The sequence below is a fragment of the Crassostrea angulata genome, chromosome 4 (assembly GCF_025612915.1).
Source record: "Crassostrea angulata isolate pt1a10 chromosome 4, ASM2561291v2, whole genome shotgun sequence".
Lineage (NCBI taxonomy): Eukaryota > Metazoa > Mollusca > Bivalvia > Ostreida > Ostreidae > Magallana > Magallana angulata.
The window spans coordinates 2132773-2204861 of NC_069114.1; the positions used below are offsets into that span (position 1 = coordinate 2132773).

Below are 72089 nucleotides of genomic sequence, written 5' to 3' on the forward strand. Positions count from 1 at the left end.
TAGTGTAGATCCGGGGGGGGGGGGGGGGGCACAATTGTGGGGAGTGGGTCATTAACTTTTTACATTGGAATACATGTATATAGAGAGAGAAATGTCTTTATAAATCTTCTCAAAAACCTATTGACCATTTCAAAAACTTTGAAGAATTATTTTTAATGTGTTAACTGTTGAGCAAGTTAAACATTATATACTGTGGAATCATTAAAGTTCGTGGTGGATCAATTTTCGTGGTATTCGTAGGTAGCCCTCGCCCACAAATTTACATCCTCAATGAAAAAACTAATCATAAAAGATTTGGTTTACCTATTGAAACTGAAAACTGAATCGTCCACGAAAATTGGCCCCCACGAAATTAAATGATTCTACAATAGTTGTTTGATTTTAAGGTATTTGAAAAATAACAGTGCTGTAAGTATATGAATGCACATAATGGAAATGTGTGATGTAGCCCTCTTGCTTTGTGTTGTCTTTTGTACTCGGATGGTGTGTGTTTATAGCTTTCTTACATTGTGTGATGCATATGCTTTTTTAACTATGCGCATGTATATGTATATACATCTACATTACAATATTCACATTTTCTACTGTCTTTGTCTGTGATAAGCTTACCAATCAATTCTGAAACCTAAAACCCAATGATTTCATAAAAGATTAGCGACACAAAATGGGCGTCACAGTCTAATAGCATAACGGAAAAAAGGTATTGGCTGTGCTGCATAGTAATAGTACATAGCATGTGCTACATGAAAAATATTGACTTAATTTATGTTGTATTTATGTGTAGAAATTGGAAATAATATAAATATAAGTATTAAGGATCACATCATTCTTTGCACGGGTATGTTAAGGCTGCCCGATTGATTTCACAGTGATGTGTAAAAAGTCACTTGTCACTTCATAAGTCACTTCATAAGATATGACGTCATAGTAAACTTGACGTCACGATCTGCATTCCTTTCAATTGTTCTAAGGGAATGTGTTGTTACATAATACATTTCACGTAATACATACGTAATACATACACTTCATAAGATATGACGTCATAGTTAACTTGACGTCACGATCTGCATTCCTTTCAATTGTTCTAAGGGAATTTGTTTTGCCTCGGACTAGAAAGTCGCGACGTCATTGGATGAAACGCGTCACGTGGGTGCCTTACAAATTTCTTTAAAAGGCAAGCGTCAAAATTTATAGCGCAACATGGCGGACGTAACGTTATTTGAACTGATTTTCTACACAAACGTTTGTTTACATATCAAACTTTAGGTCCTCGACAAAACAAAACACTTATTAGGTTTGTTACTGACTGTTTAAAGAAATTTGTGGGGTCGGTAAAGTCCATAGAAGGCGAGGCGGAGCCGAGCCTTCTATGGACTTTACCGACCCCACAAATTTCTTTAAACAGTCAGTAACAAACCTAATAAGTAATAGTGTTGTTACGTAATATGTGAATGTTATTGTGCATTATAAAACCACTTCATTCCTTTACATAGACGTTGTTGTAAATACTAGTGATACTAAATTCAACATCGCCAATATGGAGTATCAAAAACTCAACAGTTTTAAAGCTTTGTATTATGTAAAAAACTATTTATAAACTACTGGTTTTGAGACTCCCACTGATACGTGTAAACTAATGAATGGTGATATGTATATGCATGTAAAAAAACAGCTTGGCGCAAGTGAAAGATCAATACAATCTTAATATATTTTAATTAAACATGGGAGAGAAAATAAGTACCATTGTGCATATTGCTGGGGGAAACCTACCAATTGACCCAATTTTGTGTAAATCAACTTTAAAAGGTAAAAACGTGCCTTATTTTCATGATGAGGCATAATGTTTTGAAAATTTTTCAAATAAACGAAATGGTAATACGAACCCCCAGCAAAACTGCAAAATACATTACTTTAATAATCAAATGATTTTTCATAAAAATACTTTTGATTTAATGTCATTATTCACTTGCCCCGGTGAGATTTATATAGATTATTTACCGGGTTAGGATACGCCCATTACGTGCTTAAGAAAAATGTGTGACGTCACAAAAAATCATCAAATATAGTGCTTGATATCACTGTTAATTTATGTAATTAAAGTTTGAAAAAATTCGCTCTGTTAAAGTTTTCTTTCGATAATAAAATAGTATTGTTTTTCGGTATAAATTTAGCTTCGGACAGCCTAAACATAGCCGCATGAATATTATTAGGTGATAATTTCGGTTGGAGCATGGTCAAATCTATCATAAAGTCATTAGGGCTTTATTGGGTTTGACCACGCCCCAACCGAAATTATCACCTCATAATACTTAAAAGAATGATTCTTTATTCCTAAAATAATGCTTTTGATGTTGACAAACCCTTAAAATATCTACTTAAAACATAATGTTAAATTTTAGAGATAATAATATTATGGCTCATAATTTAAAAATTAAATCCCAAAATCTTCATTAATTTGCTGTTATTTTGTACCAGGTATAGAATTCAGGTACATGAATATATACTAGACTCATGTACGTTTGATAAAGATTGTTGTGCAGGTTAATTCTTGAAATATAGGCTGGGTATATATGCATGTAATTCATGATTAAAAAAATAGTGACTATGTATATTTTTAGTTCTATGCAAGGTAAAGTATGTGAACTTACCATGTTTACCTCACTACACCTAGACTTGTACTCTTTATGACTTTATATTAAAGATGGCGAATTAAATGTGTTAATTGTTAAGTTGTTATCAATCGAATAGATAAATATTGTCAAAGCTACGTGAAAAAATGTAAAGTACCATGAGGCTTCAGAACTGCATATCATGAATTTAAATTCATCGGGGGCTTTAGGTTGTTAATGTTTTATATGTCTCTTAAGATAAAAAAAATGCGTTTTAATTATAAGGTGCTGGACCACCCACAGCCACCATGACAGCTGGACCACCCACAGCCACCATGACAGCTGGACCACCCACAGCCACCATGACTGCTGGACCAGCCACTGCCACCATGACAACCAGAATCCCCACAGCCACCATGACTGCTGGACCACCCACAGCCACCATGACAGCTGGACCACCCACAGCCACCATGACAGCTGGACCACCCACAGCCACCATGACTGCTGGACCACCCTCAGCCACAATGACAGCTGGACCACCCACAGCCACCATGACTGCTGGAGCCCACATAGCCACCATGACAGCTGGACCACCCACAGCCACCATGACAGCTGGACCACCCACAGCCACCATGACAGCTGGACCACCCACAGCCACCATGACAACCAGAATCCCCACAGGCACCATGACGAGCAGAGCCCACATAGCCACCATGACTGCTGGACCACCCACAGCTACTATGACTGCTGGACCACCCACAGCCACCATGACTGCTGGACCACCCACAGCCACCATGACAACCAGAATCCCCACAGGCACCATGACGAGCAGAGCCCCTGCAGCCGCCATGACCGTCGGACCACTCACAGCTGCAGTTACTGCTGGACCACCCACAGCCACCTTAACTCTCGGATTACTGGCTTCTGAATCAGGTACTTCCTTTTTTAAACTACATTAATCTTCAAAAGATGTTTGAGTATTCTCCGTTTCTTTACATCAGTAGTGACATTGAATTTATGGCTTTAGAAAAATAAAAATATTTGTTCATATAAATAGCCAACAAGTAAATATAAGCTATAATTCCACCTTATTTGTATTTAAGTCTTTGCAATGTTCACATATATTTATTCATGTACATACATGTAGAAATTCATCATTACAAAATCTGAGAGCTCATATTTAATTTCCTCTATACACGTTTGTGTACATGTTACTTTTTTATCTCCACATGCAGATAGATATGTGTAGCCTAAAAAATAAATCACATCTGATGATTTCATTACTTGTTTTGCCTATTTTGAGATATTATATAAAAAGTAATAGAATATAAGTCCCTAACACCATATATATAATACGTGTAAATTTCATGAAATGTTCTATATAAAAGGTATTGAATTGAAAAGATATTGTGATTACAGATAATAACCAAATACAGATCTTTATGTTCAAAATGTTCTTTCTTAAATTGTCAAATTCATTGCCCATTGGGGAGGGGGGGGGGGGGGGCAAATATGACCATATACTATTGTATTGAACATTTTTATTTTTATATGACCATATATTGAACCATATTTATTTTGGTTTTGTTTGTCACTCAGGTATTCCTCCAACTCTCGCCCCTCCCTCCTCCACCTTTATTTATCATCAAAGGAGTCTCAGATTAGGGTTTAGACTCCAAAAATAAAGGTTGAACTGTTAAAATGAGACTCCATAATGGTTTCTTTTATAGGCTTTGCTTTTCAGGTGACCATGAAGGCCTGTGGACTCTTCTTTTTAATTGAGCATGTTTTTGAATATTTTTATGTTTATTTGCAGGTGATATCTGTTTACCAGCAGGCTGGAAACAAACCCTCCCTAAAGCAGACCACCTCTGGGTTTCCAAGGCCCTGTTTCGTTTCAGTCCAGGAGGAAGAGTTGAGTTTGACCTAGACAAAATAGATAGAGTATGGTTTTATCCACCACAGCCATCCTTGTCCTGCACCATAAAACCCCGTGTAGACAGATACTTTTCCCGCCCCCTTTTCCTCTGGATGCCACGAAGATTATGGCTAGTCAAACTATATTGCCCTCAACAAGGTTGCAACAGAGTTGAGTTAACTTCTGTGGGGATATACAATAAAGTCAGACAGGTCCTTGATGTTAACGGTTACTATACCATTGCCGGAGAGACTCTGATATGTCCTGCTTGCAAAAAAAGAATGGTTAGCTGGAACCAGAAAATTATCCAACAGTTGGACTTAGGACATCAGCTGCAGTTTCCGTGCATCCTTACTTACCGTTATGCTTGTGACCTTAAAATTATTCGCCTTCTTAGACAGCGTGGGATCGGCAATAGTGCCAGCCAGATAAGAGCCAAAATTCAAGAGCAGCACAGTGAAGTCTGGTTACAGAAATGCATCCAGTACATGACAGACTGCCAAGGGTTTTCACTTGCAGCTGCAACTGGACTTATCTTGCCGCCAAGACATGAAGAGCCACCCACCCTGGCTCCTGTACCTCAGTATCGCTGGCTGATGCAAGTGTATGCCCAGGATGTAATGCAGCGGATTGAAGAAGTGAAATCAAATATCACCTCCCTGCTTGGAAACATCCTGAAAATTGATTCCACCAAAAAGGTCGTTAAGAAACTGGCTGGTGAAAGTTCAAAGACAGCTATGTGGGCCACTAATGTTGGGAATGAGTATGGTCAAGTAATTATGTCCGTCCTTACAACTGGTGAAGGCTTTGGACTAAGTCCAATGATTCGTGGCTTGATCAGGCGTTACAAAGAGGCAGAAGTTCCACCCCCTCATCTCCTCTATGTTGACAGAGATTGCTGTGGGAACAATCAACTGAGAAGAATGTTTTCTGACTGGCCGGAGCTGTCGATACGATTGGACATCTGGCACTTCATGAGACGTCTGTCTGTTGGCTGCACAACAGATGCCCATGCACTGTATGCCACTTTTATGTCTCGGCTCAGCCAGTGCATATACATGTGGGATCCTGAAGATGTAGAAGCTTTGGTAGCTGCAAAGAAGTCTGAGTTGGAAGCCATGCATGTGGAAAACCAGACGGATGATGATGTTTTTCGCCACATAAAGACCAGTGAATTGGCCATGCACTGTAGGAGAACAACTCGAGGTGTTGAGGAGACCACCCGCCTCATCTCCCAGTTGATCCAGTCTCTAGATGGTGACAAAGGGCGAGACACCCAAGGAGTGCCCCTTATCAACAGTGAGCGGATGGCAGAGATCTGGAAACAGCAGCAGAAGCATGTGCAATGTATCCAGGATCCTCCAAATGTCCAGTTATACACTCAAACTGGTGTAAGCAAGAAAGGAGGAGGCCCCCTTCCTGTATATCGTTGTGCGAGGGGATCAACATCTTTGGAATGTTTCCATCTGCACTTGGCTAGGTTCATCCCAGGTAATAACCTTCCAATGTTATCATCACATAGATTTATTTAAAAGTAATATTACAAGTTAATATTGTAATGTATTTTTTCATTGTATTTAATTTTGATTTTGTAGGTACGCTTGCAAATGCCACCCTGTTTCAAGCATATCTGTTAGATGGCCTTAACAGGTGGAATCAAGACAGAGGATCAGCTGCCACCACCACTTCATCTTCTGAACCGCAAACGTACAGTGGTCTTCTCCGCCATACTGCAAACTCACTTGGAGAAACGGTCTTTGGAAAAAAGATGGTTCCATCATATACTGCCCCTCACAAATATACTGGTAAGCAGCACATGGTTTTGTTAATCTTATTTAAATAATAGAAGTATTAAAATTCAGTACTCTGGCTTTATTGCCAAAGTAAATCATTTTTCTTTTCTCATTTGAAATGAGATACAAAATTAAGACATCAACACTTAAGAAATGCTGTAGTTTATTTTTATATTTTTTAATTTTCATTTTAAGTTTTATTTTAATTCTCAAAATTATGATATTTTCATATACCACATTAAGGTAACAATTCTTTATTTTCATGTTAAGGTGAACTCCTTGGAGTAGAATATCTCTACAGCCAGACAGGGAAGGTGCTGCAAGATATTGACCATGATGATGCGGAGGAAGAGGTAGAGAAGAAGCAGGAGGAGGAAGTAGAGGAAGAAGAGGACGACGAAGGATTTGGGGATGCTGAGGATTTCATTGATTTCACGATTCCACCTTTAGAAGTCCCTCCCCCATCTTCTACGGAGCAGCACTCCTCACCCTCAGTGACAGTCCAGAGGCAGCCAAAACCTATCCAGTCATCTTCTATGGAGCAGCACTCCTCACCCTCAGTGACAGTCCAGAGGCAGCCAAAACCTATCCAGCCATCGTCTACGGAGCAGCACTCCTCACCCTCAGTGACAGTCCAGAGGCAGCCAAAACCTATCCTGCACATACCTACGGTAGAGGAATATCGACAAGCTGCTGTGTCAGGTATGTTTCTTTCTCTCCTAGATTGATACCAACTGAATTGTTCGATTATTTATCCCTAAAGTTGCACACAAACACCCACTGTTTGTTTAACTTTCTTCTCTTATTTTCTTTTCAATTCTAATTTGACCAATTCCCTTCCTCTATCTCCCTCTTCCCCCCCCCCTCTCTCTCTCTCTCTCTCTCTCTCTCGCTCTGCTTATGTTTTTAATGAATAATATTATTAAATGTGTTTTAAATCTCTCTCTCTCTCTCTCTCTCTCTCTCTCTCTCTGCTTATGTTTTATATTTTTAAAATTGTTAAACATGTTTTAAAGGTCTACTGGAAAGTTCTGTCCCCAGCTCACCTCATTCTATTCAAAAGGAAGACCAGAGGGAGATCACTGAAACTGACGACGTAGCTCAAGTATTCCGATTAGAAAGAGCAGACGCATCAATAGGTACAGTACATTTTTAGAATGGGAAACATTAGTGACTTGATTTTGTATGTGATATCATTTTAATTAAATTTTTTCTTCATATTTAGGAGTAGGAGATTTAGAGCGCAATGTTGCTCCAAAACCATTTTTACCTATATTATTGTTCATATTTTTTTGAATATCATGTAAAAAAAAATGGTGTTGGAGCAGGCAAACTTTTTGTGAAATTAGCTCATATTAACATATTATATTTCAATTATGACTTTGAAAATAATTTTTCGTTTTAAACCTGAACTAGATATATGTTAACCTATCTTTAAGCCAATTTCTAAAGCTCTGTTCATAGCTTTGAACTTTGGAGCATAAAAATACTTTATCCCGCACATAGTCTTTTTATGGGGTTTGAATATTTCCTATTATGGCTCTTTTAAATTGCATTCACTCATTTTTAGTTAAAACTACATAAATAGTTAAAACTTGTCTTTTGTTTAGGACTTAAAGTATTGTTTGTCTTTACATTTGAAGAAAAAAAACAACTGTTTCAATTATCTTACAGCTGAGGGTATTACAGTATCAGAGACAGAGATACAATCTGAAAGTGCTGAGGTAGGAACTTTGATACATATGTACTTGTAAAATGATTTAAAGGATAAAACTGAATAAAGTAGACGATGTGTCATTTTCTTTATAGTCCTTATCAAGATTCTTGTTTAAGTTCGAAAGTTGCAATGAAAGTAACATTGATATCTTGTAGGATCTCGGGTCTGTTGGTCCAGATAACATTCCTGGCTTTGACAAAGTGCATACACTTGCAGACTTTCTTGTCGGACTAAAGGATAAAAGCCAGGCATTGTCTGATCAACAGGTTGCTGAAATTACAAAACTATGGAATAATCTTGTCGACTATGACAAACAAGGCACTGTATTTTCTGCAAGATACAGAAAAACGCAAAGTAAAGGGAGATTTAGGGCTACAAAAACAACAGTGTCAGCCGGAGTTGAAAGTGTGAGAAGGTATGTATTAGAATGAAGTGCAGCACTTGTGTGATCATGCATTCCATGGTATGAGTGTCATAGGAGGGGGGGGGGGGGGGGGTTGAATAGATGTGAAATAGGTGTGAAAATATTTTTAAACTGTATAAAGGCCCTCTCACAATTGATGTATAAAATATTTAAATTATACATGAATAATTTGAAAGTTTACAATGTACCTGTAGTTTATATTCCTTCCACATTCATAAATGTTGATCACTTTTTTTATAGGTGCTTTCTTGGACCAAACACTGGACCAGCCCAATGGCCAGACTGCAACAGATATGTAGAGGCAGTCATCAGCAAACTGTGCCAACTTTTCCCCGGCTCCAAACGTAATCCCCAGGGCATTAAAGTTGATAGATGGACTCTTATTGGCCGAGCATATGAACATATTCGCCAGTGCATTTTAAGTAATGCTCAAGTAATGGCCAATACATCATTGCAACTGCCATCTATCAACAAAACCACCTTAACACAATGGTAGGTAAACGATACCAGTTCATTTAAAAGTACACCTTATTTGTTAATTGAAGAGAATTGTATCTTTTTTAATATCTCACTGATTATGCTGAATCTCAACTCGCTTTTAATGAGGCCAAACACAGTTCAAGTGCAGTTGACTGCGCAGCATTTCAAGGTCACCTGAGTCACTTAGGTGACCAATTGCAATAGTTCTCCTTCTATCATTGTGCATTGTCCATTGTGTGTAAACAGATTCTTGAAAACTACAAGGCCAATCTATAATATTGTTGGTGTTAAGCATCTCTAAGATAAGAGGTTTCAATTATTTCTTTTTGGCATTATCTTGCTCATAATAAACCCCAAAAAGCCTGTTGGTAAGGAGCAATGAGCTTGACTTGAAGTGTCAAAAACACAATCCAAATCAAAAAGGGAAAATCAAAATTCCTTTTTTTTGACCCCATTTTTCATATCTGCATCCATATAAACCCCTTTATGCCAATAATAAGCCTTTACAAGTCAAAGTTCATGGAATTTTCCTGAATCTTTGACATTTAAATGCATTACACAGACATTTAAAATGAGTAACGTTCCTCTTATTCTTATAAAAACTTATGAAGCATCAGAGGAACGTTCCTCTTTACCTAAACTAAAATCTCTACATTTCATATGAGGAACGTTCCTCTTTTCATTTCAACAAAAATCAAACAATATGTCGACATTTTCTCTACATTTCATATGAGGAACATTCCTCTTTTCACTTCAACAGAAATCTTCACAAAGAATCTGAGGAATGTTCCTCTTTTCACTTTAACAGAAATCTTCACAAGGAATCTGAGGAACGTTCCTCTTTTCACTTCAACAGAAATTCTGACAATTCATCTGAGGAACGTTCCTCTGTTCACTTCAACAGAAATCTTGACAAGTCATCTGAGGAACGTTCCTCTTTTCACTACTTTATATAAACTGAAATCCTGACAAAGCATCTGAGGAACGTTCCTGACTTGAAATCTTTACACTGTATCTTAGGAACGTTTCTCATTTCACTTCATCTGAAAGCTACATAAAGCATCTGAGGAACGTACAATCTTTCACAAGTTGATTGTTTACTTTTTACATGAAATCTGTATAAAGCATCTGAGGAACGTTCCTCTTTTTCCTTAAATTGAAATCTTTACAATGCATTCGAGGAAAGTTCCTCATTTCATTTAACAAAATGTTTACTTCTCACCCGAGGACTTCAAAACATTTCCTTTTTAGTATTTTAATCATTACGCAAAATGTGACTAGCAACAATCCTCTTTGTAAAACTAATAAAAGACAAATTGAAACAACGATTTTGACAAACCAAAAGTAAACTAATTAATCATTCTTAAGGAGACTCAGAGTCTCAACTGACGTCATCGTAAGACGTTGACTTCAAGGTGGATAACATCGATTTTGAAGATCTAGAAGAGGCGAAATGATTAAAATACTTCTGAACATTTTTCTAAGGATTCACTTTTTTTAAAAATAATTTTTATAATAAATAAATTTTAAAAATATAAAAACGTTACATGATAACCTGAATATTTGAACATTTTACTCTGCATTTGTGTTTTACGACATTGAAACTATTTCCTTTAAGTATTGTGCAATACCTTGTGCAGAGGGCGCAAAATTGTAAACCAGCGACTGACCTTAAGTTTATTGTTTCTATACCCCCCGCAAACAAAGTTTAGGGGGTATATAAGAATCACCTTGTCCGTCCGTCCGACTATCCGTCTGTTCGTCTTCTGTGCAATTGGACTTTTTAAAAAAGTTTTGCTTAAATTAATTGTAAATAATTGATGTGCGATTGTCAACATTTTACTGGAAAATCCTGATTTCATTTTTAATATCTATCATAATGCAAATTGATATGATACATTGCGGTGATTATTATTGCAGGGATGATTTTCACTAAAACCCCTATTGCACTTGTAGCTAATAAGCACAATTGAAATTTAGAAGACATGCTAATTATGTCACTTATTAAATAACTTGTTTAACAAGTGTGCAAAATTACTCCTGATAATAGCGGGTTTGCAGCTCATAATTTAACAATTTTAAATATAAAATCAAAAACTTTGTGTCAAGCCGCTGAAACAGCAATATGATAAATAAGATAAGGACTGATGAAAAAGGGTGCACACACACACACACACACACCGTAAACTCGAGGTCACAACTCTAAGCACATTATGAGCACTCAGTTGGAGCACAGTCATTTGTTAGTAAAAGTTTGTAGGAATGCAGTTTCACGCTGCAGGAGCTGAGTAGAAGCCCTTGGTCAACTGTCACATTTTCACCTTGTAAAAATTTAAAATACAACTGTACAATGTTTTTGAATTTCCCCGCGAACCCACAGCAATTCCAGAAATATAACAGTATCGTGAAACTCTGGGGGAATGCAATCTGGTGTGACAGGACCTAAGCTTTGAGAAAACAATCAGGTTACCAGAAATTTGCATTTGTCAAATTCTTTGAGCTGGATGATAGTAACAAACATTATTAGGATGTAAAATTTGAATTACAGTTCTCATATGAAATGCAATCATTATATTAATACACATGTAAATTATATTATCTTACACTAGCTAACAAATACCCCCACCCCCTTCCTAATAAAATCACAACATACATTATATTTCAATAGTGTACTCGTAGTTTTGATAAATCTACAAATCTACCTCAGGTATTAAGTAGGATATTTTAGGTAAAAAAAAACAACTCACTTTTTGGCTTTCTTGGAGTACCTCATGTTTATCAACTAGAAAATATCTAATATCAAAATACTCCAGTATATTCTGTAAATAACTTCTCAGCATGCATGGTCAATAGAAATGTCATGACCTAAAGCCCATATTCCTCTGCTTCATTTGGTTTGCTAATGTCACCGCCGGCCATTTCAAGCTGTTGTTACATGCACATGCTAAGGTCCTCTATCAGATGTCAATCACTAACTGGATGCTGATAAGATGTTTGGGGTGTGCTAATAATAGTAACTGTGTGAAATTTGAGAGCTTTCAACAGCAGATCACTGCTTTAGGAACAGATGCAAAATGTGGTCGCAAATTTAATTTAAAATCAAAGCTGCATGTGTACTTTATGAAGCAGAACAGAAATATTGTTTGGAAATTGCAGTTGCAAACTTTGCAGGATGCATGCATCAAGGTAATAAATACTTTTATTATATCCAAAAGTTTAAAATACATAACTGAGTTTCTTTTGCTCTTCTGCTATTTTACTACACTCAAGATTCTTGATTATCTGATATTTAAAAAAAATTATTGTAATCATCAAATTTTGAAAATGATGTGCAAAATTAAGATAAAATCATAATACAATGTAATGTTATAGGTAATGATGATTGGCAGTGTCAAAATATTTTGCCTGGTGGATTTTGATTTGAAATCACTGCATTTGAATTGTTTGCTGGTCTAGAGGATGGGGAGCATTAATTTGGACAGAGCTTGATCGGGATGGAAGATGCTTGAAGATTAAGGTTTGTTATTCTTAATTTAAAATTAATCTCACACTATAGCTGTCCTTCTGGAACTACTCCCACAAGGCTCTTTTGAAACAGCGTAATCTGCTAGCCACTTCTCATTTTACAGGTTATCAATTTCCCCTACAAGTGCTTATCAACAGACAACGCCATTGCTAGGAAAATGGCCCTCTTGGGACAAATGAATTCAGTAACACTATTAACTCCATTTACATGATGTGAGTTTTAGATCTTGCAAATCAGATTTTGTAAATAGGAAAATCATAAACAGATATTAGGTCATATGGAATAGGAACATGCTCTATTTAAGAAAAAGTTAAATATTAAATATATGATTAATCTGCCAAAATGAATAATCACACAATTGTAACCTGTACAAATGTGAAAGGATTAATCTAATGCGTGCACAGGGGCCCATTTCAAAAAGCAAACTTAAGACTAAGTTATATCTTAGGTAAGAACTTTTTCCTAAGTTCATTACTTATCCGTTTCACTATTCCAGTTGTATATTATGAATTTTAACTTTAAGACAGGTAAATTGATGTTTTAGGAACAAACTTAACATGGTGACTGTTTATATTACACATGTATATTGAAATGAATTATATGCACATTTAAGTTGAACAAAAATACTAGATAACGGGTATCATTAAGACTTTTTCACTTTACTTCTAATTTATTTAAACATGTTTTATTGAATAAATTCAATAGGATTGGACAACAGGCATAGCCTATGTATGTCCTCTCCTTGTAATATATCCACTTTACTTCTAAACTGAAAACATTAGAACTATCAAATTATTCATATATTTCTTCGATTAATTTCTTTGGTGTAGACTTTTAATTTTTACAATTTTTTTAGATTATCTGGTTGCACCCGCAGATGGATAGCGGGTATATAGTTATAGCTAGTGCACTGATGATAATTAAGTTATTCATGCCTGAGAATTACTGATATCTTAAAAAGGAATAAATACTGCATAAATACTCAATTAAAGAATGACTGGATGATTTGTCCTATCCCTCCACGAAATTAGCTTTTCTTTTAGGGGAGAAATGTTAGGTGTTTTCTTCATCTTATTTTTTTTTTGTCGGGGGAGGGGGGAAGGGGGGTAGGGGGTAGGAATTACCGCAAATTAAGTGATTTGGGAATACTCATGCTAAATCATCCATAATAATGTTGTTTCATTCAGAATTTTTGGCCTTTTATCCTCATTTCTTCTATCAGCCAAGATGCATTTATTTGCAGTGTTTTCTTTAAAAAAAAACAACACCACCCTATTTTTAAATCATGCAACCCTTTCAAGCAGGCACGTAGCATCAGCATAACTTTTTCTCACAGCAAACAATTTTCTTAAATTTACATATCAAAAAGTGACTAAACATGGAGTCCCCCCCCCCCATTTTTTAAGGAGCATGTAAAAAATTGAAGAGAATTTTGATAAACAAACATAAAGTCCTTAGTACATGTATAACAAATCAGAATTTATGATGAGCAAATATTCTGAATAATTTATGCTTCTAAATTTCAAACAAAAATAAGTATGACCAAGCTCATCAAGCTTATTTACTGAATTCTAGTATTCCCTTGCTGCAACATTAAATTGATAGGATGAACAGAATCTGAATTATACAGCTTTCTTGTTTGACGTGGTTAATAATTCCTGCTTTATTTAAGTTATGCAAATTCCATCTGCTCAGCTGTCTGGCTTAAAACAAATAATTTAGAGCTGTGAACCATTCTCATACTCACAAGAATGTTCGGCCTCGATAACAATAGCTTTGGGATTTGATGTGAAGTGTTAAGATCTGTCGCCATCCAAAAAAAATAATGCAATAATACCAATGTGTTTTAAGATTAGAGCAGAAATTCAAGAGTACATTGTTTATTGATGTTTGGTGGAATCAAATCAAATTCATGCTTAATTATCCTGCTTGGATTCTGTAAATGTTTAAACGTATTTAGGTATATAGGTATATATATCTGAAGAGAAATATTTGTTGTACAAATCTCTCTCTCTCTCTCTCTCTCTCTCTCTCTTGTGCTACATCTCTCTAATTTCTCTCTCTCTTTCAAGTTAAGCAGGGAAAAACTTATGTGACCTTTAATATACTTGGTATTTCTTCTTAAAGAATGTCAATACCTAAATGTATGTTTGAGAATTTGTGTGTTATTAACAAAAATAAGCATTACAAGCAGATCTTCATTATGAAATGAAATAACTTAGTTATTTAGCGAAGATGAGTTTTAATGCAAATATGTATTATACATAGATTCTATAGAAGATCTGGACATTCCCCCCTGGGAGGAAATCAATGAGGCCACAGAAAAGTTCAAAAACCATCCAGCTAGTCACACAGTATGAACAGAAGATAAACAGAACAGAGGATAAACCTTGATTCATGTCAACCATGTATCAAAGACCGAATTAAGTGAAAGTGGTTTCTGGAATATGCAGCTCTACTTGGGAACTCCATCCTGAATGTGATGGATGCGAGCTTTATGATTTTAGTAATTATAAAATCATATGCATTGAGACAATTATTAATATAGTTAAATTTTTAATTATATAAACATCTAATCCAATTACAAACTAAACTTGATATTTAATATAAAAAGAAATATTAAATTGGTATTCTTAATTACATGCCTATGTATTTTTATTGAAAACAATTAGTTAAAGTTTGATCTACAATACAAGATCAATTTTTGACACCAATTAATATACATGTATTTGCCGCTTAAAAAATACACAAGGGGCACCCAAAAATGCCGCGATATAAAATATTAAAAATTCAAACTCTTTTTTACTTTATTTCGAGTAATCAACTTAGAAAATTTTAGCTGATCATCATCGGGACTGAGCGATAGTCAAGTACTCGAGTACTTGTTAACATCCTTAATATTTACATAAAGTATAACATGTTTAAATGCCTATTTAATTTAAGATTACCGGTATTTTGCTTATTGCTGTTTTTACTTTCAAATGTAGGAAATTGGAACATTCTTCAGGTACCATGTAAAGGTTTCAGTTAAAGAGAAAAGAGGAACGTTCCTCAAGATTCCTCGTGAAGATTTCAGTTGTAGTGAAAAGAGGAACGTTCCTCAGATGACTTGTCAAGATTTCAGTTGTAGTGAAAAGAGGAACGTTCCTCAGATGACTTGTCAAGATTTCTGTTAAAGTGAAAAGAGGAACGTTCCTCAGATTCTTTGTGAAGATTTCTGTTGAAGTGAAAAGAGGAACGTTCCTCATATGAAATGTAGAGATTTTAGTTTAGGTAAAGAGGAACGTTCCTCTGATGCTTCATAAGTTTTTATAAGAATTAGAGGAACGTTACTCATTTTAAATATCTGTGTAATGCATTTAAATGTCAATGATGCAGGAAAAATTCCATAAACTTTAACTTGTAAAGGCTTATTTTTGGCAAAAAGGGGTGTAAATGGATGCAGATATGAAAAACAGGGTAAAAAAAAAGGAATTTTGATTTTCCTTTTTTGATTTGGATTGTGTTAAAAGCAAAATCCTTTGCTAAAAATTCTATCCTATTTTCAATTATTTTAGCGGTGTCTTTTGAGATGGTCAGCATCTCAAAGACGTCTAGATAGAGCTATTTTACTGAAATATTGTTGCTCAGATGATCAATGGATTTGATTTTGCGCCTTCTGATCTTTGTTAATACATCTTTTTATTTTCTTTAGGTTTAATCGTCGTGGGAAAAAACAAGATAGACATGTTCTTGAACAAGGAACAGCTCCACCAAAGCCCCCCGTGACAGCGGCTACAAGTTTGCCACCTCCACTTCAGAAGCCCTCAAATCTCCCCACAAAAAACAAAGGAGACGTCCACGAATTCAGTCTGCCACCAAACACAGCAGGTACAGCCAAACTGAAAAGAAGAGTGAAAACCAAACCACCAGTACCTGCATCAACTCCTTCCAAGCAAGAGACTGTAGGATCATCTGTGGATCAGCCTTCAGTTCAGCTTCCATGTCAACCTTTATTATACTTTCCGCCGACATTTTCTCCAACTCTGCAGCATCAGCTCCCATTTCTCCTACAGCTTCAAAGTCAACCAACTCCATCACTGCAGCCATTCTCTTCACAAATTCTACATGCTTCCATGTTATCAGGGACATCCACCCAACCAATTTCCCCCTTGCCAACATCATATTCTGCCCACAGATACCACAAGAGGAAGCAACAGGAAGAGGAAGCTAGGAGTAAGGGAGGCAGTTCCTGTGGAGTTCTTCATGGGGGATACACATGGTGCTGTTTGGAAAGTGGTAAGTCTATTTAAAAACATTGTATAATTGTGATCTTTATTATACAAGATTTTTTGGTTCATTCTTAATAATAGTTTAATTCAGTCAGACATAGTGAAAGTGTTTGGATTGTTTCTACACTTAGGCTTTGTTGGCTGAGAGATGGCATGGTACTTTACCCTAGTACAGTACATTATGAAGTATACACCTGGTGCTGTAATTTGTGCCACGTGCTGAGCTGTATAACTTCCAGCAAGATTACTATTCATCAATGCTAAAAAGACTGTTTGGGATGCAGGTTGCCGATTTGACACAATTCTCCAATGGAAATGCTACTACTTTTACTGACATTTGGCAGGTACATACCGGTATATTATATTGAGATATCTGTAAAAGTTATTTCGAAATATCATGAATATATACTGCAAGAACTTAATTTTTAAGCAAATATAGTAATTATTTACACAAGACTCATGTTTGCTTTATTATAAGATGTTGTATTGTGTGTGCACTATAGATATATTCCTCCAACCTGAGTGGATGATGGGCTGAGGTATTCTTGGTGGACCATTGAGATGAATTTCTGTCCATCGAAAAAGATATTCATGACTTGTCTGTTGCGATACATGAATGAAGTAGCAGTTTGTTGTGATGTGTGACATGTCTGGGAGCACCACAAATATTTATCCAACTTGAATGGATTCACAGTTGAAAAGTGCAGTTCTCAACAGTAATGAGCGAACACAGCAGAACATCACTGGATGCAGATTTCTCTGTATTCTCGTATCAAATTTCCTCCTGATACTGACACAATGTAGGTAAATTTAAGATTAAGCTTTGAAATTATTCATACCGGGTTTATTAATAATTAAATTCTTTTGTTATTACAAGTAATTTTTAACTTTAATAAACATACTTCATACTTTTATGTAGTTTTGGAAAACATTGAGCAATTCAGTTGCGTGGAGAGATTGGAGAGATTTAGCAATCACATTCATATTGTGAGAGCACTAAAGCTATTCCTTCATCTTAAGTGGACTGTGGGATGAGGGTGGCAGCCCAGCACAGGACTAAGGGAGGCAGTTCCTGTGGAGTTCTTCATGGGGGATACACATGGTGTTGATTGGTTGCAGGTATTATACTCTTGCTTTTAAAGCATAGTGGGTAAAGTAATTCTAAGTTCATTCTTGTTAACAAGAAATTGATGCTTTTTATCGTTTTTAATGAAGCAAATGTCAAATGTTTAATTGTTTTCATTTAATTTGATTTAATTGTGGGCAATTTATTACCGTATGTTCTCTATCAATTTTTTAATTGTCTCAATCTGTTTATTTAGGAAGACATGTTCATGAGTTCCACAGAGATGCATCCAAGACCATCATTGGGACTATTTCTATTCTTACTTGCATAGTTGTGAGATGACATGTTTCCTAACAATTTTGGCAATGTTAGTGGATTTTGGTTGCAGCATATGACATTAATTGAGTGGGTTTCCTTAAATGAGATGTCTAATCAGGTAAAAAATGCATTGTATTATTGAAAAGAAGAAATGAAAATAGTATGGGATATAAAGTTATGGTAATATTCATCTTCCTTATTCTGATTTCTTTTTATAGCTATTTCATATATTACACCCAAGTGGAGTCGCTCTCTATTAGCCTTGCTTTATGAGAGCACTATAGCTATTCCTCCATTGTGAGTGAACCCTTGGCTGAGGGTGGCAGCCCAGCACAGGACTGAAGGGGGCAGTTCCTGTGGAGTTCTTCATGGGGGATACACATGGTGCTGATTGGATAGAGGTAAATGGGATTAAAACATTGTAGTGTTTTTTATTTTTAACGTTATCTTTATTCTTTAATATTTTTTAATTCATTCTTATTAATTGGCCAATTTTAACCAGACATGTACAAGTGTTTACTTTTTATATGTTTTACATGTACATGCAGTTATTCAAAGATGCATCAGTAACCTTGGTTGGAATTGTTTCTTCACAGACTTTGTTGGCTGAGATATGGCAGATAACCATGATGTGTACACGTAATGCTGTTATTGGAACAACACTGTTGTAGGGTGTTTATCTTTCAGCAAGGTTTTCAATTTTGTCAGACGGACCTGTATAGACTGTTTGGCAAAGAGATTGCAATATTCATGATTTTTCTCAATGGCATTACACCAGATCCTGACATTAGCAGGTAAAAACATGTACATTGCAAATTGTATAGATATTTAAGACCTCAAAAATATTAAATACTTGATATTTTAATGCGTCATTTTGAAAGGTCATGATTGATACATCTACTTTTAAGCTTGAGGATCAACTATTAGACTGGATGAAAATTTGCATGAAGGGTAGCAATTTTAACAGACATCACAGCATTATGAGAGCACTGTAACTTGAGTGGACTTTGGGCTGAGGTTGGTAGCCCCCAGGTAAAGAACTAATATGGGACAGTTTCTGCGGAGTTCTTCATGGGGGATACACATAAAGATTACTGGATGCAGGTAAGTCAGATTGAAAATGCTGTTAAAATTTGTTTTTAAGACGATTTTGATATTTTAATAGGATTTCTTTTTATGCATTTCAATGAATTGTCCCATTTCAAGCAGACATGTGTACAAGAGTTTCATTTAGTTTAAATACTATCCTCAAGCAGGATATAGACTGTCAGGCCTGGAGGTTGCAGTATTCTTGATTTTTCTCCTTGGAAATACACCAGATGCAGACATCAGGCAGGTAAAGTCATGTTAAATAATTAATTTATAGAGAGTCTCGAAGAGTCTTCAATACCAAAGATTCCTTATTTATGCGAGTACCGTAATTAATTCCAGGATTCAACGGTTTTCTATCAAATCACAAGAATATAAAATTGCGAATGCCAACATTTTATCATAGTTTCATGTAGTTTACGTGGGTCCAAAAATTAAAAGCGAGATAATAAATTCGCTAGACAGGCTTCTTGCAATTTAATGTAGGTAAAAATTTCTCGCGTTTAATTTGGAATTTACAGTACATGTATTATGTTATTTTTAAGAATAATTTTGAAAGGTAATTATTCATTTTTGTACTTTCCATTTTAAGCCTGCGAATCTATTTGACTGCAATAATGTTTGCATGAAGAGAAGAAACAGCCATCTTTCTATTGTGGGAACAGTATCATTATTCCTCCACCTTGAGTGGACTGTGGGCTGAGGGTGGCAGCCTAACAGAGGACTGAGGGGGACAGTTCCTGTGGGAGTTCTTCATGGGGGATACACATGGTGCTGATTTGATAGAGGTATTTGTGATTACACACATTGAATTGATCTTAATTTTAAATGGTAACATGATAATTGTTAAATGAATTTATAATAATACAGAAAATATCTACCGCTACGGTAATTAGAGAGACATGTTTCTTTTCAGACTTTGTTGGCAGATAGATTTCAGATCACCTCAGAATCCAAGTACAGTATATATGACAAATATTCCTGGTTCTGTTCTTGGGATTTCTATATCTATATCTGACTGAACTGATGATGCAGGCAGTTAATTTTCATTTCTTCAATGAATATCAATGCTTCAGTTGCTGAGATCAGGCAGGTAAAAAATTCATTGACATATTGCCATTAATATTGTACAAAAAGATTTTTAAAAAAAGGAGTCCACAGAATATTTTGAATTTTAATTGAATATTTTTTATTTCTCATATTTCATTGGATACTGTCTTGCCTAATTCAAGTAACTTAATCTTTTTTATAGCCTAAAAAACAGTGAACCAGGCTCAGAATGGTATCAGCAGGGTTTCTCTCCTGCAGCATTGCACTATCTTTATTCCTCCGCATTGAGTGGACTGTGGGTTGAGAGTGGAAGCCCAGCATAGGACTGATGGAAGACAGTTCCTGTGGAGAGTTCTTGGGGGATACTCATGATGCTGATTTGTTAGCGGTAAGTCTGATTGAAACATCATTATGGATATAAATTTCTAATTGAAATGTGATCATTATTCTAAAGGATTTTTTTAGTTCTTTCCTATTGATAGTGCTAGTCCTATTTCAAGCATACATATATACAAGTGCACTGGGCGTGTATTATATATGTATTTCATGTACAGTTGTAATACAGAGATGAATCAATAACTTTGGTTTTGATTATCTTTCTACATAGACTTTGTTGGCTGAGAGATGGCAATTAACCATGCCACTTTAACCTAGAAGCTAGAGAACTTTATGAACTACATGGAGCTGATATTGGTACAACACAGTTGTGGAGCTGTATCTCTTTCAGGAGGAATACTATTCCTCATGCAGGATTAGACTGTTTGGATTAAACCAAGCTCAGACTGGTATCAGCAGGGCTTTCTTTCTGGCAGCCTTGCTCTATCTGCTCTATCAGAGCACTATTACTATTCCTCCGCCTTGAGTGGACTGAGGGCTGAGGGTGGCAGCCTAACACAGGACTGACAGGGGGGCAGTTCCTGTGGAGTTCTTCATGGGGGATACACATGATGCTGATTGGATAGAGGTAAATCTTTATAAAAATGGGTTTTTTTTAGCTGAATTTTTTAATGATAGTGTATGATGATTGTAAGAAGAATTTGCAAATAATGATACCTTGCATGTTTTTGTTCAGATTTCGTTGGCCAAGATATTTTGGATCACCTTAGAATCCAATTTTATTACAGTACCTTATGACAAACATTCTTGGTTCTGTTATTGGTGTGACGGAGTTGTTTATCAGTATAAATATTGGCAGGATTTCTAAATCCGATCCGGTAGCAGTTAATTTGAATTTCTTCAATAGATGTGATCCAGTTCTTCAGATGAGGCAGGTAGAAAAGATATATATTAAAACAATGTAGCAATAAAAAAGTATACAGAATATTTTGAATTTTCATATACATTTCTCCTTTTTTAAAGTCTTCCTTAATTCATTGAACTTTTGTTTTATTTGTATAGGTATTGGAAATATTTGACTATATTCTCCATGGTATCAGTACATGAGTACCTGGGGTTTTTCTACACCAGCTTTGCTTTATGAGAATACTATTACTATTCCTCCGCCTTGAGTGGACTGAGGGCTGAGGGTGACAGCCCAACACAGGACTGAGGGGGGCAGTTCCTGTGGAGTTCTTCATGGGGGATATACACATGCATGGTGCTAATTGGATAGAGATAATTATGATTGAACCCACCGTGATGATTTTGTTCTTCTAAGGTAATTTTAATTCTTAAGGATTTTTAGAAATTTATTCTAATTAATGGTGCCATTTCAAGCAGACATGTGTACAAGAGTAGAATTGTGTTTGTGAATGTTTTTTCTTATACAGAGATGAGTCATTAATTTTGGTTTGTTTTGTCTCTACACAGAGAGATGCCATTTAAGCATGGCACTTCATCCTAGAACAGTACTCTATGAAGTGTACACCTGGTGCTGAGATTGGTACAACACATGCAGTTGTTGAGCAGTATATGTTTTAGAAGGAATACTATCCTAATGCAGGAATAGACTGTTAGGCATGGAGGTTGCAGTATTCTTGATTTCTCTCCTTGGAAATACACCAGATGCTGACATCAGGCAGGTAAAGACATGTTGAATAATTAATCCTTAAAGATGCCTTAAAGAGTCTTAAATACTGTAAATTCCTTATTTCAAGCGAGTACTTAATTCCGCGATTCAACTCGCGAGAACATAAAATTGCGAATGCCAAAAGTTTATCATAGTTATCGTATCTTATTAACATATGTCCTAAAATTAAAAGCGAGATTTTAAAATTCGCAAGGTGGGCTTTTCGCAAATTTACGCAGATATTAATTCCTCACATTTAATTAGGAATTTAAAGTATTCTGTTATTTTTAAGAATAATTTAGAAAGGTAATTATTCAGTTATGTACTTTCCCTTTTAAGCCTGAGGATCTATTTGACCGCATTAATATTTGCATGAAGAATAGAGACAGGCACCTTTCTATTGTGAGAGCAGTATCAGTATTCCTCCACTTGAGTGGACTGAGGACTGCGGATGGCAGCCCAGCACAGGACTGATGGGAGACAGGTCCTGTTGGAGTTCTTCATGGGGGATACACATGATGCTGATTGGATAGAGGTAAGTCTTTATAAAAATGTTTGTTTTTGAGCTGAATTTTGAATTATAGCATAATAATTGTATAAATAATATGCAAATGATGATACAGACATCTTGTATTAAATGGTTTTCTCTCCAGCAGCCTTGCATTGTATTTTGAGAGTACTATTACTATTCCTCCACCTTGAGTGGACTGAGGGCTGAGGGTGGCAGCCTAACACAGGACTGAGGAGGGCATTTCCTGTGGAGTTCTTCATGGGGGATACACATGATGCTGATTGGATGCAGGTAATTTTGATTAAAATTTAAATTATATCTTGATAATTGTAAAAATGATATGCAAATGTTGATACTTCATGTGATTTAATAACCTATCTACTTCTAATCAGAGAGACATGTATCTATTCAGGCTTTGTTGGCCATTAGATTCCAGATCAACTCAGAATCCAAGTACAGTGCCCTATAGGGAATATTTCTGGTTCTGTTATTTGAATGACAGAGTTGTTGCGCAGTATTTCTATTCCTTAAATCTGACTGCAATGATGATGGCAGTTTGGTTTAATTTCTTCAATGGATATGCTCCAGTTGCTGAGATCGGGCAGGTAAAAAAATACATTGAAATATTGAGGGAATGAAAAGAACAAGAATGATAATATGAATTTGAATGAATCATTTGAAACTGTCTTGAATAAATCATTAAACTTAAAAATTATCTTTTTTTTGTATAGCTATTGGAAAGATTGGACCAGATTTTTCATTGACGGCCTTGCATTTTGTGAGCACATTAGCTATTCCGTCGCCCTGAGAGGACTGTGGGCTCAGGGTGGCAGCCTAACAGGACTGAGGAGGACAGTTCCTGTGGAGTTCTTCATGGGGGATACACATGGTGCTGATATGAAAGAGGTAATTATGATTAAAAACATTGAATAGACCTGAATTTTAAATGCTAACATGATATTTGTTACATGAATTTGGATATAATGATACTGAATATCTACCATTAATCACAGATACACGTTTCTATTTAGACTCTGTTGGCAGAGAGATTTCGGATCACTTCAGAATATTAGTACAGTACCTTATGACGAATATTCCTGGTTCTGTTATTGGTATGACATGGTTGTTGGGCAGCATGAATATTGACAGGATTTCTGAACTGATCAATGCCGTATATTTGCATTGATTCAATGGATATTTATGCTTCAGTTGCTGAGATCAGACAGGTAAAAAATTCATTGACGGTTACCATTTATATTGTACAAAGGAAGTAAAAAGAAAAATGGAGTCCATAGAGTATTTCAAATTCTAATAGAATATTTTGAATTTTACTAATTTATTGGCTACGGTCTTGCCTAATTCAAGTAACTTAATCTTATTTATAGCCTAAAAAAACGTGAACCAGGCTCAGAATGGTATCGGCAGGGTTTCTCTCCTGCAGCATTGCATTTGGGAGCACTATCTTTATTCCTCCGCCTTGAGTGGACTGTACGTGGGCTGAGGGGGGCAGCCCAGCACAGGACTGACAGGGGGGCAGTTACTGTGGAGTTCTTCATGGGGGATACACATGGTGCTGATTGGATAGAGGTAAGTCTTTATAAAAAAATTTGTTTTTAAGCTGAATTTTTTAATGATAGTGTATGATGATTGTAAGAAGAATTTGCAAATAATGATACCTTGCATGTTTTTGTTCAGATTTCGTTGGCCAAGACATTTTGGATCACCTTAGAATCCAATTTTATTACAGCACCTTATGATGAACATTCTTGGTTCTGTTATTGGTGTGACAAAGTTGTTTGGCAGAATAAATATCGGCAGGATTTCTAAATCCGACTGAACTGATGGTAGCAGTTAATTTGAATTTCTTCAATAGATGTGATCCAGTTCCTCAGATGAGGCAGGTAGAAGAGATGTATATTAAAACAATGTAGCAATAGAAAAAGTATACAGAATATTTTGAATTTTTTTAACTTCCTTAGCTCGAAATAGATGGGACGGTTTTTAATCTTCGAGGTATCCGAGTATTCAAGATATTGAAAGTAAAATTCTTTTAAAAAAAAGTTGTTCAGACTTACAAATCACTTCAACATATCCTTTGTACTGGATACTCACTATTCGAGATATTGAAGTTCATCAATCATTTATAATCGTCTTTAATAATTCATTTAACTTTATTTTTATTTGTATAGCTATTGGAAATATTTGACTATATTCTCCATGGTATCAGTACATGAGTACCTGGGGTTTTTCTCCAGCAGCCTTGCTTAAAGAGAGCACTATTACTATTCCTCCGCCTTGAGTGGACTGAGGGCTGAGGGTGGCAGCCCAACACAGGACTGAGGGGGGCAGTTCCTGTGGAGTTCTTCATGGGGGATATACACATGCATGGTGCTGATTGGATAGAGATAATTATGATTGAACCCACCGTGATGATTTTGTTCTTCCAAGGTAATTTTAATTCTTAAGGATTTTTAGAAATTTATTGTAATTAATGGTGCCATTTCAAGCAGACATGTGTACAAGAGTAGAATTGTGTTTGTGAATGTTTTCATGTACAGTTCTTATACAGAGATGAGTCATTAATTTTGGTTTGTTTTGTCTCTACACAGAGAGATGCCAGTTAACCATGGCACTTCATCCTAGAACAGTACTCTATGAAGTGTACACCTGGTGCTGAGATTGGTACAACACATGCAGTTGTTGGCTGTATATGTTTTAGAAGGAATACTATCCTAATGCAGGAATAGACTGTTGGGCATTGAGGTTGCACTATTCCTCATGTAGGAATAGACTGTTAGGCATGGAGGTTGCAGTACTCTTGATTTCTCTCCTTGGAAATACACCAGATGCTGACATCAGGCAGGTAAAGACATATTCAATAATTAATCCATAGAGATGCCTTGAAGAGTCTTGAATATTCTGTTATTTTTTAAGAATAATTTCGAAAGGTAATTATTCTATTATTTACTTTCCTTTTTTAAGCGTAAGGATATAGTTGACCACATTAATATTTGCATGAAGAGTAGAGACAGGCATCTTTCTATTGTGGGAACAGTATCATTATTCCTCCACCTTGAGTGGACTGAAGGCTGAGGGTGGCGGCCCAGCACAGGACTGAAGGGGGCAGTTCCTGTGAAGTTCTTCATGGGGGATACACATGATGCTGATTGGATGCAGGTAATTTTGATTGAAATTTATATTAGAGCATGATAATTGTAAAAATGATATGCAGATGATGATATTTCATGTGCTTAAATGATTTATCTACCACTAATCGGAGAGACATGTTTTTATTCAGACTTTGTTGGCCAATAGATTCCAGATCACCTCAGAATCAAAGTACAGTACCTTATGATGAATATTTCTGGTTCTGTTGTTTGCAAGACAGGGTTGTTGCGCAGTATTTCTATTCCTTAAATCGGACTGCATCGATGATGGCAGTTTATATCAATTCTTCAATGGATATGCTCCAGTTGCTGAGATCGGGCAGGTAAAAAAAATACCTTGAAATATTGAGGCAATGAAAAGAGCAAGCAGGATAATTTGAATATTTGAATGAATCTTTTGAAACTGTCTTGAATAATTCAATAAACTTTATCATTTTTGGTATAGCTATTGGAAAGATTGGACAAGATTTTTCATTGACGGCCTTGCATTTGGGAGCACTATCTTTATTCCTCCATCGTGAGTGGACTGGAGGCTGAGGGTGGCAGCCCAGCACAGGACTGAGGAGGGCAGTTCCTGTGGAGTTCTTCATGGGAGATACACATGGTGCTGATTGGATAGAGGTAAGTCTTGATTAAAAACATTGAATTGAGCTGTATTTTGAATGCTAACATGATAATTGTTAAATGATGAATTTGGAAATAATAATGCTGAATATCTACTACTAGTCATGCTAATCCGAGAGAAATGTTTCTATTCAGACTCTGTTGGCCGAGAAATTTTGGATCACTTCAGATTATAAGATCATGCAGTACCTTATGAGGAATATTCCTGGTTCTCTTTTGTGTGACACAGTTGTTGGGCAGTATCAATACTGGCAGGAATCTGACTGAACTGATGATGGCATTTTATTTTCATTTCTTCAATGGATATATATGCTTCAGTTGCTGAGATCAGGCAGGTAAAAAATTCATTGACACATTGCCATTAATATTGTACAAAAAGATTTTTAAAAAAAGGAGTCCACAGATTATTTTGAATCTTAATTGAATATTTTGAATTTTTTTATTTCATTGGATACTCTATTGCCTAATTTAAGTAACTTAATCTTTTTTGTAGCTATTGGGAACAGTTAACCAGTACTCTCAGATTGGTAACTCCTACAGCGTTGCATTTGGGAGCACTATCTTTATTCTTCCGCATTGAGTGGACTATGGGTTGAGAGTGGAAGCCCAGCATAGGACTGATGGAAGACAGTTCCTGTGGAGAGTTCTTCTTGGGGGATATTCATGATACTGATTTGTTAGCGGTAAGTCTGATTGAAATATCATTATGGATATAAATTTCTAATTGAAATGTGATCATTATTCTAAAGGATTTTTTTAGTTCTTTCCTATTGATAGTGCTAGTCCTATTTCAAGCAGACATATATACAAGTGTATGTATTATATAATTATGTATTTCATGTACAGTTGTTTTGCAAAGATGAATCAATAACTTTGGTTTTGATTATCTTTCTACACAGACTTTCTTGGCTGAGAGTTGGCATGCAGTTAACCTTGCTCTTCAACCTAGAAGAGAACTTTATGAACTACATGGTGCTGTTATTGGTACAACACAGTTGCTGAGCTGTATATCTTTCAGGAGGAATACTATTCCTCATGCAGGAATAGACTATTTGGAATCAGCAGGGCTTTCTTTCCGACAGCCTTGCTCTATCAGAGCACTATCACTATTCCTCCGCCTTGAGTGGACTGAGGGCTGAGGGTGGCAGCCTAACACAGGACTGACAGGGGGGCAGTTCCTGTGGAGTTCTTCATGGGGGATACACATGATGCTGATTGGATAGAGGTAAATCTTTATAAAAATGGGTTTTTTTAGCTGAATTTTTTAATGATAGTGTATGATGATTGTAAAAAGAATTTGCAAATAATGATACCTTGCATGTTTTTGTTCAGATTTCGTTGGCCAAGACATTTCGGATCACCTTAGAATCCAATTTTATTACAGCACCTTATGACAAACATTCTTGGTTCTGTTATTGGTGTGACGGAGTTGTTTATCAGTATAAATATTGGCAGGATTTCTAAATCCGATCCGGTAGCAGTTAATTTGAATTTCTTCAATAGATGTGATCCAGTTCCTCAGATGAGGCAGGTAGAAAAGATATATATTAAAACAATGTAGCAATAAAAAAGTATACAGAATATTTTGAATTTTCATGTACATTTCTCCTTTTTTAAAGTCTTCCTTAATTCATTGAACTTTTGTTTTATTTGTATAGGTTTTGGAAATATTTGACTATATTCTCCATGGTATCAGTACATGAGTACCTGGGGTTTTTCTACACCAGCTTTGCTTTATGAGAGTACTATTACTATTCCTCCGCCTTGAGTGGACTGAGGGCTGAGGGTGACAGCCCAACACAGGACTGAGGGGGGCAGTTCCTGTGGAGTTCTTCATGGGGGATATACACATGCATGGTGCTGATTGGATAGAGATAATTATGATTGAACCCACCGTGATGATTTTGTTCTTCTAAGGTAATTTTAATTCTTAAGGATTTTTAGAAATTTATTCTAATTAATGGTGCCATTTCAAGCAGACATGTGTACAAGAGTAGAATTGTGTTTGTGAATGTTTTCATGTACAGTTCTTATACAGAGATGGGTCATTAATTTTGGTTTGTTTTGTCTCTACACAGAGAGATGCCAGTTAACCATGGCACTTCATCCTAGAACAGTACTCTATGAAGTGTACACCTGGTGCTGAGATTGGTACAACACATGCAGTTGTTGGCTGTATATGTTTTAGAAGGAATACTATCCTAATGCAGGAATAGACTGTTGGGCATTGAGGTTGCACTATTCCTCATGTAGGTATAGACTGTTAGGCATAGACTGTTAGGCATGGAGGTTGCAGTATTCTTGATTTCTCTCCTTGGAAATACACCAGATGCTGACATCAGACAGGTAAAGATATGTTGAATTCTTAATCCATAGAGATGACTTAAGAGTTTTGTTATTTTTTAAGAGTGATTTTCAAAGGTAGTTATTAATTTATGGACTTTCTCTTTAATCCTTAGGATCTCGTTGACCATATTACAATTTGCATGAAGAGTAGAGACGGGCATCTTTCTATTGTGGGAACAGTATCATTATTCCTCCGCCTTGAGTGGACTGAGGGCTGAGGGTGGCAGCCCAGCACAGGACTGAGGGGGCAGTTCCTGTGGAGTTCTTCATGGGGGATACACATGGTGCTGATTGGATGCAGGTAATTTTGATTGAAATGATTTGTTTTGAGCTGAACTTTGAGTTGTAGCATAATAATTGTATAAGTAATATGCAGATGATGATACTGAATGTGCTTCAATTATCTCAGAGAGACATGTTTCTATTTAGACTTTGTTGGCCGATAGATTTCGGATCACCTCGGAATCCATGTACAGTGTACCTTGTGACAAATTTTCCTGGTTATTGGTTTGACATAGTTTTTGGGCAGCATCAGTATTGGCAGGATTTCTATTCCTTAAATCTGACTGCATCGATGATGGAAGTTTGGTTTCATTTCTTCAATTGCTGAGATCGGGTAGGTAAAAAAATACATTGAAAGATTGTAGCAATGAAAAAAGCATGCTGGATATTTTTAATTTTCATATATCATTAAAAAAGGTCTTGCATAATTCATTAAACTTTTTCTGGGGTATAGCTATTGGAAATATTGGACCATATTATTCATTGGATCAGTGGGGTTTCTTTCCAGTAGCCTAGCTTTACAAAAGCACTATTATTATTCCTCCACCTTGAGTGGACTATGGGCTGAAGGTGGCGGCCCAGCACAGGACTGAGGGGGGCAGTTCCTGTGGAGTTCTTCATGGGGGATACACATGGTGCTAATTGGATAGAGGTAAGTCTGATTGAAATCATTTTATAGAGCAGAATTTTAAATAATACTTAACATAGGATAATATTAAAAATACTTTGTAATTAAAGAGGCATCCTGTATGTGCATTAATATTTTATCTACCACTAATCAGAGAGATATATCTTTATTCAGATTACGGATCACCTCAAAATCCAAGTAAATGACCTAGTGAAGACTATTCCTGGTTCTGTGGTAACTGATATGACACAGTTGTATGGCAGTATGCATATCAGCAGGATTTTGACTGTACTGATGATGGCAGTTTATTTTCAGTTCTTCAGTGGATATATATGCTTCAGTTGAGATCAGGAAGGTGAAAAATTCAGTGAAACATTGCTTGAAACATTGTACAAAGGATTTAAAAGAAAAGAGTATGTTATATTTTGAATTTTAAAAAATCATTTAAAAATGTCTTGTATAATTCATGAAATATTGAACCAGATTCTTCATTGTGTCAGTGGGGTTTCTCTCCAGTAGCCTTGCTTTATGAGAGCACTATTACTATTCCTCTGCCTTGAGTGGACTGAGGGCTGAGGTTGGCAGCCTAACACAGGACTGAGGGGGGCAGTTCCTATGGAGTTCTTCATGGGGGATACACATGGTGCTGATTGGATAGAGGTAAGTCTTTATAAAAATGTTTGTTTTTGAGCTGAATTTTGAATTATAGCATAATTATTGTATAAATAATAAGCAAATGATGATACAGACATCTTGTATTTAATGGTTTTCTCTCCAGCAGCCCTGCATTGTATTTTGAGAGTACTATTACTGTTCCTCCGCCTTGAGTGGACTGAGGGCTGAGGGTGGCAGCCTTACACAGGACTGAGGGGGCAGTTCCTGCGGAGTTCTTCATGGGGGATACACATGATGCTGATTGGATGGAGGTTATTATGATTGAAATAATTAAAAATGTGATCCTTATTATACAAGATGTTTCGGTTCATTCCTAATAATAGTCCTATTCAGCTAGATATATGTAAAAGTGTATGTCCTATATATGTTTTTCATGTACACTACTGATACAGAGTGGCATCAGTAACTTCGGTTTGGATTGTTTCTATAAACTTAGTCTTTGTTGGCTGAGAGATGGCAGTAAACAATGGTACGTTATCCTAGTATCTTTATGAAGTGTAGTACATCTATTTCTACAACACACTTGCTGAGCTGTATATCTTTCAACAGGATTACTATTCATCAAAACTGAAAAGACTGTTTGGGATGCAGGTTGCAGTTTTGCTGCATTTCTGTAATGGAAATGCTACTGCTGTTACTGACATTTGCCTGGTAAATATACTTTCAATGATCTATTGAGAATTCTGCCTTTATATTCACTATTGTAAATGTTAATTATTATTTCGAAAGTTAATGGATACTGCAGGAACTTAAATATTTAGTAATAGGAATTTTTACGCAAGACTTATGTTTGCTTTAAGGTATTGTATTGTGTGGGCAGTATACATATTCCTCGGCCTTAGTGGACTGAGGGCTGAGGGGGGCAGTTCCTTAACTCTTGGGTTCTCAAGGAGGATACTCATACATGGTGCTGATTTGGTGCAGGTATCTTTTATTTGTAATTGTTGATGTATGTGTGGCAATAAATGAAATATTTTTAAATTCTAACAGGGACGGTTATTAACTTCTATTGACATTTTTATAGATCTTTTTCAATCTAGACTCAGTTCAGTTACAGCAAAATTCAGTGTACTGGTGTAAAACCTGCTCTGAATTATTGACCATTAACTTGGATGTTGAGAAGTATTAGAGAGACTAAGAGTGGATAGTTGATGTGACACATATATCTGTTTATTTAGGAAGACATGTTCATGAGTTCCACAGAGATGCATCCAAGACCATGATTGGGACTATTTCTATTCTTACTTGCATAGTTGTGACACGACATGTTCCTTAACAATGTTGGCAATGTTAGTGGATATTGGTTGCAGCATATGACATTAATTGAGTTGGTTTCCTTAAATGAGATGCCTAATCAGGTAAAAAACGCATTGAATTATTGTAGAGATTAAGTCATGAAATAGTATGGGATATTATATATTTAAATTATTAATTTAAAAAGTTATTTTATTATTCATCTTCCTTATTCTGATTTCCTTTTATAGATGTTTCTGATAATAGACCCAAATGGAGTCTCTCTCCAGCAGCCTTGCATTTTGAGAGCACTACACCTATTCCTCCATTGTGAGTGGACTGGAGGCTGAGGGTGGCAGCCCAACACAGGACTGAAGGGGGCAGTTCCTGTGGCGTTCTTCATGGGGGATACTCTTGATGCTGACTGGATGGAGGTATTAGTCTTCCATTCAAGCATTAGTCATCTGATATTTTATCTGCAAAAGACTCTATTTGTATACCTTATTACAAAGATTTTAAAATCTTTACAGATCCTTATTTTTCCTTAATTGAATGCAATTTAGAGCATTCTTATGTAGAACAAAAGACAGCGATATATTTGAAGAAAGGGATTTACTGCCATGATTAGTGGTTGCTACTTTGATATTGGGAAAGACTCTGTGTGCTACAGGGACTATTCAAGGAGAAGGTGTGTGCTGTTCCTTAATAAAGAAAGACATATCTGTTGTGATGCATTGAATGAGTGGTAGTTTCTTGTTGTATGTCATATTGTCTAGGAGCACCTCTACCATTTATCCAACCTGAATGGATTCACAACCTGAATGCATGATTCACAGTTGAAGAGTGCAGTTCTCAACAGTAATGAGCGAATACAGCAAAACATCAGTGGAAAAAAAATTCCTGCATTTCCTCAATGAATTTACTCTTGGTTTCATGAAGGTAAATACTGGTAAGACATTAAAACATACTGTAGAAGTAAAATGGGTTATTTTTTACATTCTTTCAGGTTATTAATACACATGTATGTGCCATTCCTTTTTCATTTTTTTATAACTTCTATAATTTCAGAGTCTTTAACAGACACCCTTGTATTGTTTGAGCACGATAGCTATTCCTCCGCCTTGAGTGGACTGAGGGCTTAGGGTGGCAGCCCAACACAGGACTGAGGGGGGCAGTTCCTGTGGAGTTCTTCATGAGGGATACACATGGTGCTGATTGGATAGAGGTAAGTCTGGTTAAAACATTGTATAGATTTTAGTTTTTAAAGGATTTTATTAACCAGGTCCAATATTTTAACCAGAGAAATGTACATGCAGGTTTCCCTTTGTACATAGTATGTGTTTTACATGTATTATTACATAGAGGTACATCAGTAACCTGATTTGGATTGTTCTTACACGGATTTGTTGGCTGAAAGATTGCAAGGCAACCAGATGACACATAAACATGCCATTCTGAGTACAGTACTTTATGAAGTGAACACCTGGTGCTGTTATTGGTACAGCGGAGATCTTGAGCTGTATTCGTTTCAGCAGGATTACTATTCATCAAACTAGATAGACTCTTTTGACAGCAGGTTGCAGTATTCAGGATTTTTTTTCTCGATAGGATTAAAGCAGATGCTGACATCAGATAGGTAAATATATGTTGAAAAAACCTATAGAGATGTCTTGAAGGGTATTAAATATTTTGTATTTATTAAAGAGTCAGATGCTGACATCAGATAGGTAAATATATGTTGAAAAAACCTATAGAGATGTCTTGAAGGGTATTAAATATTTTGTATTTATTAAAGAGTCATTTATTAAAAGTCATGATTAATACATGTACATTACCTTTCAAGGTTAAAGAACTATTGAAGAGATGAATGTTTGCTTGAAGAGTATCAATAGGCACTTTTGTGTTGTTTGAGACTGTTTTAAACTATTCCTCCATCATGAGTGGACTGAGGGCTGAGGGTGGCAGCCCAGCACAGGACTGAGGGGGGCAGTTCCTATGGAGTTCTTCATGGGGGATACACATGGTGCTGATTGGATAGGGGTCAGTCTTGATTGAAAACATTGTATAGAGCGGAATGATAACAATTTCTTATGATAATTATAAAAAGAATTTGCAAATGATGATACTGATTGTGCTTTCATTATCTATCTGCTCCTAATCACAGAGACATGTTTCTTTTCAGACTTTGTTGGCAGAGATCGAGATTTCGGATCACCTCAGAATCCAAGTACATGTACCTTATGACAAATATTCCTGGTTCTGTTATTGCTTTCACACGGTTGTTGGGCAGTATGAATATCGGCAGGGTTTCTTTTCCTTAAATCTGAATGAACTGATGATGGCAGTTTAGTTTCATTTCTTCAATAGGTGTGCTTCAGTTGCTCATATGAGGCAGGTAAAAAATACGTTGATATACTGCTTGATACATTTAAGCTAGTAATGAAAAGAGTAGAGTGAATATTTTCAATTTCAAAACATATCATTTGGAGAGGTTTTGCATCATTAATGTACTTTCATCTTTTTATAGCTTTTAGAAATATTGGACTGGGCTCTCTCTTGTATCAGTGGGGTCACTCCCCAGCAGCCTTGCATTATGATAGCGCTATTTCTATTCCTCCGCCTTGAGTGGACTGTAGGATGAGGGTGGCAGCCTAACACAGGACTGAGGGGGCAGTTCCTGTGGAGTTCTTCATGGGGGATACACATGGTGCTGATTTGATGCAGGTATGTTTCTTTCAACGCTGATTGTATACTAAAATTTTTAAGTTTAAGGCACATGGTAAAGGTGATGAAGTACTGATTTATGCATTACTTGGTCTTAAATAGATAAAGTTTGCTGACTTTGGAAGGACTTCAGTATAGATTCACTTTGCATTGAAGCCTTGGAGTAGACTAGCCTTGGAATCACAGTTTTTGCAATTGAGTATTGGCCTTCTACTAAGCTACCTTGCATCTATACAACATTGACTTCTCCTGTCCACTGTCTATTGACAATGACGTGGACGTTGCCATGGGATTCTGTTTATGGGGCAGATTTGAGGCAAGTAGGGTGTATAATGAAATGTGTGAGAAACTTGGAAATCATTAGTGAGTTTTTTTTATTCACAGCAATATCACTTCAGAGCTTTTAAGTAATTCATATATTATACATAAAATTGCTTACAAAAGTACGGTAAATATAAATGTTAATAGGTTAGGGTCCATACTGAGGCAGTCCATACTGTCATAATAGATGTCTTTTTATTAGTCCCCTACCGGTTTTCACCGGAGGGGACTATAGCTTTCCTCTGCATCCGTCTGTCCGTCTGTCTGTCCCACTTCAGTTTTCCACACTTTTTTTCTTTATGCGTTTGAGTAATAATATGAAATTTGCTGAACAGCTTCAAAATGTCAAACTACAGATCAAGTTTACACTTTTGTAGCGTCTGGTTGACATATTTTGGAAAAAAAAATTTTATTGTCCAATTTTTTAATGTTCGGGTTCGATATTCTGCATAACAGTGCATTGTTTTCACAATTTTCACAAACCGGTAGGGGACGTGTATTGCTTATGCAATACTCTCAGAATGCTTGTTTTATATGAAAATATTCATATATTCAATGCAGACATTAACTATCCCTCTACCATGAGTGGACTGTGGACTGAGGATGGCAGTTCCTGTAAAGTTCTTTATTGGGGATACATATATGGTGTTCATCAGAAGCAGGTAAACACAATGCATTTAAACTTACATTAAATTAACTTAACACAAAAACTTTAAATTGTATACCAGTATTTGATACTCTGAAATTTATATTTGTTCCAATCTGCTTAAATTACAGATTACATTCTAGGAATCCCATCAGTTTTCGTGAGGAAAGATATCATTCTCTATATACAGCGTGGTGTAAAGCATTTGTCTGTGTACCTTGTCCATGACAGTTTGTTATTTAGAAAGAGAGAAGTATGTCTCAGTAGACAGAGGCACATGTATACATATAATCTGTTGTTCTTGTCAAACTACAGTCTTTTCATGGTCATTATAAAACTCACTCTTGGAAAACAAATTATATTTACCAGCTCATATATAATTTAAGTTTGTAACATTTGTTATTAATATATTGTGTTATATAAACTTTGTTCAACCAACATAATTGATTATTGGTCTCTTAAATTGTGCTAGATCAAGATTTATTCGTTAAGTTTGCACTAACATACAGTCATGTAATTTAGAATCTTCTTACAATGGATAATGTCTAATTGTAAGTAGTTTTTACTATATATAAAGCAATTAAGAAATCAACAACTCATATGTTTTCTATATCTTCTCTTTTTTTCCAGGTATGTGGAACTTATGACACAGTCAGTCATTGTTTGCCAGCAACACAAAATTTTTTAATGCTGCCTGTTTGAAATAACATTTATGTCATAATGCTTAAGTGTTTTTTCAAACTGAAGGTTCCAAGCCCTTTAAAAGCAGAGGAAAAGATTTTGTCCATTGTATATTACATCATCATTTTCCTTACAGGGGTGTTCGGATATTATTGACATAAGACAAATATTTCCCTTTCCAAGTGACGAATGTTGGTGAAAATTGACATATCACAACTGAAGAAACCCCAACAAAGTAATATAACATATTACGACAGTAAATAAACAAGTTGGTGATCGATATACCAGGCACAGGCATAAACTGGGATCTTTAAAAAAAGTTAACACATCTACTTACTTAGTGTAGGTATAACTACGGTTCATGATTAAAAAAATCAAATTAGGTTTGATTTAAGTGTGTCTTACTTCTGTGCAAGTTTCAATAGTGTTTGAGTTGAAAAATATAGAGATAGTACAAATATTTTTACCAAGCAATAGAAATCTGACGGCCAAGCAATTGCTATAACAAAAAACTGTACGATGGAAAGGTGTCAACAGATTCAGTTAAGTGGGCTCTCTTCACTGATCGTTTAACTAGAATAATAATAAAGGGGCTAAATATCAAATAAATTTTAAACACCAACTGATGTCAACAGATCTAAAATATGAACAGAGTGACTGTAAGAGATGTTTCACAGTAATTTGATTTTCGGGTTGAAATGGATTGATTTATGTTCACAAAAAAAAAGAGAAGGGGAAAAATATCCCAACGCTAGCTTCCAAAAAAACCCAACAACAAACAAAAAACAAATGTGAAAAAATGAACAATTCATGTTTTACGTTCGTTTGTAAGTGTTGAAATTGAGGAGCAATGAGTCGCGTTAAAATGATATTGCTTTAAAGAAAGAAAAATCAGACCTAGTTTATGGAGATTTTTAGGATAGCACAAAAAAGACCTTCCATTTGTTGCATAAAAAATATTGAAACATGCTCATAAATTATTATATACTACCTTTATATAGATTTGATTTTAATTTTAATTTGGCAAGTTTAAGTTCTTCTTTTAGATTGTCTTTAATAACTTCATTAATAATAAAACCCAATAAATTATTAACACATTATTACTATAAATTACCGTGAATAACAGTTTCCGTTTCGGCTTTCCAAATTACGGTGTTTTCGGTTATAATTTGATTCATATAAATATTCTTACATGTTTTACCATTATAGTCTGTTTCTTTTATTTTCAATATTTCCCTCTAATTTAAATGATAATAAAACCCAATAAATTATTTACACATCATTGCTACAAACTACCTTGAATAAAAGTTTCGGTTTCGGCTATCCAAATTACGATGTTTTCGGTTATAGTTCAATTCATATAAATATCCTTGCATGTTTTACCATTATAGTCTGTTTCTTTTAACTATATATTTTCACCTATACTCTGTTTCAGGTTACAATTCTTTACATTGAAATAGACAATGTCCATAAAAAGACTGCTTAAAGACATTCCTTTTAAGAAAATGATCCTTGTATTAAATTAATTCAAATTAAAGCATTTTAAACAAACATTTCCTGGTTTTTTGTTGTTATTTCAACAATATACACTGTTATAGTCTGTTTCAAAAAAATTATATTTTTGGAAACATAGTATTTCATTCATCATATTTTTGGTTTGTCCGGGCTTTCCCATTGGTTATTTCTTGGAAGCGCAGTTAGTGTGATTGAGTGGTAACCTTAGCGCAGTCGTTAGAGTGTTGGACTTGCGCCCAGGCGACCCGGGTTCCATCCCCGAGTGCCGATTATTTGTTCTTCCCTAATTTTCTTTTGTTTAACGATTTTACCTTTAAAATGATGGTTTTTATTGTTTTCCGTTTTATTTTTATCATAAATAAAAATAATAACAGCTTTTTTAGTACAAATATAGAGCTCGTTTTTGTCAGCAGTTCGCATCGCCGCCATCAAAGACATGCCGCCGAAGCGCCCCTGCAGTACGACCGCATTAGAGTTCACTGGGTCGCTTTGCCGGCATCAAAGAAATGCCGCCATCTCAATGACTGTATGCACACAACATTTATCAATGCACCAACGTTATTCTACATGACCTTAAAAGGAGGACTGATTAGTATTTGTTCACATATATAGATACACGCTTGCATGTATGCATGCGTTTATTGACATTCGTTGCTGATATACTGATTCCTTAAACACTATAAAAACCTAGAAAATCTCTCTCTCTCTCTCTCTCTCTCTCTCTCTCTCTCTCTCTCTCTCTCTCTCTCTCTAAAGTACTTGTACAGGTAACATGCAGTAAATTGGACAGAGGCTAAATGTACATTGGCGTCCAAAAAGTATACATGTATTTATTTCAAGTTACGGGATAATGTCTATGGATTCAAATAATTTGAAATTCATTGCTTAATGATTGTCTTCATACTGATTGGAAGTCAACGCTAAAATTAAAGATGGTGGACTTTTTCCTTTTTTTGTGCATGTCTATATACTGATACAAATCTGTTGCCTGTCTGGGATTAAGAAAAACCTCCAAAGTTTATACACGTAACTATACAAACGAACGGGTGACTGCGACAAGGTTTGAAAACTGACCAGCCGTTTATGAGTGTTTGAGCCTAAGATAAACAGATGTTAAAAATCAATAGTTACATCTTTCAAACAACGCTTATACATTGTTCTAACATATGTATATTGTTTAGAAATTGTGTAATTTGTGATATTTAGAATTTAATAGTCTACGTTTAATATAGAAGTCACCGACCGACCCCCCCCCCATTCATAAAATCATTTAGTTTTTCTGGCCCGATTTTCCTTGATCTTTGATCTTGGGCCTTTAACTTCAACTAATTACCATTCTAGATTACTGTACTAATTACCAGACCAATTCGTTCATTATTAACAGAGTTATGAAGTTTTTGGCATTTGAGTTTCAATTGTCGTGATTGACATGTACTGTAAAAAAAATCATAACTCCCAAGCCCTTCACTCAATCCTAATGAAAATTCGTGAAAATGAACCTCGGACACCATTCTTATTGTCTGCCAAATATGCAGCGGATTGAACAATCAAGTCGAAATTCCTGAGATTAAACGGCGCTTATTGCCTATACCGGAAAATTAAATTTACACAGTACACGCACCGACCCCCCCCCCCCCCCTCCTATTCAGAAAATCATTTAGTTTTTCTGGCCTGATTTTACTGGATCTTTCATCTTGAACCTTTATTTTCAACCTAGTTCAATTATAGATTACTGTACTACATGTAATGACCGAATCCGAGATCCACACCTCAAAATTCTATTTTCGATTTATTTACGACGAAAATCAAGCTCAGGTTTTTTCACCCCCCTCCCCTCCAGACACCCCTGCGAATGTTATTGTCATTCAAATTTTAGACCACGTGGTTTTTTATTTTACCCTTTCAGTTTCGCAGTAAAAATCGTACCTCGTGTATAAAGTCTATTTCACAGTACATGTATCTAGGTTCTTAATATAGGTAGTCAAATATAAAATCTAGAGGTTTATTGATTTTAAACTTTATCTTCATTAATTGGTGAATAAAATGTGTTCTAGAAATAAATGTGACTATACAAAAATTAGTTTTTGTTTGCTGTTGCAACAACTAACATGTTTAAAAGAGATCCCTCCTGAGGATTAATTTTTGATCCGCGCCTGACCTAGTAATAACATCAATAGTGAAACAGACTATACCATTTTATGCAGAATGTTCCTTGAAAATGGCTCGATATACTAAGTTTTAATGCAAAACAGACACCCACTATTTTTTTTTAAAACATGGTATTGCACACCACAAGCATCAAACATGGCTATGATTTTATTAAGCAACCCAATGGTTATATTTTCAACCACTCTACACGTGTTTGAACACGAACGATAACTCTGTTCTGAATATTATCGTTTAATATAAATAACTGCTAGATGGTAAAATAAGACATACATCTTGAAAGCTTTTCCTGTTTTAACATAAATCATAGTAGGATGTGATATGAAAAACGACCAGTACTTACGTATTTTGAGAATATTATCCGAGCACTTATACTTCCGCTCGAAATTTCACAGGAAGTGAACAAATATCGGTGAAGTCTCGTGAAGTTTCATTCGAGCACCTCTGGATTTATTACTTACTTAGCAACGATAAAGAAAACATTCCGAACACATTCGCAGGGGTGCAGACACAAACACGCATAAATATTTCAAATGACCTCGCACTGTTACCAAACCTGAATAGTCAGACATCTTACACGTTGTTTTTCATCTCATACAAAAACTCAGCTCTTCTCCCGGGCGGAAACGCCCCAAATTCAAAGACAAATTCGGGAATTATTTCGCGTCAGCCATGTTTTGAGACATCTGCAAAGGCTGTGTGTTCTAATCTCACCGGAGCCAAGATTTGTTCTTTCTCTCTATTTCTTTCTCTCCTTTTTATTTAATTTCTAACTAAAATATTCAACATAAAAGGGTTGTTGGACTAAAGTTCAAGTTGAAAAACACTCTTCAATTAAGATTCAGACAAAAACAGTCTTTTATTATTAGGGTCTTCCGTCTTCAGCGGAAGACCCTTCTATTCTAATTGTTATTAGGGTCTTCCGTTTACAAAGGAAGACCCTCTTTTTTTTCTTCGGTTTCTTTTTATTACAGGTTATTAGACGTGTTATTAGGTCAAAAGACCTCTTATTTAATATGAAATATATGGGGCTGGTCCTTCAAATTAGGGATCCAACGGGGTGTATAATCCTTCATCCATCGCTCTTTAAGATCACATCTGCATTTCCTGATATGTTTCGTTGATGAAGATAAAAGTCAAGGTCATTTCCTCTTCTAAAAATCGGACGGAAGACCTCTTCGTTGCTCGCAACGAGATCATGTCTAGTTATTATTAATTTTTTTTTCTGTCACGTTTTCTCAAAAACGCTTCAGCCGATTTTCATGAAAGTTTCAGATCTTATTTATGACAAAATTTGTAAGAAAATCACACGAGATTTTTTTGGTCGTCACTTCCGGTACCGAGATATTAAAGATTTTATGTTTTTGCTTGTTCACGATTTTTCTCTAAAAGTATTCCAGATAGGACTTTCAAATTTTCAGAGAAGGTAGAGAGTGAACGTCCGCAGTGCCCTTCGCATATCCGAACGTCCGCCGTCACTCCCGGTCGTCACCGGAAGGAAATGAAAAACCTTAATTTTTCAATGTTTTGGATTTGAATTTTTTTTTTTTAAATTTTTTCATTCGATAGAGACGCTCTGGAAACTTCTGAATATGAAATTCCTAGTTTGGGCGCTAGGCGCTCAGTTTAGACTCCCTATTTTACAGTATGATAGGGTCTACTCAGCGCCCTGGAGCCAGAAATCGGTGTTAATATTGCCCGTTTTGGGACCGGGGATCCCGGGGGGACACCCGTGCCCCCAAGAATCCGGTGTCACTTGGGTGTCATAAGTCCTAGTTTGGGCGCTAGGCGCCTGTATATGATTATTTTTTTCAATCGGGATCGGTAAATTCTGTTTATATAGTCGATAAATGTAAACAAATTTCGTTATTGCTGAGTAGCTTATTGCTGAGTAGCTTGACTTTGGTTGTTTGTATGCAGAAATTAAACTTACTTGAGTATGTGCAGGAATGGCACAAGAACGAGAGGTAGGGTGTTGTACGGCATTTCTGATCAAATCAGTTAGTTCTAATACCGTCCGTCTTGGAAAGCGGTACCTGGCAATCAACTCCTTGTCCGTAAACTTGTCCAGCGGGTCAATTCTGTCGCGGAACACTCTCTCTCTTCTCAAAGCCCGATCATTTTCGAAAAGGACGAAAAACGCAGCCATTTTATCTTTCAACAAATCTTACGACAAAAAATTAAACTTGCGTATATTTTTTTTTACACTTAATTAAGTGAGGGTATAAGCTCTCGTAAAGTTACGACAAATTTTACACGCAAGAATCTCGTAAGTTTTTTTGTGAAAAGGAGTAACATCTTAAATTTTCACTTACGATTAAAAATAAACTTAAGTTTTTTTGTGAAAAGGGCTATTGGATCGGATTTGATCGTCACTTAAATCGTTCATCTCTATTCTTTGCCTGTATACTCTCTCTTTTCTTCCAGCAAACAAATTACCAAACAACAACAAGTTCGCCATTTTGATTTTAATGCTTAGTTAAATATTTAATGTACCTATGTAACCTGAGTTAAATCTGTAAGTTAAATTAGATACTTAACTAAGCTTTAACAGCTTGTTAACTTTTGAGCAACCAGTTTAACTCGCCGTTTATTTTAACGTCACGTTAACGTCAAGTTAACGGCTAGTTAAATTTAACTGACGTTCGTGCAACCGAATCCAGTACTCTTCAAAGTTGTCCAAATGTTTTGTATTTGGCAGCATAAAGTAGATTTGATAAGTTATGGCTATTGATGCTCAGGTGAGCGATTTGGCTTATGTAATAAACTCACAAACTGAAAGCTTAAAATAACAATAAGGACATGGATCAGAGTGATAAAGTGAGAATCGTAGTATTCGGATATGACAAACATAAATTTATTGTATTTGATCAAATCTGCTTTAACGAGCATTTATCATGTTACCAACTGCATGTCATATATCAATTAATTTTGTTTTTATCTTCCAATATTAATAATTCACATTAAAAAAAGATACCTGTATGCCATTCAGCAATAGGAAAATTTCATGAACACTGCATTATGTATATTTTCTTGTAGATTGATGAACTAACAAGCCTTTTCGAGAAGTGGAAGAAGAAGAAATTTGAATTATGTTCTTATCTAAATAAAGAAGATTTTCCTAAGAAGATTATTGTCATTGTTTTCTGTTAATGTTAATTCTATATAAAGCAAATTAATTAGGACTTCAGTTTTCTTTTCAAAATATAACAGATTATATTCTCAAATTTAGATAAAAAGAGATCAAGATTTCAAGATTATTGAATTTAAAAGCTGCATAGTATTTTGTATGAAAATTGCATGATATTTGCATGATATTCGCATGAAACACGGTGAAACATAAGATATACATTTTCGCTTGAATATCGTGCGAAATTTTTATCATATGATATTCGCATGAAAATTATGTCAAAATCGCATTAAGTTTTCGCATGAAATTCACGCGTGGTACTTTTCGTCTCTTTCTCATGCGAAGAATTCGCATGAACTTCATGCGAATTTCATATGAGATTCATGCGAGCCACTTTTGCCTGTGTATGCGTTTAAAACATGAACAGGTTTCCGTTTTGCACACAAGTTTAATGCATCGTCTCAAATTGAATCTTGATTCTGCAAAAAAAAAAATTGTAGTTTGTAATATTATTGATGCGTTGACTAGGGCAGGCGCGCATCCGATTTTTTTTAAAGATAAAACTTTAAAATATGTGTTAAATTCTCTCTTTATCTCTTTCTCGTTTGTGTTTGTTATTCCTTTTCCTTTCTATTATTAATACAATTCTAATGTTCGATTCCAAATACCCCGAATCTAAGACATATACTTTAACCATTGGGACCTTTTTCCCGCAATTTTGACATCATATTTTTCAAATAAAAACATATGACCATCTATATTAGATAACAATAACATTCACAGAGAAGTACATAAAAATCGGTTATGTCTGAAAAATCATTATTAAGGAATGAAAAGAGTGAAATGGAGATATAAGCTTGCAGGCAAGAACACTCACTTACATATATGTGTAACATTATGCACGTGATACTGTATGATTTATGAACGACAACAGAGCTTTTCCTCGTTTATTTCAAAAACTTAAACAAAGGCATAACATTTTTCAGCATTGTTCACCTAACAATAAAATGATGACATTTTAAGCTCTGTATTTTTCATGAAACTCAACATCTGATTCACTTTGAAGCAGATTATTTAAACATTACAATAAACATTTTAAACAATTAAAAAAGGAAACACATATGTAGGTGCAATTGTTACTATGCCACTAAAATATGTATACACATACCCGTATGTAATAAGTATGCAAAGTTAAGATACATGTCAATTACACTGCTTTTATATAAAAGTCGCAAATAATTTAAACTTCTTGAACTATTTTTGACATCGTCCCTTTAACGCTTTAGTGACCTAGATTTTCCTGAACATCACTATTTCTATAAATAAAAATTTATTTAAACGGATTTCTTCAGAGATTTGATTTTTAAAACAAAGAAAAACACATAGAGTTGTAGGTAATAGACCTGTTAATCATTAGCTATTCAGGAGTAAAACCTACTCTTGACGCCGCGATGAAAACAAAACGCTTTCGTTGGGTTTCTATACGCAAAAATTATACCTCCTAATGATTATATGTTACCACTTGTAAGCATTCTTAATCAATATTTTTAACTTCAAATGATACCTGTTTGTATCGTTACATGACGCAATGAGGTTTGAAAGCAGCCTTCTTCGAAAAAGTGCAGGCAAAGGAAGCAACCAATAACAATATTCTTATAATAAAAAAAATAACTTAATCTCATATTAATGCTTGCTTAATGTTTCAACATTTAAGTCTGTAGTTAATGAAAATCCTAACTGATTAAATAAGCATTACCGAGCAGAGCAAGAGATTTTAAGTAAAAAGAAGGTTCACCATGGACGTGTGTAATCCTAAATTATAATTTGATAGCCATGTTTAGACCGTGGAGGGGTTGACAATCACATCAAGTTGTTACCGAATGTTTTCTATAGTCGAATATAAGTTGTAATCGATCTTGTATTATTATCACTAAACAACTGGAATATTTTCAAGAGGAACTATAAATAACCAAAGCGGCGCGTTGTTTTATAAGCCCCGATTTTACTATCAATATTGGGCGATTTCATTCATCTTGGTGTAACTTGTGTGTTTTACTGAATTACTGAATGTACATTAACCAATTTGACGTTTATATGATAGTTTTTTTTTTAAACTTTCGATGCAAAGTACATGTATTCAACATTTATTGTTTTTCACAAAACAAATGTAAAAAAAAATGATTTGACTTGAATCCCCATAGATCTATGGATGAGTTTATTCAAAGAATCGAATATATCATCCATTGGGTAAAAGGTAAAGCAGGATTCTGCGACAGAATGTCACATTCATAAATATAGTGGACAAGTCCTAAATTGGATAAATCATGTCAAAAGTTTTAAAATTCCTAGTATGAGAATTCTTTGGAGCATACATAATATATTCAGCTTTTTGGGAGAGAAAAAATCTTTCTTGAAAAACCTTTGCTTAGAAAAGATAAAAAGGCCTGGCGGCGGAGAGGATTCGAGCAGCGAAATCTGCGTTGGAATGTAAACAAATCGGAAACTCCGTCCTACCATCCACTTCCTGGCATCAGGACGCGCCTAAGGTTATGGAAGAAATTGTGATAGAAAAAGTGAAACAAATATCTGAAATGAAAAAGAAAATTACGCAAGTGTTTACAGATGAAAAAGTGTTTGCGCACTCAGTATATGACCAGTTTTGGGGAACTGGTCTAAACTCGACGCAAACCGTGCACACAAATCGGAAAGCGTGGCCAGGGCAAAATGTTATGGGCAAGCTGCTGCAACGTGTTGCAGAATCCTTTCATGCAAGCTCACAGCGTACAAGTTCCCGGAACAGGAAAACCACAGTTAACAACGCCAGCAAAGCCAACCAGAAAGACCTGGATGGGTATGTTAAAAAATCAAGTAAATCCAGCAAATAAACATGTAGACTATGGCTTGTATTAAGTTTTCATCTCTGAACTGTAGAGGGTTAAATACATGTAGTTATGATAAAAGGGTTATTCTATATGATTGGTTAAACAGTCAAAAATGTGATATAATTTTCTTACAAGAAACGCATTTTGTTGATAAAAAACAGAGTATTTATGATTTAAGATGGCATGGTTCTGCTGTTCATAATTTTTCTTAAGCTTCACATAGTAAAGGTGTGTCAATATTTTTTCACAAACATTTTGCCTTTAAAACTCTAAATTTACATAAATCTGCCGATAGTCGAATTTTATTAATGAATATTGAACATGACAACAATATTATTACTTTTGTAAATGTATACGCCCCAAACTTAGAAAATCTAAGAATTTACTTCTTTAAAAAGGTTGCTAAATGGATATCACTATATGCAATGAATGAAGAAAATTTAACATTGTTGGTGACTTTAACTGTAGCGTACAAAATGAAAAAGATAAAAGTGGGAAAATAGTCAGGGAAATAATACAGAGATTTGATTTATATGATATGTGGTCGGAATTAAAATCCGACAAAAAAGGTCTAACGTGGTGTGATGGCAATGGGACACCAAAAAGTCGAATAGATTATGTAATAGCGAGCGAACACTTTTGTTATACTCCAGAGAACATATTTTTACGCAAAGCTCCCGATGTGAATGATTGCAGACTGAGTGATCACCTGTCAATAGTTTTTAAGTTTAGAATATCGGGTAACACAAGAGGAAAAGGCTTTTGGAAATTAAATGTATCTGTTTTACACGATGCAAATTATGTTAAAACAATGAATGACTTTTTAAACAACCTTCCAGATGAAATAGAAAATGAGATCAATCCGCATATCAAATGGGATTTAATTAAGATACAGATAAGAAATTTAAGTATAAATTTTTGTAAACAAAAAGGTAAAACAATAAGAAATAAAATTCAATCGATTGAAAAGGAAATTGAAAAAATTGAAAGTTCTGATTATGCACAAATTAATGTCAAAAAGAAGAGAGAATTAGAAAACGAGTTAGACGAATTATACAAACATAAAGCGAAAGGCGCACAGATCAGATCGAGAGCAAAGTGGATCGATGAAGGGGAAAGAAATACGTCCTACTTTCTTAGGCTTGAAAATAAACACCAATCTCATAATGTAATCAATAAGGTAGATAATAATGGACATATATACACTAAAACGGATTAAATCTTGAAACAACTTTACATATTTTATGATGATCTCTATTCGAGCAGACGCGTCCCAGATGCGCATATTGAAAACTACTTAAGTGAAATAAATCCTGAAAACAAAATATCAGATAAAGAAAAAGAAATAATTGAAATTTTTCCCACTTTAAAAGAATGTGCCGAGGCAGTTTACAATATGAAACAAAATAAATCTCCAGGCAATGACGGTATACCAGTAGAATTTTATAAAATGTTTTGGAAACACTTAAAAACATATTTTTACAATGCTCTGAAGCATTCTTTCGAAGAATGTGAACTTTCCACAACACAAAAATGCTCAATTTTATCACTTATATATAAAAAGGGTTCTCTAGAAAAAATAGAAAACTACAGACCGATCAGTTTAACTAATATAGATTACAAGATCATAGCTTGTGTCTTTGCTAAAAGACTACAAAAAGTAATGGATAATACAATAAATGAAAACCAAACAGGGTATATCAAAGGTAGATTTATAGGTAATAATTCTAGACTTATATTAGATATTCTAGAGTACTGTGAAAATAATAACAAAGATGGCATATTACTTTTCGCTGATTTTCAAAAAGCCTTCGATTCGGTTGAATGGAAATTCCTATTTAAAACACTACAAAAATTCAATTTCGGGCCGAACTTTATAAAATGGATACAAATACTTTATAAAAGCCCATGTTTTTATGTAAAAAATAATAGCTGGCTGTCACGGAAATGTAGAATGGAACGTGGAATAAGACAGGGTTGTCCAGTATCAGCCTTATTATTTTTATTCGTAATGGAAATATTGAATCTAAAAATACAGAATTGTGGAGATATAAAAGGGTTCAAAATTAGTTCGTTAGAAAAAGAAATTAAATGTATACAACATGCTGATGATAGTACATTTACATTGGAAGATCAATTTTCATTGGAAAATGCGCTAAACATTTTTAAAAAATTTGGCAAAATGTCGGGCACAAATTTAAATATGACTAAAACGGAATGCATCATTTTAGGACCTCTTAGAGAAAGATTAGATCGCCAAACACACGTATATCAAGTAAGAATAAATAAAGATACTTTAAAATGCTTAGGTATATATGTTGGACTAAACAAAAATATATGTAACGAAAAAAATTGGATATGTAAATTAAAGGAATTTGAAAAGATACTGGATTCGTGGAGATGTCGAAAGCTTACTATCTTCGGTAAATGTCAAATTGTAAACTCGATTATTCTATCAAAAATCATTTTCACTGCAACGGTTTTAGAAAATCCGGGAAATGATTACTTTAAAAAATTAAATAAACTAATGTTTTCTTTTTTATGGGGCAATCGTGAACGCATCAAAAGGCACACATTAATTCGCGAGATAAAAGAGGGGGGTATAGGAATAATTGACCCAGAAATCAAAATTAAAGCTACTAAAGCAGCTTGGATTTCAAAACTTACACAAAATAAGAGTAATTTAAGTAAATTTTTAAATGCATGTTTAGCAAATCATAAGATGAAAATCGAATATATTCTAGAATCAAATGTAACAAACACTTCTGATTTTAATTGTCTGAAAGGACTTCCACAATTCTACAAAGAGGTATTTACTGCATTTAATGAATGCAAAACTCCAAAAAGCATTGATACTGTAGAAGAAATATTACGGCAGAATATTTGGTTTAACGTAAACTTTAAATACAAGGGAACAGTTTTATATTTTCAGAACTGGTTCGAAAGCGGCTTTCATTATGTGAAAGACCTTGTGAATGATAATGGTTTTGAATCGCTCAATGAAATAGCTACTATATTAAAATCGAAAAGAAATTATCTTTGTGAATATCTAACACTAAAAAACGTTTTTCACTCTAAAATACATAATGATACAAGCAGGAGGAGATATATAAATATCAAAAATGAATTTCATTTTAAATTACAAGGAGAAATAAAAGATATCGGTAAAACGAAATCTGGCTTCTTCTATAAAATACTACTTGATGACAAATCCAAAAAACCTATCATGGAGAGTAAATGGAAAAATGAATTTAGCGACATAAACTCATTGTGTTGGCGAAAAATATATGATGAAAAAATTGTAAAAATTAATGATAAAAGCATTGCTGAATTTAATTTTAAATTATTGCACAATCTGTTGCCAAATAATCTATACCTTAGCAAATGGAATAAAAATATTGATAAGTTTTGTACGTATTGTCGAGAAATTGAAAATACAAAACATATGGTTTTCGACTGTATACTTGTAAAAAACATCTGGAAAAAGGTTTCTGCTATACTTAAAATTAATATTGCTTGGAAACATCTTGTTTTGGGTTTCATTTATAATGGAAACCAAAGCAATGTAGTTTTAAACAATGTAATATCCTTCATTGCATGTAAAATTTTTAAATACAAAATGAAATGTAAATTGATAGAAGACAATGTCACAAATGAAGGCCTAATCTTATTTTTAAGGTCATCGCTTGCAAGCTTTTTCCTTGTAAATCAGCAAGCACAAACTGTCAATTTTGATTACTGTATACTTAGAACTCTTTAGAAATGCTGTAAATTGTAAAATATGAAATAGTAATAACAATAATGTTGTATTATTAGTAATAGAATATAATGAACTAGAGGGCGACCTGGCTCTCGTACTTTTATGCGGTATAGGACAAAAAGAACTGTGACTGTAGAAGCAAGTCCTACCGCATAGTACCGCATTTTATATTCTCTATATTCACAATTGTCAATTCCTATTACATGTTTATTCGTAAATTGTATTTAAATTATGACTTAGAATTGTTTTCATATATATATATATATATATATATATATATATATATATATATATATATATATATATATATATATATATATATATATATATATATAGTGTTTTTTTCGATAAATCTTTACATAAGGAAAAAAAATGATAAATTCGCACTATTAAGTTAGATATGTGTATGATCTACTATGATTGTAATTATATTACTTCACTTTATTAACTTTACTTTGTAAAAATATAAATGTATAAGGTATCCTCATTTTTTTTTGCTACATAGTTACCAATCCAGGGGGCTCCTGGCACCCCAGGTACGGTATACAAAGAGGGCCTCTGTGGAGGTATTACCTCAAGCAATTTGTATGTAATTTCAAATAAAATCATTATTAAAAAAAAAAAAAAAAAAAAAAAAAAAGGCCTGACTTTGTCATTTTGATTTTATACAATTTAAACCTCAACTGTTTTTGTTGCGACTTTTAATACGTTTTTCCGTACTATCATGTGATAAATTATTAATTTAAAAAAAATTAAATGCACTTTAATCAAAGAAAAAAGCATAATTTTAATTTTAAGTCTGCATGTGTCATTTATATGAACAGCATAAAGTGAATTCAATTTTATTTCCAATAAAACTATTAGTAGATGATAGCCCCGCGCAAGCGCGGGAATTAACACTTTTCACATTATTATAAAATAATACTTAATTGCTTAAGGTTGAGCCATTATTTTTTGTTCATTTTGTATATACTTTGTCCGATTTTTTCCTTATCTTAATATTCTTAAAAATTGAAATAAAAACAAACTGCATTGTTGGATATTTAAAGGAGCGGGCGGGGATGAACAATCTAAACTGAAATGGAAAATATGTATATGTACGTTGCCTTTATTCTGTTTGTTGCCACTGGCTGAAAAAAATAAACTTTTTTTAATTATTGTACATGTATTTATTTCAAACCAGGAAATGGGTGTCTCTCTGAATTTGGTTCTTTAGGTCAATGTTTAATGTAATTTCTATTACTGCCCCAAATAAGAGTTTCAGACAAAAGACTATTTTGAAAAGCAATCTAAAGGAGGGGGGGGGGGTGGCATTCCCTTTAAACTCTCCCGTTTTATGCATACATCAATTAACCATATAGACGTAGAATTCGATAATCTGTTCATTAATCATTAATGACTTCCATTAAAGCGTTTTGAGTTGTTAACCACTTTACTCTCATTTTTTGCTAGTTTTGAGTTGTTCATCAAAAATGGAAGTCGATTTTTTGGTTAATATCACAATCATACCTAATCAGTCAAAATCCAGTTATACCTAACGGACATCATCACACATGTGTCATGAGGTTTCGGCATTTAGTAGTTTATTTGCAAAATGCCTTAATTCGTTCAGAGAAAATCGGTTTTGTTCGGACAAATTAAGGGGAATCAGAATTTGTTCGATGAGAGAGAGAGAAAGAGAGAGAGAGTGAGAGAGAGAGAGAGAGTGATGTCAATTTATGATAAGCATATTTGAAAACTTGAGACCAAGGGCGGATCCAGTCAATTTTTACGGACTGGTGGTCTGAAAGAAATGTTGTTTGCCTGCAAGGTCCGAATCCAATCCTTTTTCTTCCTCTTTCCCGCGATTGGAGATGTTACGCTTGACAAAGCAGGATTTTTCTCTTGTAACTATAAAAATATTCGCGCTATGCCGGACAAATAATATCATCCCCAACGTTTACATGTACCGAAATGCATAATTGTGATAGGTTTTGAGCTTTTATTCCGGTAGCAAACTATGTAAGATATTGTTTCAATAATTAGGGTTGTCAGAAGGTATTACATATTTTATCCAAAAGAGAGGAGGGGTTGGGGGGGGGGGGGTTGAAACAGATTTAAGTTGATAGTCTACGGTGGCAAATTATTCTTATTTTTCTCTGGACATCCGTATGCATGCATAAGCAATGTAACGTAAAACCATATTACTTGAATGTTTTCCTGTATTTTTCAATAGAGCTCTTCTTTTAAAAGAAATACGTATAGCCTAAAAATGGCCACATTCAAATTTAAATGATAGAATAAATTTTGATTTTTGTCTTAACTAAATTATAGTTTGTAAATAAACAAATGATTTTTTTTTAAAATGAGGCAAATCTGATGATTAATCTGTTGATCCCTTAGCCTCCTTAGAAATATCATTTTTATAAACAAATATGTTATTGGTCTAAAGAAAAAGCTAATTAGTCCAAAATAGTTATTTCGTCCACACCAATAAGTAATTAGTTTGAACAGATCCTAATTCGTTTAAATATGTAACTTATTCGTCTAAACAAATCGTGATTCGTTCGAACAAACAATTTATACGTCCGACAAATAACATATTTGTACGACGTATAAGCATTTGCCGAACAAATCCTAATTTTGTCCGAACAAATAGCTAATTTGTTCGAACAAATCGTAATTTGTCCGACAACGTTGCATTATCGATTAGGCATAACAAATCAAAATGTGTCCCTTAAGGGGCTTTATATTATAAATCAAATCGTATGAGATCAAACAAAAACATATATGACTGGGAAGTTTTATTTGCTTGTCCAACTCGTTGACATAATTATATTTGCTCGACAAGCTATGCCAATGTCTACCCATTTTAACTCGTTTGATAGAGCAAACTATTAAATATAAAATCACACAATATAGATACTGTAAATTCCTAATTAAACGCGAGGAATTAATATCCGAGTAAAATCGCGATAAGCATCCTTCGCGGAATTCAAAATCTCGCCATTATTTTCTGAGGGTTGAAACTATCAAGAAATAAGGAGAAAAGTTCGGCGTTTGCGATTTTATGTCCTCGATTTGATACAGACCAGCGGAATCGCGGAATTAAGTACTCGTATAAAATAAGGAATTTACAGTATCCTCCATAAAGTATTACATGTACTTTGACAGTCTAACAGTCTGTTTCAATGTAACATGTTCATACGGTTGTTTGCCGGTGGAAACGTACAAATGTATATATTAGTTTATCTACACACAATATTTGATTTTCTTCACTTTACCTGTGAAATATTCAGCTACAAACAGGTTGTCGCTTGTGTCAACACATAAACCAAAGGGATGGTGTAGATCACAGTTGTCAATGTAGCGGAGAAACTGTCCGTCCTGATTCAGGATGTGGCTACGGTTGTTGTTTTGGTCTGCTGTCAAGATCCGACTTTGGCTGTCTGTTGAGATGCAGACTGGATCAAATGACCTCTTTTTAGCAGAGGAAGGACCAGTGTAGGTAAAGCGGAGTTTCCTGGCCTGATTGACCACTACCACTGCACGGGCTCTATTATCTGACACACAGATATCTTGGTTCCTGTTCTCGTTGATGTATTTAATGTCACAACCAGGTGAATAGAGAGGTTGTTCTTTTTCATTGTACTGAATATTTTGTTTCTCTGTAGAGCCAGAGTAACGCACAACTTTTGTTTGTTTTTTATCATCACACTCCATAATAACCAGGAGGTCATCAGAGGAGGTACAACAGACACCAAGAGGTCTCCACCCCTGCAGTCTGATCACTGTCTGTGTTTGTGTATTCTTCACTATGTTCACAGTTCTATCATTGTCATCAGTATAAACTAGATCTCCACTCCTTGCCACTGCTATGTCCCATGGTTCGTTCCCTGACTTCGTTTGGATTGACTCAACTAGTCCCCCTTGCAGGTTGTAAAGACTCATTATACTGGCATCATAACCACACATCCAGATTTCTGCATCATTTGCACAGGAAATACTGCATAATCCAGACGGATATTCATACGCAGTTTCCATTTGTGTAATGATTCGTGGCACACAAATAAGCTGTCGGTCAAAAGGAGAGGGCTCAACATCAGAAGAATCCATTGTGAAGCCATGTTCTTCTGTTTTTAAAGTCAACGTTGATACAAACCCAAACTCTTTACAAAGCTGTTCTTTGTTGATGCTCTGAGAGATAACATTTGGTAAGGAAACACTGAGTTTAGGAGGCAGTCTTCTGAATTCAGCATTCCTTGATTTGTAGGCAGACACAAAGCTGATATCATTTGAATCCAGTAACTGTTTCAGATCAGCAATGCTCTGTGTGATTTCAGATGTGGTGTGTGTGATTTCACTTTCTTGTTTGCTTAGAACATCAAAATATTTTGATTCCATTTCATGAAGATCCGATTTCAGTTTCTGCATTATGATATCTATTTCTCTGTGCAATTCTTCTCCATGTTCGTGGATTGCTCTTGTCAATGTCTTGCAGTTTTCATTTAGACTAGCTTTTTGCATTGAAATGTTGGATACAATCTCTTGATATTTAGGATATATATTTTTTTCAAAATCTTGTAAATCTTTTTGCAAGAAATGTGTTTTGTTTTGTAAACTTTCTAATATATCCACAACGTCATGAGTTTGGTGTTCCTCACAGGAAACACAGAGTTCACAAATAGAAATGTTGCATTGTTCACAGTAATGGTCACATATTTTTGTCGAATGTTTTTGACATTTAGGAAAAGATCCTCGATATTTAAATGACACGACTTTGTGTTCATTGGATTTATCAGATAGATGTTTTCCTTTACAGTCATCACACAGATGTATGTTACAAATGACACTGTGTAGAGGGGGGACAGGGGTCTCACAGAGATGACACCGTACCACATCTTGGAGGCTGTACTCAGGGTTCATGGTCAAACGACCTCTTCACAACTGAGGAAAACTCTAAAATTGCAAGAACTGAATTTCTATTTTAACTCCAACAAACCTTCAATGCAACTTCTACTAAACTTAGTCTAAACTTTAAAAAACGATTTAAAAATAATTGATTACCCTTTACGTGTATAAACATGTACTTATTAAATGGTGATTAATAAAACAAAATAAGATTGAAATAAAAGATAAAAAAAAACCTAATAAGATTAGTCAACAAATATCTTTGCTCATTTATAATAAGGTAGTATGTTTGCCAAGTTTTTAAAGAGAAATTATAACTATTTTAGATTTATACTTCACAAACTTGATTGATAAAATTTCTACGCCCTTCTATAACATAATTTCATTAATCAGTTACTGGCATGCGTTTACAATCTTTTTCAAGGATAGACGTTTTAATATTTTAACTCTATGTAATCTAAATTTAACACTTTTTTCATTCATTTTTTTTTTGTCATGTAAAATAACTGTTTTAATATATATGAGTACAAACCCTAATCCAACATGGCGAGTCAAGGTTATTACACTTTTTTTCTGGTCCTTATGAAGGCTGTCTTGTCGTTCCATCGTATAAGTACGTATAAGAGGATTTTGAGTTTCCTTCAAAGATTTTTGTCATTCCATCTAGTTAATTCGTAGTTATCTTCCAACCATAGTTTTTTATCTAAATCAGAACAAGTTGTGTACACTTAATAATGCATATCACTAAATCATTCTACCCTTTTTTGATCAAACATGCATTAACGTCGTGCTATTTCATATTCAAAATGTTATATTCAATTTTTTAACAGTTCAATACAAACATGAGTGGTTCTTTAGGATTGGAATGAAATTTAAATATCTGATACAAAGAATTGCGCGAAAGGGCTTGTACTAAACGCTCTTTAACTACACTAGTAAAACACGATGTATATCCTTCTCTTTCTCCTGGTGGTTTAAAAATGTTTAAAACATGATTTCATAAATGTCCATACTCTCTTTCAAATATACAATATTTTTAACAGAAATACTGAATACTTTGTTTCTCTGTGGAGCCAGAGTGACGCTCAGCTTTTTTGTTTGTTTTATCAGCATTTTCCGTGATAACAAGGAGGTCTCCCGACTAGATCCCCAGGCATGGGTGTTAAGGAAGCATATGGGCATTTAGCGTCTTATTTTGATTGCTATATTCAAAATCGTGAAATGTAATAAGTATTTTGAATAAGGTCAAAAACTTAGTATTATCCTTTAAAATAGATGTAAGTGCAATAAAATTGGGTAGTTCATTACTGCCACATTGGTGGATTATCACGTGACAATTATAAATAACTTACGTATATTCCTTAACATAAAATGGGGTACAAAAACACTACCCCGTGGTTTCCAAAATAAAATAAACATATTAAGTGAAGGCATAACATCTCAGTTTAATCAAAACCGCTGCTAGAATTCTATGTTCTTCTTAATTGAATAGTTATTCATCTGGCTCTCGTCAAACCTTCCCAACTTTTATAAAGTTTGCACGGAAAACAGTATGTTGCATTCAAACCACTGACAACATGGGATTCTAGCAGCATTTTTCTAAGCATTGATCAAACAATCAATGTGTGTAAAAATTGAAGCTCAATATATACGGTGCAGTGTTGATCTAGTCGGATTTTTATATCGTAACGTGCGAGTACCCATTATTGCCGAACGTTACACATTTTTCATATATCACTCTCTTAATATAAGCTGTCATATTAAAATTTCTATGCAAATTTCTGCACTGTTCATTCATATAACTTGAGTAGATTTTTTGTTATTTCAAAGCCATCTAAAACGACTTACTTTAGACAAAAAATAAACCCTGTCCATGACCTTCGATAAACAGGAAGTCGAGTACCCATTATTGCCGCTTATATCTTTTCGTCATTATTCAGTAATTAGCGGCAAATAAGCCAAAACTTTTAAAGAATCTCACAATGTCAGACAAATAAAAGATTTTAAAATAAAGAATTTATTTCATACAGTTTTAAGGAATTTTACGTAATATTTTTTTTCAATGTCTCTGCGACCGCATGCTCAGAAAATAACAACAAACAGGGAACATGTGCTATACAGGACTTGCGAAATGTGGATCGCTGCAGGCGCCGTCCCGGTATGACAATGAATGTCTAACCATTTGCAAGGTTCTGACAAACACTGGTATACCAACAGTCACAATTTTCACGCGAAATACAGCTGTTAAAAAAGTTTTTTCCGCCGTACTGATTGTTGCATGGGGCACCTTGCTGGGACAGAAGGAATACAATGTGGTGTCAACTAAAACATTGACTTTAGCAGTAATGGTAAGTGGTAGATCAGTCAATATCATTTGGATACTTTGATAAACAGATATTTCATTGGAATTGATATTTTTGATAATGTGCCACCCCCCCCCCCTCCATCTACACGAATATCACAGAGCAATAGAAATACTAAAATGCATTTATAATTTTCATGGAGAAGACGGATGCAAAGTTAAACATTGGTTTAGATGTAAATCACTTTATTATGCTACCAATCCTACATTTGAGAAGAACTAGTACCCTGAATCAGGAGAACCCATGCATGTACTTAGAATAAGTGTTAAGGTCAAGATTTAGTAAATGATTCCAATGTGTCTTTTTGGTGCTAGAACCATTATGACGTCATAATTGATTTGAAGAATATTTTCCCGTATTTTACGGCTTTAAAGGAATTATGTATAAAATTAAACAATTTCCTGACATTCTATGTTAAATCATGGGAAAACTAATCCCGATACCTACATTCAATTTGACATCGTTTTAAAGAAGAGGTCAAGAGCTTGTTTAATTCCGTTTTGGGGGGGACTGTAGGCCTTCTAGATATATTTTTTTAGTCAAAAATGGACAAAACTCCGAAATTTGTTTTTCAGTTCCTTCATATTTCATTGAAAATGACAGTTTAAAACATGATTTTTCATTGTGTTTACCAAAAATTTTAGCCCCGGTACACCCTATCAAACAAAGCTATTGTTATGAAGCATCATTGAAAGAATTTATATCTTAAATTTTATGAACCTGTAGGCACCATTCATTAACTAGATCTTGACCTTAAGTGTCCTTTAACAGAAGTCATATTGGGTATGCATTCCTTTAGAGAATCAATACCCTGGAAACATTGTGCCAAATGTTTTATTGAACTTGACCGAGAAAAGAAATCTAGCATGCCGTAATGCCATATGTAAAGCTAAGTCAAAAGTTCATATAATATGAATCAAAAAATCCTAACCACAGGTCCTGAGATCAAATATAGCAGGGGGTTTTGTTTTTATGGAAAGCAATACATTTTTAAAAAGTTGATTTTTCCGTAAAATTGAACACCTCTTCCATCATTTTGAGGTCAAATGAATGCTTAAGATCAATTCTATGTAAAAATCAATGATTTATAAAAGGGTCTGGCCACGCATAGTCACCAATTTTCCTTATATTTCATACAGGGACACACCTAGGTGTAAAACGCAAAAAACCACTATAGGTTGGTTGCTAGGGGTAACCGTTGCCATGGTAATCGAGGCTAAAGATGGGAAAATAGCAAAATATACCTACTTTGAAGCCATATTAGCCCTAATGTAAACTATCAAAGACATAAAACAGCCTTTTTCCTATTTTCAATTATTTAATTATATAAGAAAATTGATGGAGAAACCAATACTTTTAAAATATTACCATGGAAACAGTTACAAATTTTTGAAATCAGTTTTCTGCGGTTTTTTAATAAGCCCAAATGGGAAACTGTTAAATTTTTACATCCATATAAATGTCAATGCAATATATATTTTATCATGAAAATTGACATCCGTTGCTATGGCAACAAGGCCAAATATTAAAAAAAACTGAGAAATTTAAGATTATTTTGATATGCTTTCATTCCTGATTTTAGAATTTTTTTGCAATTGTTTTAGTTGGAACAGGTAAAAATATATCTAAATTTTCATTATACACCACAAAAACCTTATGCAACAGAGAAGTGTTGTTGCTATGGAAAATTTAGTTGCGTAAAAAATCACACAGAAATTCTTACTTTTTGAAAAGTCCATAGCAACGGCAGTAATTTTTAGAAAATTACAGATTTTTTTCAAGTGTCATTAAAGTTGAGGACATACTTTATTTTTTCACACCATTTGACTTTATATATTTATTCATTATATCTGAATAATATCCATTTAAAAATGCCTTAAAATATTATAATATTCCTTATTCTTAAGCTTGTTACCATAGCAACGGTTCTCAATTTTCATATTTAAATTTTTAATTGCACAATCATAATAGTATTTACGAAAAAATCCAAGATTTGCACTTTTTATTCAAACTAGACGAAGAAAACATATTTTAAAATTTCTGTTAAGTAACCATGGAAACGCTCTAAAAATATGCGTTTCTCCATGAATTTTTTTGTTTCATTTGAAAAATGACAACTATTTTTAATAATACATTCTATCCTGGAAACCCCAAGTTCTGCACATTACTCACAATATGTTCTCAAATAAGCATTAAAATGCAATATTTACATCTTTACCCTCGGTTACCATGGCAACGGGACCACATAGCAACAAACAAATGGTGTAAGGCTTTATTACTCACCAAAGTCTATCAAATTATCAAGTATGAAGAAAATCCGTGACTATGCGTGGCCACCGAATTTTGTTTCTTACATAGAATTGATCTTAAATTTCATATCTTGAAGAAATATAAAAATCGGACTTGTATTACAAACTTTTTTGGGAGTGTGGTGTTCTTCTGTGAATATTATTTAATAGAAGTATTATCATGAATGTTTTGGTCAAATATTATTTCAAGGAGGTAAATATACTTTGAATTTAGACCTCAACACAACATGCCCCTGTCAACAAAGTGGATTACGCACGGATATGGATGGATACGTTTTCATAGGCTTACCTTTTTTATGGTCAGTTCCGAAATGTTTAGCGTATTTTTTTCTTTCTTCTCAATTTTAAGTGTTTTTAAAAAATCGTGTCAATCAATAATCATGGTTCTTAATTCAACAAAAACGAATAAATAGCGGAATTTTCGTTATTTTTAAGCGATCGGCAATAATTGGTACTCGGCAATAATGGGTACTCGCACGTTAAACAACGACAGAGGAAAGCCTGGCCGAGAAATAAAATCAAATTTACAAGCCTTTTAACGAATAATTCATATAACTAACATCTCTTCCCGTATTCTTATGTTTAATTCTCAATATATCACATCACAATACTTTATTAGAGTTCTTAGATTAGTTATATTTTAAATATGTTTACAATGCTTTCCGCTCAAATTCACATGACATCAACCTTTAATCCTGACGTCATCAATGTGTTAATCTACGTACATGTATAACAAACTAATTTCTGAAAAAAAATTGTCTTCAGTATTTTTTATTTGTTTTTGGTCTACGTTTCGTTGTTAGATATTTGAATATGTACATAATAACTAAGATTTGTGATTTCACGGAATTACATGCAACTCAGATTCCATATGCTTCCTTAACACCTCCGCGCACTCTTTGTTACAGCGCTGTCCCGTGGGTCGTTTCCTGACTTGGTTTTGAGTGATGTTTTTAGTTCCCCTACATGTTGTAGAGACTCATTATATTTCCATTATAACCACATACCGATATTTCTTAATCATTCACACAAGAAACACTGCATAACTCAGACAAGTATCCATACTCAGTGTTTATATGAGCGATTTCTCTGGAGTAAAGGACTAAACACGAGGAGAATTGGTTGTGTAGTCATGTTCGTCTGTTTTTATAGACAACGTTGATACACAACCAAACGCTGTAAAGCTGTTTTTGTTGATCTTCTGAGAAGTAAAACTTGGTAGAATAACTGAGTTTAGGAGGAAGTCGTCTGAATTCAGCATTTCTGGATTTGTTGGCAGAGACAACGATAATATCGTTTGATTCCAGGAATTGCTTTAGATCAGAAATACTCTGTGTGATTTCAGAAATGATTAATACTAGTATTTCAACTATCTATTGTTCTAGAACATCCAGGTATTTAAACCCATGTCACCAAGATCTGATTTCTTTTTCTGTATAATATTATTTTTTTCTGAACAAATCTTCTTGTTTTTCGATTGTTGTTGTCAATTTCGTGCAGTTTTAATTTATATTAGCTATATCAATTGAATTGTTGGATACACCCTCTTGATATTTAGGATAAGTTAATTTGTCAAAATCGTGTAAATCTTTTTGTAAGACATGTTTTGTTTGTAATTTTTGTAAGACATGTTTTGTTTGTAATTTTTCAAAATGTCCACTACATTATGCACTTGGTGTTCCTTAGAGGAAACAGAAAGCATACACAAAGCAATACTGCATTGTTCGAAATATTGACAAATATTTGTTGAATGATTTTAACAATTAGGAAACGATCCTCGATATTTGAATGGCATAACTTTGTGTTCCATGGAATAATCAGCCTTCACACAGATGTATATTACAAATAACACAATGTAAAGAGGCTGCTGGGGTATCACAGAGATTACACCATACCACATCCTGGAGGCTTTCTTCACAACTGTGGATAATTCTGAAATTAAGAGAACAAGATCTATGTGTGTAACTTTTGTAAATGATGTGGTAACTAGATAACCAGTGGGGAATTGAAATGGTATTTTTGCCGCTTTGAGTATGCCGAAGGAGTAGATGCACTCGCTTTGCTTTTCGATAATTAATCTAATAACAGCTTATTTTAAACTCATCGTTAATAAATTTGAACATGTTACCTTGCAATGTACAGGCCTATATGTTCTTTTTAATTATTCCTGGAATTCGAACAGCCAGCCTCGCCGTGATCTCTGATCTCAAGCTAAATTGTCTAATTAGCGAATTAAATATTGTGTGTTAATATTTTTGTAGGTTAAGCATTTGATTTTTTTATGTTTTTTAAGTTGTATTCTATTTGCTGACAATTAAACAGATACAACTTAATATTTTTTGGACAGTGTTTATTTTTGAAATTCCCGTTATATGTAAATAATTTTAAATCAGAATAATAGAGAGAAAAATAGTTCTGGATAATTTTTTTTGATGCAGGTATCAAAGAAATTTTTCGACCAATCAGAAGGAACAATATCTTATCAAACTAGTAATTATTGAATTATAAAATTATCACGTTCTTCTCTTATATAATTTCATTAGTTTACTACTGACATGTAATTACAATCTTTTTTGAAGATATATGTTTTTCAAAATGTTTAACAGGATGTAACCTGAAGTTTCCACTTTCATTGTTCATCTGGTATCGTGTAAAATAACCGTTCTAAGATATACGACAACGAATCCTAATCGAGCAAGGCGAGTCAAGGTTATTACAATTCTCTTTGGGTTGGATGAGGCTGTCTTATGGATCCTGCAGACGAGAAAATATTTCAAGATTTGGAATTTCCTTTAAACTTCGTTCATTATCTACTTTAGAACACGTCGTCTATTCATAAGAATGCATATCAATAGATCACGGGGCCGTCAGTTATTCATCACTCAACCCTTTTGAAATCAAACATACATTAGCAATGTGCTACTTTATATTTGAATTTTATTTTCAATTTCCTGACAGTACAAAACAAACATTAGAAATTCTTTAGGATTCAAAAGAAATTTAAATATCTGATATAAAAAAAATGCATAAAGGGTTTGTACTCAACGCTCTGAAACTACCTCTATTAATCGATATCTGTATCTTTCTTGTTTCCTGGATGAATATTTCATAAACAGTCCATACTTTCATCCTGATACGTGCACAATTAACAGTGACTATAGTTAGTAAGCTAAGAAGATCCTTATTTCAATTAATTTTGATTAGTTCTTGTATAATTTGTTGTAATTTAAAATCCATTTTGTACCATGTTCAAGCCAATACGTAATAACTCATTTGTTTAATGATTTATTGTATAAACTTGTTTTGTTTCTGATACATCAATTTGAATCAGAGTAACAGTTTGTGTTCACCATTAATCGTAAGTCAGAACAATTGCCATTTTAGCATTAAAAATGCAATGTTCACACTTTTTCATATATCTAAATATGAATGTAAACACAGTTTGATCACATGTAATACTGAATTTTCTTCACTTCTCCAGTGTTCTCAGCCACATATAGATAGTCTTTGTGTCTACGCATAAACCCCATGTACTATGTAAATCACAGTTATCAATGTAACGGAGGAACTGTCCGACTTGATCTAAGATATGAATACAGAGGTTGTTACTATCTGCGGTCAGGATCCGACCCTGGCTGTCTGTTGTGATACCATATGGTTCAAATGATTCTTTTGTGGTATAGGGCATGCCAGTGTATGTAAAGCGGAGTTTCCCAGCCTTATTTACCACCACTACTGCATGGAAGATCCAGTCAGATAGATATACATCTTGGTTTATGTTCTCACATATATATTTAATGTTAGATATTCCACCAGATGAATAGAGAGGTCGTTCATTGTCATCATATTGAATAATTTGTTTCTCTGTAGAGCCAGAGTAACGCACACTTTTCGTATGTTTTTCATCATCACTGTCCATGACAACCAGGAGGTCACCAGAGGAGGTACTACATACACCACGAGGCCTCCAATGTAGAAGTTTTATTACTTCTTGTATATGTGCATTTTTTATCGTGTTCACAGTTCTATCGGTGTAAACAGCATAAACTAGATCCTTACTCCTTGTCACTACTATGTCCTTTGGCCTGTACCCTGATTTAGTTTGGATTGAATTCAGTAGTGTGCCATGGAGGTTGTAGAGTCTTAGTGTGCTGTCTTGACCGCATGCCCATATTTCTTCATCATTCAGACAGGATAAACTGCGTAAGGTATTGTGTTCATAATTAGTTTTTATATTTGAAATAATCAGTGGTTTATCAATGAGCTGTTTGTAAGAAGGAGAAGATTCAACATTTCGGGAGTCAGAAATGTTGTAATAATCCTTTTCGTCTATGGAGCACATTGACAGAGAACCAAACTGTTCTTTAATGTGTTCTTTGTAAATTTTCTGAGGGTCAAAGATTGGTAAAGAAACTGTGATGTTCTTAAGCATTCTCCTGAATTCGACATTTTTTGATTTGAAAGCAGAGACAATGCTGATATCCTTTAATTCCATTAATTTTTTTAGATCAGCAATGCACTGTCTGATTTCAAAAATGATTCGTGTGTTTTCCTCTTCCTGTTTATTCAATACATTCAGGCTTTTGTCTTTCATTTCAGCAAGATCAGATTTTAGTTGCATAACAATATTGTCTATTTCTTTGTGCCATACATCTGCATGGTTGTTGATTGCTCTTGTCAAGTTCTGGAGATTCTTATTCAAATCAGCTTTGTGATCTGGGATTTCTGATGCTACCTCTTGATATTGAGGATAAATGGAATGTTCTAATTCTTGTAAGTCTCTCTGTATATCACGTTTTTTTCTCTCGAAACTTTCCAAAATATTTACAACCTCGTGAGTTTGATGTTCGTTTGAAGAAAAACAAAGTGCACAAGTAGTAATGCCACATTTCTCACAGAAAAGTTCACGTATTTTTGTGGAATGAATTCTACATTTTGTAGTCGATCTCCGCATTTAGAATGGCACTACTCTGTGATCTTTGGATTTATCAGAAAAATGTTCTTCTTTACAGGTTTCACACAGATATTTGTCACAAATATCACAGTGTAAAGGTGGAGTCGGAGTTTCACAGAGATGACACCGTACCAAATCCTGAAGGCTGCCCCCTGATCCATGGTCTTATATTTTGTTAACTGCATATTGTGAATTCCAGTTGTCAAATTCCCTTTAACATTTATAACGTATTCGTGTGTTTGTATAAATCAAATTCCTTTAACGTTTAAGCGACACGAGCGGGCTCATTTTTGATTTAAAAACCGGATTTACTTGTACATTACCTCTTATTGTTTGATGACGTTTGACTATTAAAGCTGAGGAGATGTTTAAATAAATAGCCATGTCTGTTTTTAAAAAACCGACACCTGTGCAGAAAAAAACTAGGTTTAATTTGCAACCGTTCTCTCATTAGAGGTCATGTTACACAGGCTTTGCTTACACCTCTGTCAACTCCAGATTCCAAGATTCTTGTTAAAACTGACACGATGGGCAAATTGTAAATATAAGATCTCTCATGATTTGCGATGTTATACGATTTGTATTCAACGAATTGTGTGTTTTCCATCCCCGAGCCTTGAAAACCATAGGTGGCCCTTTAAATCAACGTTGTTAAACATCCATTATGTAAATTTAAACAAAAAAAGCTGTCTCTATCTTCTACTTGTGGCTTTATCGAAATTTAATATAGCACTGAATCATGATTTTTTTAAGTATACAGTCTCATAACTGCAGAGGTGTGTGCATACAAATTGAGTAACATGCGTTAGCGCGTTATGAAAATTTGTATGCATACATCGCTGCAGTTATGAGACTGTAGACTTAAAAAAATCACGATTTAATGTTTATATTTACATTATTTCAACTTCACGCCTTGTCTGTAAATGTGATTTATAACTTAAAATTCCTATTTTATCCCAAGGGTAGGTTCATATTAATGGATGAACCACAGAAACCACAAGCGGAAACTTTGATTTTCGCTGGTGACGTTGCAGTTCACAGCATTCACCGTTTGTGACGTCATAATAAAACTCGTCATTTTAACCTTTGAGTACCCTGTGTGCATTGCAGTGTTATAACTGCCGTAGCTTTCAACACGCTTTACAAGCAAAAAATACGTGAAATGTAAATACTATGTTTTAATTTTTTTCGATATACAGATGAAGCACTTCTATTAAAATCTAGTTTCCCAAATACATTCCTTACTGGTTTTTGCTGCAGCCACCCAAATATTTGTATTTATTTTTTGAATTTAATCATTTGATCTTGTATGTAACTTGTTAATTGTCATGATTGGTATAACAGCTACCCAAATATGTGCAAGGAATGAGTTGCAATAAAGTACCCCCTCTATATCAGGCCCCACTCTCACCAATTTTCCTAAAGTCAATACTCGGCCTCAAGTCAGAGAATCTTTCTTAATTCTATGCACTTTGCTTTAAAGGATTTGAGTTGAGGAATGAGTTGAGTGAATTGAAAATTTTGGCGTGGTGGAGCCTGGACCCCAATTTTTTCTAGGTGGGGTGACTGATCAGCGATAGTAACATATCTAAATCTGATGTTACTTTTCAAATAAAATATTAATTCAGTTCATCATAATTATTGGTCAGTAGTAATTAAATGTTTCAAAAAAAATCTCTATTTGATATTCTTTCAAGGATTTTGTTATTAAGGTCTTCCGTTTCCAACGGAAGACCTTACTATTATTCTGAAAAAAATTCAAATTTCTTATTATTTTTTTTTTCTTCTAGACGCCAACTTTGATCCTTAATATCTCGCTCGTTTGTTCACCGATTGTTTTGAAATTTTCAGGACTGATAACATGCCGCGTGATGTTGTTGTTGCATATTTTAGTTGAGGAAAATCCCCATTCGGTTTTGAGTTATTCCCCTTTTAGTAAAATTTAACGACTTCTTTTGTCCAGGGGGGTTTAGCTATAACGATGGCTGGCAGAGTCTCAAAGATGGGCTGGTTTGGAAGCTAATACATTGAATTTGTGCGAGATATATTTTATTTATTATTTAAATGCAAATAAAAGGGGTGGTATAGATGTTGAAACAAAGGCAAGAAAAAAATTCAAAAAAATTCGCGTATTTTCCGTGTTAGTTTCCTACCTGATAAAAATTTGTTACAACATGTTTTTTAAAAGATCTTGGTCTTACCAAGACCTTTCATTCGGTATACAGAAAAAGGGGCTGGCCCCTATAATTAAGGAGTTAGATGCGTCAAAAGTTTCTTGTCAATAACTTGTAAAGGAATAAAAATTTCTAATGCATTATTGAAGCAAAGTTGTAAAGAAATTAATTTTGAATCCTTCCGTGGTATTCAATTTAATGTCTTCGTAATTTATAGCCAGTATTTGCAGAAACAGTTGTTGTCAGTTCGGTCCATTTTTGTGGGGGTGCGCACGTTTAGGAGGTTATGAAAGGGCTTTTTGTAATGCACTAACTGATACATGCAGCGCGCAAAAATAATTCTACATAAAATTCCCAAATGTTTTTATTCATATGTACATATTCATTTCATAAAGATGAACGTCTTTGACCTTATTTTTGTTGTTTGTTTCATAACTGTGCCCCTTTCTATATTTAGATGCATTACGAGACTCAGGTAACCGATCGATAGAAGAGTTGCTAGCTGTATTCAGGCCGTCGCCTTGACGACAGTGCATATGCTTGTAGAGCTGGACGTACACATGTTTAACGCCCCACTGTGTTACTGTAACAGAGACATTTTGAATTGTTTCAGTACTGGGAGATGTGTTAATTAAATGGTTCGAATGCATGGTAATTAAACTCAACTTTTCTACAGTACGTATACACGGCCGTCATATAAAGCACAATGTGTATTACTGACATGACAAATGTACGCTGGCAATTTAAACGAACGCGGGATTGCTCCCGATAGAAAATTTCTTTTAAAGCAAAACAAAATACTGATTTCCGATGGATATATTATTATCATCGTGGAGATGATTTTAAAAAGTGAACTTAATATTCGTATACGATAATATTTGAATCCAAAGCCGCTATTTTTAAGTAACGGTTATTAGGGATACATGTATTAATTATGACTTGCCCCGCGTTTCACGTTTTTTACTTGCAATGCATCTACAAACGAAAATACCAAACAACCTTCGGCAGCAATTTATAAATAATTTATTACATACTAGTACACAATATTAAAGAGATAATTAAATAAATTGTGCTTTATAATTGTACTCGCTATCTTCCGTGGAAATAATGGCATGGAAAAAATGTTGTTCAATGTTCATCAAAAACGATGTAGCCTTAGCAATCGAAAATAATTAAAAAACTGTATATTGATAGATTGACACATTAACAAAGATTCAGACCCGCAATGTATTTTTTGCAAATTCTATAAAATGTAGACTCAATAAGTTAATTTTTCCGTTTGGGGTATTTTGAATCACATGTGTACGCTATGTGTACATGTACATATAGATTAATAGCCATATAGATAAACACTTTCAGTGTTGAATTTTTAAAAGATATTTTGTACATGCAAAGCAATCCAATGCAAGGGCTATTAAATTCGAACAATGTACATACGATAGGGATCGAACTGATACTGGTTCTGCTTGTTCTACAAACAGCGAATGAAATGCGAAGTATTAGGGTGTTATTTTTTAAACAAATAAGTATTGCTCTCTTAAAACCTTGCATTACTAAACAAAGTATTTCATCGGAAGCATTATTAGTTACCTTAGCTGCATATATGTAGCTCTCCTTCTGGAAAAATTGAGTACCATCCGAAATTTTTCATAGCAATAGCTTTCCAAAAAGCTTGCCTGACTACCCAAATTTATTCAATGGAAGCATGCATGTATCAATTAGACTATCTTATAAGAAATGAAATTCAATTTTCGCTGCGGATCATAAATTATTAAACTGAACGTGCAGAGTTTAGAAGCAATTTCAATCTTTTTCTTCGATCGAGTGCATGTACCTGTATATCACTGGAAATTAAATCATTTCATTATTTTAAATCATTTTAGGAATGTACATGTATCGAATAATCTCAAACAGCCAAATTGAAAATTGAATTTGTTATATATTAGATGCAAAATCAAAGACATTTTGTTATTTCTAACCACATAGGAAAGGATATTCAAACACGTACATGTAGCATCGTTATTTGAAAGTGCGTGTGGGGGGGGGGGGGGGGTTTAGGTGGGCAGCTTCATCAAAAAAAAATCTTGACAAGGAATTTAAAAAATGGGGAATTTTGAAAATCCTAATCCGTAGGTGGAAGGGGGTATTTACATTTTAACTTCAATTTAATTCAATTAGAATTACTTTATTTTTTGGTTCCATTTATTACATGCTCCGACAAAAGTGAAAGATCCCTGATATCTCTATTTATTATATGACCAGTTAAGAAAATAGAGTGGGTAAGACCATCTACACATCATGTGCTCTGGCCTAACTTGGACTCGCCCACTAATCGGCGAGCCAAAATTATGAATGCGACGTATTACTATGGAATGCCATAGCTGCCTTAAGGTCAATTTCATATTATATGAATTGGTATATTTTTTATATGCAATAGTAATATCATTATATGCAGTGCTAACATCATTATATACTATTATTTCACCATTATATTCAGGGGTACAATCTTTATATGAAGAGGTAACATTATTACGTTATGTCGTAAGATCATTATGTGCAGTAGTTTATTCATTATATGCTATGAATAAATCTTTATATGATATGATAAACTCATTTCACACAGAGCTAAACTCATAATGAACTATTGTTCAATCGTTATGTTATATGGTACACTCTTCATGTGCAGTTGCAAAATCCTTTTATGCAGTGCAACTTCTTGACATTAGGTGATAAGTTCATTATATGCAGTACTAACATCATGTTATGGTGTATTAAAACCATTATGTATGGTGGTAAAACCTTTATGTATTGTGGTGAAAGCTTTACATGCAATTGTAAATCCTTTATATGATGTGACAATTTTATAATATGCCGTTGTTGAGTCATTATATTATGAGGTCAGTTCTTTACATGATGTGATCATTTCATTATATTGAGTGGTAACTTCTTTATATGCAGTCGTAACTCTTTATGATGAGGTTGTAAACTGGTTCTCGCTGAAAAGTTTTAATGGGGAGGAGGTCCAGTTTTATTTTTAAAAAGATGCCGCGTTCGTTGTGACGATGCACATTTCCTGGTCAACTTGTCGTTTGTTTTGGAGAGAGAGAGAGAGAGAGAGAGAGAGAGAGAGAGAGAGATACTCTGTTCTTGATACATCGATGTATGATAAATCGAATGAATTTTTAGTAGAGTACGCGTTTAATTTTAAAAGTAAAATAAATTTCAGAAAATGATTGAATTTTGTAGAAATTTAATACCCCCCTCTGCTTCTAGATCCGCGCATACAGTTAGGAAGATCACTTTATGTATCTTGATATTAGCATAGAACAATTTGATTTCTACTTGCTATCGTGTTTTAGATATAAATAATATATGTAATTCTTTGGAGCTTTTTGAATTAATAAATCTAATTCTGTCTCTTCAAAACGTTTAAATTAAGGAGTTACTTTGCTCTTGATTGTTATGTAAAATAATTTTAATAGCATCCATATAAACCGTGGTGCTTGGAACAAACTTATCCGTATTTTGCTGATTCATACATTATTGCACGGCTTGCTTTTAACGATGTCGAACAATGTGTATATATGTATATATATGTGTATATATATTTTGAAAACGACATATTTTACAAAAAAAAAAAAATACATTAACTTTATCGATTAATGCGTTACTTCCTCGTTCAGCAGCAAATGTTTTAGCTGCAGACCTGTAGCTCTCTGGTTAAAAAAAAATTCGGATAGACAATTAGCCGAATAACTTCCCCAAACAAATTAGTCCATTATTGTTGTGTACACAAAAGAGCGATATATACTTAAATTAATTAGTTTCGTAGGAAATTCAAAAGCAACAAATACAGATAAGTGAAAAGTGTCTGTGTTTAGATAATATAGAACTGCATTGCTGATATTCGCTCTACTTTTAAATAATCATGCGCGCCACGCCGAGTTGTTGACAAAACAGAACCACGCCATCGTAGATTTACAACCGAGGAATACAACCGAAGTTTTCAGCATTGTGCCCTTCCACATATCATCCAAGCCCATCCAAGGTATATTTAGCTTTAATTCCAATATCAAAAGATATATAAAGAACGATCTTATATGTATATTATTTATTTGAAGGCTGAATGGGGGGCTGAATGAAATTCGTGTTAACTTTCGCTGCCCTATTGACATGTTTTGGTTTGAGACGCGTTCGTTAAAGTCATAATTATTTGTTATGTAGGGTTTTGAATTATGGAATAATTATTATTCTAAATAAGAATAAGTATATTGTCTTGCACACGTTGTATGTAATACTTACTTCGATATTGGGAAATATACGATATTTTGTTGTTCAGAATTTTTTAAAGGAATAGATATATCGATATGCTGGGTTGAGTTTTTCCCCTTTATTATCAGATATAAAGTTAAATTATTTAGAGCTTTTTATTAGTAGAATTCGAAGACTTTGGATAATACAAAATTTAAAAAAAAATCAAGAATATTGTGTCATTTATTTCAAGAGATGAACAAATTCAAGAGATGAATTAACAAGAGTTGAATAGAAAACATTGTTTACTGAATATCTTTGCAAGAGTTGAGCAATTCAGTGGAAGCAAGAGTTGACATATTGTATGAAAAAAAGATTGTGTCAAAAATATATTACAAGAGCTGAACAAAATCAGGAGATGAATTAACAAGAGTTGATCTTTGCAAGAGTTGAGCAATTCAGTGGAAGCAAGAGTTGACATATTGTATGAAAACAAGATTGTGTCAAAAGTATATTACAAGAGCTGAACAAAATCAGGAGATGAATTAACAAGAGTTGAATAGAAAACACATTGTACATACTGAACATCTATCATGCAAAAGTTGAAAAATTCAGTGGAAACAAGAGTTGACATATTGTATGATTTGCTAAGAAATCAACAATGATTATCATAGGAAAGTTGAGACAATCAATGATCTTTCAAGGAATAATTTTATTTTGAGAGTTATACATGTAGTAGTATATATTATGTTGTCTATTATTGCATTGTTTTACTCGGTTAATCACTAGGGAATGTTATTTGCAAGTATGTTTAAATTTAATGGCAACCTGTTTTAAATTAGTACATGATAGGGGAAAAACTCAAAAGCTGGCAACAATATTGCAATTAATAACTTTTTAATGATATGATAAATAAGGTGTCGCAAGGTTTTTAAAGAAATTTCTCAGATCAAGATGGAAAATTTCAAGAGAAAAAACAATAAGGAACAACATATATCAAGAAAAAGAATAAGGAAAAGTGAGATAATAATAGAGAAATGTGTTACGGCTAACTTTCATCAAGGATCAAATTGTTTTTCTGAGGAAAGCAGAGGTAGGCAATGTGTAGCAAATTCACTTCTTTGTATTGTTCATAAAGAAATAAATAACAAATCATTAGAAGTGTGGACTCCAGAGGATACTCATTTTGTGCTACAAAAGGGTGACTTGGTGTACAGACATGTCAGAATTTCATGTAATCATTCATATCTCCATCCACAAGATTTGCCTAATATTTTTCTCCTCCAGGAAAAAATAACACATGTATCGATGACAAATGTTTATTCTGGAGATATGATTGATGGTTTTCAAGACAATGGTCCTTACCTTTCACTTGCTTCTGCCTTGAATCTCTGTTTTGCAAATCAACAGATGGGAGGTGGTGCAATTTTCACATGCAAAGGCGGTGCAGTTGCAATATTTACAATGAATTCAAAGTTTTATCTGTTTGATCCTCATGCACGTGATAGTGAAGGCAATGCTAATCCAGACTGTAGCGCTGTTTTATTGACAGTATGTGGATTTTCAAACTTTCAAAAGCTATTGAAAA

The 72089-nt window shown here is 34.4% G+C and overlaps 3 protein-coding genes, 5 long non-coding RNA genes and 1 pseudogene across 8 annotated transcripts; 8 read left to right on the forward strand and 1 right to left on the reverse strand.

The window, feature by feature from the left end:
* Positions 1–2917: 2917 nt before the first annotated feature.
* On the forward strand, positions 2918–5124 carry LOC128180502 (putative uncharacterized protein ENSP00000383309). Its single transcript, XM_052848623.1, has 3 exons — positions 2918–3542; positions 4426–4553; positions 5047–5124. Exons 1-3 carry the CDS (start codon positions 2918–2920, stop codon positions 5122–5124), a joined length of 831 nt encoding a protein of 276 aa, XP_052704583.1.
* A 133-nt stretch (positions 5125–5257) lies between these two features.
* LOC128181043 (uncharacterized) lies at positions 5258–7476 on the forward strand. The gene is made up of 4 exons (XM_052849296.1): positions 5258–6018; positions 6123–6332; positions 6591–7022; positions 7337–7476. The coding sequence occupies exons 1-4, from the start codon at positions 5265–5267 to the stop codon at positions 7474–7476; spliced, it is 1536 nt and encodes a 511-aa protein (XP_052705256.1). The 5' UTR covers positions 5258–5264.
* A 4173-nt stretch (positions 7477–11649) lies between these two features.
* LOC128181054 (uncharacterized) lies at positions 11650–15968 on the forward strand. Its single transcript, XR_008243275.1, has 3 exons — positions 11650–12127; positions 12314–12458; positions 14736–15968. It is a non-coding gene; the product is annotated as an uncharacterized LOC128181054 (long non-coding RNA).
* Positions 15969–23198: 7230 nt separating this feature from the next.
* LOC128181057 (uncharacterized) lies at positions 23199–24836 on the forward strand. The gene is made up of 5 exons (XR_008243278.1): positions 23199–23385; positions 23512–23686; positions 23812–24006; positions 24166–24367; positions 24528–24836. It is a non-coding gene; the product is annotated as an uncharacterized LOC128181057 (long non-coding RNA).
* A 1880-nt stretch (positions 24837–26716) lies between these two features.
* LOC128181058 (uncharacterized) lies at positions 26717–28093 on the forward strand. Its single transcript, XR_008243279.1, has 4 exons — positions 26717–26906; positions 27065–27254; positions 27471–27796; positions 27904–28093. It is a non-coding gene; the product is annotated as an uncharacterized LOC128181058 (long non-coding RNA).
* Positions 28094–28261: 168 nt separating this feature from the next.
* On the forward strand, positions 28262–30481 carry LOC128181055 (uncharacterized). Its single transcript, XR_008243276.1, has 7 exons — positions 28262–28488; positions 28650–28917; positions 29031–29218; positions 29347–29533; positions 29654–29851; positions 30002–30240; positions 30344–30481. It is a non-coding gene; the product is annotated as an uncharacterized LOC128181055 (long non-coding RNA).
* An 871-nt stretch (positions 30482–31352) lies between these two features.
* Positions 31353–35121, forward strand: LOC128181056 (uncharacterized). Its single transcript, XR_008243277.1, has 10 exons — positions 31353–31426; positions 31681–31860; positions 31987–32169; positions 32266–32674; positions 32804–32960; positions 33098–33371; positions 33579–33775; positions 33918–34130; positions 34263–34459; positions 34562–35121. It is a non-coding gene; the product is annotated as an uncharacterized LOC128181056 (long non-coding RNA).
* Positions 35122–52309: 17188 nt separating this feature from the next.
* On the reverse strand, positions 52310–54465 carry LOC128181038 (uncharacterized). Its single transcript, XM_052849295.1, has one exon. The coding sequence runs from the start codon at positions 54463–54465 to the stop codon at positions 52792–52794; it is 1674 nt and encodes a 557-aa protein (XP_052705255.1). The 3' UTR covers positions 52310–52791.
* Positions 54466–70051: 15586 nt separating this feature from the next.
* Positions 70052–72089, forward strand: part of LOC128181052 (uncharacterized) — a 10915-nt pseudogene continuing 8877 nt past the window's right edge.

What these genes read in the sequence shown, in the direction of transcription:
- LOC128180502 (XM_052848623.1), top strand. Translation starts at nt 2,918, where the DNA reads ATGACAGCTGGACCACCCACAGCCACCATGACAGCTGGACCACCCACA. An exon ending in ATTACTGGCTTCTGAATCAG is followed by an intron (nt 3,543 to 4,425) that starts GTACTTCCTTTT and finishes GTTTATTTGCAG; the next exon opens with GTGATATCTGTTTACCAGCA. An exon ending in ACCTAGACAAAATAGATAGA is followed by an intron (nt 4,554 to 5,046) that starts GTATGGTTTTAT and finishes TTTCACTTGCAG; the next exon opens with CTGCAACTGGACTTATCTTG.
- LOC128181043 (XM_052849296.1), top strand. Translation starts at nt 5,265, where the DNA reads ATGTGGGCCACTAATGTTGGGAATGAGTATGGTCAAGTAATTATGTCC. An exon ending in CTTGGCTAGGTTCATCCCAG is followed by an intron (nt 6,019 to 6,122) that starts GTAATAACCTTC and finishes TTGATTTTGTAG; the next exon opens with GTACGCTTGCAAATGCCACC. An exon ending in TGCCCCTCACAAATATACTG is followed by an intron (nt 6,333 to 6,590) that starts GTAAGCAGCACA and finishes TTTCATGTTAAG; the next exon opens with GTGAACTCCTTGGAGTAGAA.
- LOC128181038 (XM_052849295.1), bottom strand. Translation starts at nt 54,465, where the DNA reads ATGAACCCTGAGTACAGCCTCCAAGATGTGGTACGGTGTCATCTCTGT.